This window comes from Takifugu rubripes, chromosome 8 (genome assembly GCF_901000725.2).
Source record: "Takifugu rubripes chromosome 8, fTakRub1.2, whole genome shotgun sequence".
Lineage (NCBI taxonomy): Eukaryota > Metazoa > Chordata > Actinopteri > Tetraodontiformes > Tetraodontidae > Takifugu > Takifugu rubripes.
The window spans coordinates 3,387,176-3,458,306 of NC_042292.1; the positions used below are offsets into that span (position 1 = coordinate 3,387,176).

A 71,131-nucleotide genomic window follows, 5' to 3' on the forward strand; every position below is an offset into this window, starting at 1 on the left:
TATGCCTATTTTCATCCCCAGATAATTCCATGTGCATGACCTTCTGCATAACTGAATATTCTATCCATCCATGTACCTGTTTTATCTTCATTAATAACACACTTAGAGCAAGTCAGCTGCAGGAAATACTGTGGTTTCAAAGTAATGTTGCACGTTTTGGCCACTGAGGTGAAAAATGACGCTTGTCTGAACGAGGCAGAGGATCAGAACTCTTCAGGTGCGAATGAATGTCGACATTTTAGCATCGTTTCGGTCACTGGAAAGACTGTGTAAACACTGATCTCAAGTTTTCTGCACCCCTCCCTCACCCTTGCACGTACGTGCACGTGCACGCATTCTCCTCACTCCAGTTCAGTGTGGCCGACGCGCAGTGGAACGCATGAGAAGAAGAAGAGAAGACTTTCGCCTGTGCCAGCTTTGCCTCAGCAGCAAACATTCCAGCTCTTCTTTGGCTCGAACTATCACCTTAGAGTTCATGGAGAGAAGATAAGGATACTTTTAGAGTGACGCGCAGAGAAGCGCTGATGTGAGACCCAACATAATGTCTGCCGCTCAAGGACTCCTCAACAGCGTCTTTTCCTGCTCCTCTCCCGCGTCTAAAGCCATAACAAAACGGAGGCTACGCCAAACCCGGAGCCTGGATCCTGCCATAATTAGACACTGTGACACCGACACAGTTGGAGCGAGCACTACATGTCCCGGACCGGCGGCGGCACCTGGGGACGCAGGTGCGTCTCCGGAGCGCTGGGCTGTGATGCCAGCGTTACGCGCCCGGATTCCGCTCATTAAGGAGCCCATAACTCCTTCCCTATCATCTCCTTCCTTACCTTTGGATGTGTCTCCATCGTCTAACTTCCACTTTGACTATGACACGGTGAAACTTGCCAAAAGGAATACAGCTGCGGATTTACCCTTTCTGTTGCGGGCACCGGGCGCAGCGCCGCCAGGGACACTGTTCTCCCCGCGGAGATGGCTGCAGAAGAAAGCACAGCCGGCCAGCTTTCACGCCTACGTTGTGTGGAAATTCGAGGTACGCCATTCAATGCATGCACAACTGAGTTGAGGTGCCATTTAACTCCATCCAGCTGTTGGATTCCAGGTTAGACAGTCAAGATTGTGAAATCTCCCTTTCCTTTAATAATAGTTTGTGGTAAAGTTGTGGGAAATCAAGACAGATAGTGTATGTGTTGGAATAGTGCAGTGGATGATTTAGGAGGAGGGAGTGCTGACCCAGCACTGACCTCCACTTGGGAACCGTCCAGAAACCCAAGAATCAAACCAGTACTCCACAACTGCAGCAGATAGGTTGCCCATGGGTATAAGGGGACCCAACAAGGGGTTGATCACCTGAACCTTTCACCTGGATACTTTTTTCCCTTCAGTCCCACCAAAAGTCCCACTGGTTAATTTCAAGAAAGGCTTCAGAGGATTAAATAATTCCAATAACCCATGCGATGAAGTACCCTGATTCCTCACTAAATCCCCCTTTTTCTTTCTATTGTTTCATGGCGGTTTGCTTAAGCCTTTGTCTTCATATGGGCTTCAAATTGAGTGTGAATAGGTGAAGGAATGGCATATAAAATCCTTAACAAAACATACTTGAGCGACTTATTTCCAGCAGGGGGGTTGGGGGGTTTATAAACTACATTTTTGGCACAAATCCACCTGCTTCCTTTGTTAAGTTACTGTCTTTTTCTATGCCTGGGCTTATATTTATGCTACACTGCATGAGTGTGTGCTGCGGGGTTCTTAAGGGACTCAGTTCTCACGACTGCAAGGGTCAAATCGCACAACCCTTGATAAGCTCTCCCCCTTTTTTCCGATTCCGCTGCACGGCTCCAGCTACACTCGTTTCAAGTTCTTGCAGCATGCTCGCACACACGCATCCACATTCTCCTCCCTCTCTTCCTGTCCGAGATGTTGATGAGTCCATGCTTGTCAGGCTCTTTCCCACCACATGGACTCTCGGCACGCCGAGAATAACACGGAGCCTTCGGTTTGGAGTTGTTGGTCCACACTGCACTGTGACGTTACTGTGCCCTTGAGTGTTTGCAAAAATATGGAGCCAAAAGCCTGGCTGTGTTGCCAGGAACCTTCACACACCATTAGCTTGACGTATGGAATGTAGTGAATAATTATTTAAATATTTCAGATGAAAACTCTGGGGGTAAAAAGAACATTTGTTTGATTTATATAAGCCACAATACACATCATGCAGTTTACTGTATTTGTTGGACAGCTCTATGTAAAGTAGGCCAGGTTATGCATTAGTGTCAAGCCTAGCTATAGCATGCATAGGCTAGCTGCTCTTATTGATCCTGTCAATATATTCGTCTGAATAAACACGAACAGTCTTTTGGTCATAAGTCTCTTATTTTGCTGAGTAGGTAAGTACTTTTGCTAAGTTAAGATTGCAATTAAAAGTCTTTGTATACATTCAGATTAGTGTTGTAAAAGTTGTATTAGTGCATCTAAAGGGATTTTAAATCATTTCATTGAATTGTTTTTATTCTATATTCTTTGATATTAATGCTGCCAGAATGAAAACCTGCAGCTAAAAGGTGTTTCTCTAGTCACATGTACTACCCTGCGCGCTCGTGAAACACCATTGATTGCTACGTAAGCACGGTCCTAATTCTACATTCTACCTACCAGGTACGCTCCAAGTTTCCCAGAAGTGTACTTGCCCTGCCCATTTCATCAATTGTGTGTCAGACGTGACTTCTGTACACTTGGGGCAGCTAGGTATCCCAAAATGCACTTCACCTTAGCAGCAGCAATAGCAAAAAGTTTGTACTTCAAAACTTCAAAGTATGAATGCTCAAGTACGTACTCTCGAAGTTCACAAGATCGTTCCTGCATGCTACCGAGTATTGAGGAACGGTGTTATTTTCCATACTTGTGTTCTCTGCTATTTGTGAAAAATCATTTGTTGCCACCCGAGTACTGCTCCAGTTCTAAGTACTCTAACTACTGAGTACCTTCCAAGTTCCTCAGATGCGTATCTGCTCCGCCCATTTTAAAAATTATGCAGAAAACCTCGTGTGGACTTGTGACAGCTAGTTATGCCACAATGCATTTCTCCTCAGCCAGCGACAGTATGGCTGAAAGCACATACTTGGATGTCTGTCCCTCCAAGTTCACAAGTCTGTAAAAAATCACTAGCTTTGAGATGAACCCTTTAAATGGTCCTTTTCTTTAGCCACAATGCTCTGATTCACTTTGCTTGAACAGCGTTAGAGGGATCAGTTTTATCATCTGACTCTGACCCCATTTATCATCGAGCAGAGGGCCAAGAATTTCTCATGATTGCTGAAGATCCTCACCACTTGGATCATCTATCACAGCGTATTCACTAAACTAGGGCAAGAAATGCCGATATAAAAGCTAATTTCAGTCATTTACCTTTCTTTTGAGACCAGTGGAAGAGGGACTTCCAGACTTGTGGATGATCATTATCTCGAGATCGGAAGATTGCTCAGTGAATTTTAAAAGGTCCTAAGGGCAGTTCTATATCTTGGCGGGTCCGTTAAGCTTGTTTGGGTGTTTTGCCTTTTTGAAACACCCAAGCAAGGTGTGTTATATTGCATTTTTCCACTGCCATCAAACCCAACGACGAGATTCTCTGTTGGCTGCAGAGCTGTGGTTGCACATCCAGCACTGCTCATGATTATTACCTCATCTCCATTACTAAGAAACAATAAACTGTGTTCCATATTTCAAGATAACATCTGTTTGTTTTCAGATTTATAGTATTCAGAAGCCACAGACTGGATGATTTTAACAAGCTGTGCGGGGCCCGGCTATCCCACTTGGCCCCAACGCCGTAAGTCTGAGCATGACCATTTAGAGTAACTGGTTCCAGTTTGGGAGGGAAAAATAATGGAAAATTGCGGCTTGCGTGAAAAAGATATTCACTGTTGACTCTAAAAGTATTTAGCTGAAGCTCAGAGTGTTGCCTTCACGTGTGTGGGCCTGTGCTGATGCCTTTTAGGGTGCAGATAGGGCAGAGAGCAGGAGATGGAGCAATAAAGGCCTAAAAGTTGCTCCCACAGGGATATCGGCCACCTCAATAGCGGAAGAGCAATGATGCAAAATGTTGTTACACCCGCGCTGGCAGTGATGGGAAGAGACTCTTTTTTTGGACTGATGGGTTCTCAAGAAGCATATCAACACACGCTCTTGCAAAATAACTCGAGTGGTTTCTTCAAGGCGATGGTGACTGGCTGGAGTTTTGGAGTTTAAGTAGGATAATGGACTGGACGCACAGAGGCTCAGAGAGGAATCTGCTCATTTATTCCCGCCGGTTTTTGGGGGTGCAGAAACATTTATTGCTAACTCAAATTGTCAAGGTTTAAAAATAGAATTCTTGATTAGCTAGAGAAAGCTTAAGCTAATAAAGCTAAAGGACTGGTTTTGATCATTCATAAGCCATCGATGGCTTTGATGATGATACAGTAGGTGGTGATTTTAGTGTGTTTTCACAAAGCAAAGCTAATTTTTCTGCTTACTTTGTAATGGAACTGTGGTTTGAGCAGCGGGATGTATGGACGGATGGATGGACTCCCTCAAAGTCAAGACGTAAAAACAGAAGCTGAGTGTTTATTGAAGCGTCATGTGAGCAGTGACTTAGGTGTTTAGGTGTTAGCATTCCTGAAATTCTTTTGAACCATCCGTGTTGTTTCGTATTTATTTGTCATTGGTGAGACAGACCTACATCAGACTACTTAGAGTTCAGAGATGAACTAAAGAAACACTGTCATTTGTTTTCTTAGGACCTCTGAATTTGTTTTCTTGGCTATGCTAGCCCCATGGCTCCATATAGCAATGTTGATGGACCACTCACAGGTCAGACCTCAGCTTCTATCGCACAGTTTGGCACATTCCTCATCCCCCAGAGCATTGAAAACAGGGACTTGAGTGATATTTGATTGATAATCCTGTCATTATTTGATCACAGTACCCTTTTTTTTTTCAAATGAGAAAATATTAGCCTGCTAATACAACCCAAACACTTGAGGACTCCAGAAGTATATTTGCAAAAGTAAATTGGGCACATTTATTTTCATTTCTATCACAGATGCACAATATTGTCTGCATGTTAAATAATCAGATGAGAATACAAATATAATTTATCATTTGTATTCACTGAAAATCTAATTTTAGCTAGTAAAATCAACAGTAATGATGTTTTTTTTTAAATGTATTTGTCATGCTTACACTTTCTAAGGTTACATGTGGTGCATTAACATCGCGCAATAAGGTGATTTTGAGAATCAAAAATGAATTTACCAGAGTTTAAGTGAAAACCCTGTTATTAGCGACAAAAGACGGGTAACCAGAAGGGAACATACCAAACTAGCTTGGCTCGCTGCCACCACACCCGACAACAAAACAGCTGGTAACGTGCACAGAGTTTGCCCTGGATTTCTCTTGAATGATCGAGCAAACCGAACCGAAAATGCAGCAATTTTACCCCCTATTATTTCACGGGTTTAATCGAGGCAAGAAAAAAGTGTTCGCTTCTCTTCCACACCAGAATCCTTAAGTCATGCAGCAGTGATATAGACTGCCCACTCCTGTTCCACCCAAAAATCTCAAAAATGCTTTTGCGCCCACTTTATTGCGCACAATAGGAAGCAAACATTACGGAATTCCTATTTGTGAAAGAACCTGGTCTGATCTCTGCTTCCTTTAAAGGTAACATTTCCAACTCCTCCAGCTTCGCAATTAAACAAGAACCTGACTAAGAGCTTAAATCCATTCAAGACGGTTTGTTGGCCATGGTTGGGAATTTCCTGCATAACATTACTTTGAAATATTTTGATACCCCCCCCGCCCACACACACTCACACACACTCACATGTTCACACACACGTACACATAGGGCTGTGAAATATCTATTTAAAAAGGGGAAGATGTGTTTTCAGCTCCTTTAAAATGTTTTTTTTTCTCCAACCTGGAGAAACGGTGTATCTGACATCTTCCTTGGCCCTCATGCACATGCCTCCAATCACATAAGACAGGCCACTTGCTTGCATCACTGTCGGCCTCCAGGAGCAGTTTTAAAGAAAAACAATGCATAAATTTATTTCCGGCTGTGGTCCAAATTGAGGTGTTTACAGCAACAGTATGACAACGGAGAGACTGCTAATCCAGCCTCACCCACCAGGGGCAGATGTGATCTTTTCCCTAGTTAATTGGTCAATTGGATTTTTAAGAGGAGAGTTCAGCTTAAAACTTACACCCCTTTCCATGATTATATGTTGTTACAGAGAGGCTGCTTCAGTTTGCATTTGTTTGGATTCGGTTTGGATTTGATGCCAACTAACTACGGTAATCAACCAAATGAAGCAAACTATCCTAAAAGAGGCTCTTCCAAGCTCTCCCAGCTATGAAATTAGTTTAGTCCTGTGTTTTAACAGTGCTCTCTACTCTACTTGAGTTTTAGATCATTGAGAAACTCTCTTTTGAATTTAATGGACCTGAAATCAATCACAATAGCAGGAGGGCGTTTAAGTCTTGGAGATTGTCTTGGAAAGAGCGAGGCTATGCAACATTTCGCTCTCCTCCCCAATTTCCTCCCTAAGTTCCGTCAAAGTGAGGAGGCCTGAGTTGGCAGGACGAGGCCAGGACGGCTTGATGTCCGTGGAATGCATGAATAAAAGTGCTCGGCAAAAAAACAGGAACTCTGAGTCAAAAAAGTCATTCAAGTTTGAAAAAAAAAAAAAGCGTTTCAGGGGATTTGATCTTGGCTCAAGAGGGTTTTAGCAATGGAGACATTGCTGCAATGGAGACATTATTCCATCATAGGTTGCTATGAAAACTGGAGAAACTCAAACTGCAAAAGAGGTCTAGTCATGGTAGAAACTGGAGAAAGTGCAGCCGCTGAACGGAAATCAAAAGTCAAATGATCCTGAATTATTTACATTGCAATTGTCACCTCATTTTATCCAATTAGGGGACAGTTGTAATAATTGAAACTATGGTCTTGTCCTGATCGTTATAATAAAATATCATAAAGGAGCAAATACAGCTGTTTTATTGAGGGTGTCCTTGATGTGACGTCTGGATCCAACTGAACAGAATCCCTTTAACAAATACCTCTGAACCTGTTGTTTCTTGTTGCTAAACAGCCTTTGTTATGGTGTACGTGAGCCGTGCACCGCTCCCCTCCAGGGAGAAGCTGTAGTTTGATTACAGCCCTCATTAAGCTCAGTGGGCCCGGTTGTTAGCGTGCACAGAAAGGCCACCTGGAGTTGGATGGAACGCGGCTGAATGAGAACCAAACGTCACTCAGTTCAGGGTGGATCTTACAGAAGCAGCAAATTTTGACCAACATTTCATTTATCTTCTTTATATTTGACAGCTTTAGTTCTTTTAGAGTTAAAACATACTAAATGGGTTCCCTTTAGTATAATAAAAAAAAAACTTTTTGCCATTCAAAACCCAAAGGAAGAATCACGTCATAGAACTTAAACATTCGGGTGAATCTTATAAGACACAGATAAACAAGTGAGCTACTGACGTCAACTCAAAGAAGCACGTGCCCACCATTTAGTGAGATCCCTGGCCCAGTGTTGCTTGGGGGAATTCTATTAACTGGGGCTTATCGACAGCCATTTTATATCACAAACCTCTCTCAGTGTGCAATTAGCCCGTTTACTACTCTATCAGATTACCCGCGTGTCATTGTATTAATCCCTGTTTCGTGATTGCACACATTTTCCCATTCATGGACGCTTATAGTCATTATGCTAATGCTGTTGGAAGCTCATTGCTTCATTGGAAATCTGGGATCAATGTTTGATCCGGTGAGATGATCTGAGAGGGATCCAGCCATACCATACCATATTTTCACGACCATAAAGTGCACTGTATTAAAAGGCGCAGTCTCAGTTATGGGTGCTATTTCTGTATTTAAAACATACATAAGGTGCACCGTATTATTAGGCGCATGCTGAAACATACAGTAAAAAATGACAACGGAAGTAAAACAGTGAGTTTCGACACATTTATTGAACAAAATATTCATTTTTCCGCCACAAAACCATCAAAGTTTTCATCTTCTGTATCTGAATTAAACAGCTGCGCTATTTCAATGTTCAACATCCCGAATTCCTCTTCTTAATCATCTGAATCGGACTCACCGACCGGTTGTGGTTCAGCGATGATTTTGTGAGAGCTCTTCCAATACATGAAGATGGTATCATAGCCCATGCGTCTACAATCCACCTGCATATGGTGGCATAACTCGCCCGCCGCTGCCTCATAGATGTGGCTGGGCGCGGTTATCTTGTCGCCACAGTAGGTGCGGAAGATGGCCGCCCTCTCCTGGTTAGGGTTAGGGAAGATGGCCACCCTCTCCTGGTTAAGGTTAGGGTTAGGGAAGATGGCCGCCCTCTCCTGGTTAGGGTTAGGGTTAGGGAAGATGGCCACCCTCTCCTGGTTAGGGTTAGGGAAGATGGCCGCCCTCTCCTGGTTAGGGTTAGGGAAGATGGCTGCCCTCTCCTGGTTAGGGTTAGGGAAGATGGCTGCCCTCTCCTGGTTAGGGTTAGGGTTAGGGTTAGGGTTAGGGAAGATGGCCACCCTCTCCTGGTTAGGGTTAGGGAAGATGGCCGCCCTCTCCTGGTTAGGGTTAGGGTTAGGGAAGATGGCCGCCCTCTCCTGGTTAGGGTTAGGGTTAGGGAAGATGGCCGCCCTCTCCTGGTTAGGGTTAGGGTTAGGGTTAGGGAAGATGGCTGCCCTCTCCTGGTTAGGGTTAGGGTTAGGGAAGATGGCCACCCTCTCCTGGTTAGGGTTAGGGAAGATGGCCACCCTCTCCTGGTTAGGGTTAGGGAAGATGGCCACCCTCTCCTGGTTAGGGTTAGGGAAGATGGCCGCCCTCTCCTGGTTAGGGTTAGGGAAGATGGCCGCCCTCTCCTGGTAATCCGCGGGCAGCCGCTGCGCAACAGTTGTCCTCACGCGTATGGAGAGATGCCGCCGCCTCATAAAGCGAAAACACTAAGATTGCTCGATTGCCATTTTCAGCCGCATATTCGATGGCCTGCAGTTTAAAGTAAGCCTCATTCATATGCGTCTCGCTTGACCGGCGCCATTTTAGGGGGTCCTTACGCGTAGGTGTGCCGCTAATCAATTGGCGGAGCGTTTACCGTAGCGCATCCACCAAAGGTGCACAGCAGATTTTGGAACTCAGTCCACACACAAGGCGCTCCATATTATAAGGCGCACCTTATAGTCGTGAAAATACGGTAGTCTATGCAGAATGCATTTTTGGATCCAGTCTCGATTATTGACAGAAACGTGACGTCTCCGCTGAGAAAGGACCATAGGATGCAACAAAACAGGAGAACGTGTTCCCAAAGCTTTTCAGGACCTTTTCCTCACAGTGGAGGAAAAGAGAGCAGTTGGAAATGGAGACGGCTGAGAAGCAAACATTAATTTCCCCCGCCAGGACCTCTCTCTCTCTCTCTGTCTCTCTCTCTCTCTTTGTCTCTCTTTCTGTGTGTCTGGTGCAGATTAAACCTCAGCGCCAGTGAGAAAACACCATTTTGCATGCAGAGGTACCATGCGGAGGAGAGGATCCAGAGGCAGAAGGTGGATGATCCAGTTACACCGTTTTCCCATTCTGGATGGCAGAATATACGTCCCTCTGAGTATTTATGTGCACTTGAGTGACCTGTGTGTTGCCTAGCGGGCCCTCTAATGTGGTTTGCCAGTGGACAGAGGGAAAACATGGATCTCCTTACAAATGTGCCGGAGGGCGTTGAGCTTCAACTTTACATTTTACTCATTTAGCACATTTATGTTGCCTTCTAAATCTCTCGAAGTTCTGCTGTGACACTCACTCAAACTTTACCCACATCTCAAATGTGCCCACTTTGGAGCAGTGATGCCATAATTTTTGGAGTTATTCTGATACTGTGGGTCCATATTTCAAGAAATGGATAATGGTGAAAGTGTTTTTTAGCATTTCGAATGTTAGCTTACTTACTAGCTCTGGATTCGTTCATTCAACCCGGCCAGAAGGTGAATAACACCAGGGCACACTCTCAATTGGACCCACAGAGAACAAAACCTTTGTCCATTGTTCCAGAATCCCTTTAATTATAATTCTTCAAATGCTTCTTTTGCTTTTTGCCCATTCTCCAAACTATTTATTTTAAAATTGCATCAAGTCATTTGAGGTAACCCTCCCAGCCAAATACGCAAGATAACAAATGGAGAAGCAAGCTGGTTCTGGGTTTGAATCCCAGCTTGGGACATTTGACGTGGCTTGCTCCTCATTCACAGGCCAGTGACAGAAAGAGTGTTTCTTTTACAGTTGGACTTCAGCATTTCTGCATTTGGTCCCTAATCCTTTTCACTTTTTCTCAATTTTCTTCCACAAAGTCTCTGCGTGCATCTTTATTGGGAACACAGAGAGGACACCGAGCGTTCATATCCTGTTTCACTGCTAAAATATGAGCCCAAAGGAATAAAAACCAATTTCATTTTTAGTTTTATTTTGATCAAGCCCTGGACTTCAGCGGAGGTCATCTTTCTCTCGTGCCTCGCGGGCAAGTTGCTTCCAAATGCATGTGTGCAAGCTCCACTTTTGTTAATAAATATAGCTCAGGCGCAGCTGTAATTGGTCACATTAGAAGCAGCTCAGGTTGACCCCCGTGTCACACCTCCCTTTTATTACTAAATCAATTTGTTTTGTGCTGTATTTAGTGAGGATTAACTGAGTGTTCCTGCTCACACATGCAGGATTTAGGCCACTATGAGTACTAAGCTTTGAGAATTAATACCTGGCAGTGAGTGAGGAGACTTTTGCACGTGGAGGCGGTTTTTTCCGAGTGATCACACTGGTCAAATATACCTTCAAATTCTTGTGAACCCATATTAAATAAGCCACAGCTTTGGACATAAACCCCATTTTGTGTTTGTGTGTGTGTGTGTGTGTGTGTGTGTGTGTGTGTGCAAGTGAATGAGCGTCTTGAGGTTTGTGGAATTATTTATTTGGAATTCCAGGTCAGCATCTTGGTGAGGCCCCAGGGCTCCTGCTGAAGCTGACTGACACTCTACCCCCAAACTTCCTTTGTCTTCCTGACCCAGCCTGTTTTTTTTTACAGACACATCCAACCTTTTGTCACCTTTACTGACTGAAAAAATCCTTGCTTGTTTTCATCTCCAGCTCAGGATCGATGCAGGAAGTCATGTCTGTGGTGCCCTCAGCAGTGAAATTAGTCATCTTTAATGCTTTTATATACAGTATGCTTTCTTTTATTTGTGTTTACATGTGTATTCTAAATTCCCAGTCTTGTAAGCATACCTGGACCACCATATTTGATGATTAGAAATAGAAACATGATGAAAACTGGAATATTCTTGGTATTCTTGGTCTTCAAGAATCATTGACGTATCTTATTTTCTTACAATCTCAATTGCCTAGTTAAGTATTGTAATAATAAAGTAATATGGATATTTTTACATGCCTGATGATAAGAAAGCTATCATCACTCACTTGCAATGCTCAATTCTGTCTGTGCTTTTTTTATTGTGGCAGAAATGAATGGATTATTTACTCTCATTTGTAAATATTAGCGAACAGAACCACAGAATTGACAGGATCCACTCTTGAGGGTAGCACACGGGTGTGTTTAACGGCAGATTTTGATGTTTTTACCGTTGGAGCGCGTAATTGTCTGGTAACTGATTGACAGGATGGCGATATTTCGCTAGTCGCCAGGAGGGGGCAGAAGAGCGCGTCAAAAAAACCCATCAAAAGTCTCCCCATCTCCAACTTAAAAAGTTCCTATAAAGTTTGGATTTGGGTTTTGTTTGTGTTGGTAGTGTTTGATAAAACAACACATAGTAGAAAATGGTCTGTAAACTTTAAGAGCTTCCTCAATACCCTCAATACAATCGTTTAAGAAGTCAGTCCACTCAACATTTGAAAGATTCCATCGGAGGAACGGCGATGCTGGTCTAATGGTCATGCTGCAATTCCAACATCTGGTTGGCATGAAAATTGGACCAATGACCAACTTCTAACTGTCATCAAATGATTCCCTGGCCTAATTAAAGCAGAGAAGCTCTTACCAGCCATCTCTTCTTCCCCATCCTCCTGCATACAGGGAGAAACAAAACAGAATCAGGCAGCAGGCATTTGAGATCCAGCTGGGACAGTGACTGGAGCTATAAATAGAAACATAACACAGCAGTGGAACTTGAGAGTTCCACTAGGGAGAGAGACATTGGATTGGATTCAGTGTGTGTGTGTGTGTGTGTGTGTGTGTGTGTGTGTGTGTGTTTACGTGCATCGTGTGTTTACGCGCATCTCTCTTTATCTGTGTGCATGTACTGACCTATAAATGTGATATTAGAGTAAAGTAAAGTTTCTTTCTTTCTATGGAAGCAGTAGGAGAAAAACATTAAATTAGCATACACAGACATTTAATGGACCCTTATTGTTGAGAATAAATGAGTAAAATCGCTTTTGCCTCCACCTAGAGGCCAAAGCGGTAGGTGCGAATTAAAATTGAGCATGCAAGTCAGAGAAGCAAAGCAAGGGTTTTGCCAGATCTTCTGATTGATTAAAAAAAAAAAAAAAAAAAAAAAGAACCAGAAATTCTCTGCCTGGACTCAGAATGTTGAAATTTTACATTTTTATAAAGTAGCTGCAGTTCCCACAGACACTATAACCATTCAAATATACACCACAAATTCTGTCAATATTGAAAAAAAATGGATTAAACTGTTTATATGTATGGAAAAGGCTAAAAATGGAAAACTGCATCATCCTAATGTGTGTGAGCGTAATAACTTATTCCTGCCAGCAGAAGGAGCGAATGAGTTGGTAAACGCAACGATGAGTCACGGCAAAAAATGTGGGTGGTCTGCAATATGGCCAGTCACAGCTGTGCACATCTGTCTTTTCCGACTCTATGTCATAAGTATCAAACAAAAACATTACAATAGCTGATACCAGCTGCGCTCTGAACAAATTTTACTGCCCTGGGGCCAAGGAAAACTGTTTAAAGCCCACGGATGCGCCGTTTCTCCCGAAAAACCCTTTAAAAGGAGATTTTACAGGCTGAAAATATGTGAGGCTGCAAATATTTACATAACAGCCATGTTGGTGACCGCATTTATACAACCCAACATACATATAATCAACTCTAAATAACCATTTCCCCCAGAGTTTGAGCCGTTCAACAACAAAAATAGTGAAGAAAATATGGCCCTGCAATGTTGTTATTACACACTTGCAAAATATTCTTATATGAGACCACTGGGGCTGATTGTACTGTCACAAAATATATTTAACTAACACACACACACACACACACACACACACACATACACGCGCGCACAGTTTGGAACAGCATCACTTCCAAGCACAGATCATATTCTCTCCTGGAGAGTGCCTTCCCAGAACATCAGTGTGTGTGTGTGTGAGAGAGAGAGAGAGGGAAAGAGAGAGAGAGAGAGAGCAACAGAGAGAGAGAGAGAGAGCAATAATTTCTAAGACTAAATGTTCTAATCCAGAGGGTCAAAGCTGGTTCCAGTTATCAGACACATAAAGGATTTCGTCTAGAGAGCACATCTGCTCCGGAGCTCCTCTCAGAACCTGGAGTCACAGAGGTCTCTCCTGGAAACATTCCACCAGTGCAGGAAGTGATGCCGTTTACACTTCCAGCAGAAGCAACAGTTGGTTTAATTGAAATAAAGAAAAAGTGTGGGTGGCTGATGTGATCAGAGATGGCCCCCATGGCGAAGGAAACCTGACGCAAGCATCAGCCTCAGCACCTTTAGGCCTCAATTTAACTCACTGTTGTGTTTGATTAGTTTCATCATCAGTCTTATTATTTTTAACTGTAAAGTTATATTTCAAGGTATCTCCTGTGAACAAATGACTTATATTGCAGAAATACTGTGGCTGGATGGGGCAGAAGAGGCGTTATTAGGAGCGCTGAGCCTGAACTGATGTGTATTAAAGATGACTGAGATTCCTGAATTATGCATTGGTACATTCCCCTGATGAACGTATGTCCGTATGGCGCTGGCATCCCAGCAGTCACTGGGTATAATTCAGGAATACACACAGGACATGTGGATGGACGTGTGTCCAGCATGGCGCACATGCGTGTAAGTCTCTCAAACACACACAGATGGAGGTAATTTAGATTTCTTTTTGCAATTGATAATATAGTTTTACCTGCAATAAAAAAATATACACCATATATACTGAGGGTAGGGAAAGTCATCAAATGAGAACATTTCTGAAAGATAGAGTGGAAGTAACACACACACACACACACACACACACACACACACACACACACACACACACACACACACACATGTTTGTGTTTCTTTGGTTTGTTTAGTTCTATCTTTGGGAGGACATTCATAAGAATAATGCATTCCCAAGCTACTTACCCAACCCTAACCATCCCAACTAACCCCCCAACCTTAACCCTGACTCTAACCCCATCCTAAACCCAAATCTAACCGCGACCTTAAAGCCTCCTCTTAATCCTCCAACAGACCTTTGATGTTGTGAGGACCAGCCTAAATGTCTTCACTTCCTCCTCCTCACAAATGTCATCACTTTGCTAGAAGAATGTGGATTTTAGTACTCAGTATGTACCAAGTACAAGGACACACACACGCACACACACACACACACACACACACAAACACACACACACACACACACACACCTGGATTATATTAGCACAGACTAGCGGGGAGGCTGTGTGTTAATGGGGATTTAATAGGCTCTGAAATGAGTTACCACAGTCATCCGGCATGTGTGCCAGAGCCAATGTGCAGCTCCTGCTCCACTTTTTATTTCTAAACATTTTGCACGTTTCCATGCAGTCATTTAAGTCACTTCACACTGATTTGGACCAGCAGAACCTCTGTGCCATGCAGTCCCAACAGCTGTTAAATCTGGTATAACAACTGTGATGCTGGGGCTAAACATCAGCTATACATCCCTGCTTATGTTCTAATGTTGTTCTAAAGTATTTCATTAAAAAAATCCGTAATACATATATTATTTGCAATTTCAATACTTCAGTCTATCATCAATACCCCCAATTCCATTTCATGATTTTTCATCATTGAAATGAAATATCTGCAGCCAACTCTGCTGACTTTCATACCGAGGATCTGTCTGTTGCCATGACAACAACATGACGATGTAAACACAGCGCTGACCCTGGCTCTGGGGGCTAGAACAAAGAAAGCATCGTCCTGGAGCGTCAGCATTAAGAGAAATGACGCAGCCAATGTGAGATCTCTGCAGTGGAAAAGAGCAAAACAACATTGGCTCTGATGATAAATGGGACTGAAAATAGTGGCCAAGACATTGAGAGGTGTTCAGCGTCACTTATGGTGTTCTTCGTACCTCACTGGACATTATGCCTGCTTGTAACGTGAAAGAGGTATTTACATTTGTGAATAACTCCACATTGCAGGTCCAACACTGACATCTGACTGAATGTCTGACCCCCGATACGGTTGTGCATGTTATGGAAAAGCCAATAAAATGAATTAACACAAAAAAATCACAACAACAACACCCGAACACCTGCATAAGTCTCACTTTATATCCTTGCAAGGCATAAACATTGTCATATTTTCCTGGAAGGAACACCACCATCTGCCTGTCTTTAGATTTGCTAAAATTTGGTTTGAATTAAGATGCCCCAAATAACTTAAATGGGGACTGAAGTCTTGAGAAGAACCTCATGGAGCCATGGTGACAAATAAAGTGCAAAATTATCCAAAACAATCATTTCAAAGTCATGGAAAGATTGATTTATCTGTGTTGTTCTGTGTTGTTGAGTATCGACTTCTAAAAACCCATTTTCCAGGCTATAGATGCGTCCAGGCCTGCTGGAGCTGGTTCATTAGTTGTTTATTTGTCGCACACATATCATAGATTTAACAAAAATATTGCAACCTTTTTAGCATCATTGATATTTAGTCCCGAGTGCTGGAAACCTTGTTTTTTTTGTCCACATTTTAAAGTCAGACAAAACTTCACACTGCATTGGTGTGTGAGGACGAGCGCGGTGACTGTGTGATTCACGAGTACTCCTTCAGTTGGCCAGAAAAGGTGACAAACTGGACGTGTTTGCGCAGGCATCTGCTTATTTCGTGGTTAACTCGACCTAGCAGGAAGACGGACAAGAGCAGAGCCAGTGTGTTGTGGAGTGTGATTCCAAGTGTGGGCGTGGCCAACAGGGGCGTCAAGCTTGGATTCTGGCTGCATTCCAACGACAGCAAAGGGGATGAGATGGATGTGTGGGCCTCCTCCTCCTTCTCAATCCAACTAAACACACAAAACTACAGCACAATGTTTCCCCTCAGTTTTGAGCCATTTAAAAAAGCTTCAAGGCAACACTTGCACACCCTAAACTGACCTATATAGTGCATAAGATTATTAGCAATCTAATTGTCTAGCACATTTCCTGTGACTGTATAATGACATGATTTCGATATTTTCCTTCAATTGGCAGGACTATTTTTATTATTATTATCAGCAATAATAATAACAATAATAATGATCACAATCAAGGCCATTTGCTCAAGAATAAAAGCATCACTGTCATGAGAGAAGGCAGCATTCCTAGAAGGCTGCTGTGTTTACACTGCTGCCTAAATATTTATGCTCTGAGCTGAGAAGTTCTGAGGCCGGTTGGCTCAGTCTTTGATAAAATATATTCTCTTAAAATTTGAACGTTTGATATATCTTTGGCCGTGTAACATATTCACATGTTTGGCTACATGACGTTGTTTCAAAAACAGATCCCAGAAACAGGTCAGATACGCATTTACTCAGATTAAACGTGAACTAATGTGCACTGATCAACACCTGACGCAGAAAAGATTGTGCACTTTGATTTGCATTGCAGGCGACCAAAATGGCAGCCGGGTTGAGTTGATTATCATCGAAACAAGCCGATATAAAGGCACTTGAAGCTCTGCCGGCTCACTGCACATCCTCATCCTGTTTAATTTTACTGCATTTGCATAAAAAAACAAAACAAAAAGATAATGAGAATGTGCCACTGTTTTTGTCCATCTGTGCACAGTATATGACTCACTGTGGCGGCAGCTTCCTATTAGGCTTGTTTTACAAAATAGAGAAAGAGCATAAATGCCCCAAATTAAACATTTATACAGAAAATAGCCTAGCCTAAACACAAGGCAAATCAAGGCATGACATCACAGAATGCAACACACACTGATAATAAACTCCTGCATGAGCTCATTTGCACCGTTATTCAATATTTTTTCCCCTGAGGTAACGAGGAAAAAGATTCAACAAATATAGCTGCAAACCTTTGCTTCTGATCTAAAAATACTCAAAGTCTTTTGGGATCTTTTGGGACCATATATAATGTCTGAAACACTTTTCTCTTTGGCCAAAGGCACATAAAATGCCACCACATGTAACGTGGATAAAATGCACAAACGTTAAAGGATCTGCTTTGCAAGTTATTGTCTTACTAGAAACGAGGCGTCTGTCGTACCCTGGCGGTGATACAAAGGAGGAAACGACATATAATATCCATGATGGCAGATGTTAGCCTGTGTGCAAAAAGAGAATGTTTGGATAAGAGAGAAGGGAGAGAGAAAGAGAAAATCATTAAGCTGGGCTGAGATGATAAATTCAACACACTCACATCTAATCACTCAGTTGGCACTTTATTCTATTAGTTGAGCCATTCCAACCCCCACCGGCTCACCCCGTCTCTGGAGGTATGCTGAATAGAAACACTCCTCAGTGGCCTTTTGTTTTGGTTTGCTGGGAGTCAATCTAAACTCACTGCATCATGCAAGACAGCATCAGCCACAGAGGAGAGGGGAGACCTGATGAAATGTTCCGGAGCTACCTCCACTCTTCCCGAAGGAGACATGTCCAAATTTGTTGGAAGTGTTTTAAGTCGGAGAAAATCATTGACCTTGCTGTTTTACGCGACGCAGACTCGGTTGCGTTTTTCGCTGATCCTTGCACGTTTTTGTCAACAGCGTTTTTGTCTTCATGGCGTTGGATGGACTCCAGACATGGACACCTTGACTTTTTCTCCAGATCTGCTCTCTTGCATGCGTGTTGGCCTAAATTACTCTCCCCAATTCCCCATCATGACCCAGAATCTTTCACTGCGGTGCTATAGCAACAAGTAGAGCCCATTTTCTACTTTCCTGCTGGCTTTGAATGCAGCACACAAAAGTCCCAAAATGACTGCAATTACTCAGCAGGGTTTGACACCATGCAAGTGCTTCATGGCAAAAAAGAAAATAAAAAAATAACCGTTTAAAATAGCTGGAGCATATCAAAGGGGCTAAAAAGGCAGGTGCGCTAATGTACAGTATCATATGTGCTGACAGATGCACACAGGCACTATCACGCAAATGCGCACGTCCTTGTTACTGTCTCGTTTGGCACAGCTGGCCGGCTGTGATGCCATGGCAACTGTTGTGGCAGAAAACATTACGAAGGCGTAGGAGGTGAAGGACACTTGGTGTGCAGGCGTAGTCGCACGCACATGTGCATTAAAGTGGAGGAGACGGAGCTGAAAGACGAGGGCTTATTTGTAAAACTCTGCCTTTATCATGATGACTGAGGAACTGGGGTGCACGTTCGGGGAGTTGGGGGTTGGTTGCTGTGCACGTGACCTCGGTGAGAAAGAAATTATCCTGCATCATGTGCATGACAATAACACAGCACGTCATGTACAAATTTATAGGTGTGTTGCAAAACAGTGTCAGGCGAGACTCGACAGCAGCAAGTTACAAAATTAACAATATTTAACTTATTTTGGTGTAAAACTCAGAATATTCAGATACTCCGACATCTCAACACCCAGAGATAATACGCTTGTGCAGTGATTTGTAGCAAACTAGCACAAACTATTATCTTTTGGGACCATTTATCTCTATAATGTCTGAAACATTCCTCTCTTGGGCCAAATGCATACAAAATGGATTACCACCACATGTGATATCAATAAAAGTAGAAGGATCTGGGTTGCAAGTTACTGGTGCAAAATGGCCTGTGAGCAAAATAACAGCTTTTCAGGTCTTGAACACATAATAAACAAAGACAAGAATTTAAAGGTGCCAGCCAGCACTTTGGGATTCACAAAGCTGCCAACCAAACAGTCAGATAAACCGGCTGACAGAGCAGCAAGATGGATGGACGGACGGAAGGTCAGATCAGCAGATACACGAGCGTGGCGAGAGGAAGACGAGAGCAGGCACACATAAACATAAAGAGATGAGTGGAAGGAATGACACACAGGGTAGACTTGACAAACCCAGGACTTGATTTCTTCCTCCGAAGTGACGTCAGTTAAAGTCAGGTGATGAAAACCTGTGGCTCTGAGAGGCACGCCTGTTGACATGGAGAGCACCTGTGCACACACGCACACAGAAAAAAACCTTTTTGGTTCAGAGTGATTTTTCATCACTCAGGATCTATTTATAGATTCTATTTAATTGTTTCAACAAACATCTAAATCTCACACATTTATATGTTAAATATGCTGAAATAAACATTAGAGAGTCTTATACACGTGTTTCTATGTGCTAAAAGAAGGAAAACCAAATTTGCATTTTTCTTACATACTAGTTTGAAAAATATCAACCATATTCCAGGAAATAACTTAAAAAAGACATACAATTAATTAAATGAAAAGAAAACGACATGTATCGCCTACTGGTGCTACATGGTACTACAACAACAAAACGCACAAGAACAGTCAACTTTTTAACACATGTCCAATTAACTTACTGCAACATGAAATGATGATTTAAAATAATGTAGATTTTTAATATCTATTTAGAAAGACCTATGCACTTTATATAAAACAGACTGGTAAGAATAATAAAACCCAATATAATAAGATAATGATGAAACATGCAGCGATGCATGATGCAATGATGGAACTGTAGATGTTCAGCTTCAAGGAGTTTTATAAAAATGTGGTAGAAATTACTACTACTAAATTAACACTATTAGAAATGATTAATAAAAGCTACTTCTGGACCAAAGTGGCGTTAGACTCCCTCAGTAAACTCAGTCGATCGGAGCTGGTGTGGGGACGAGGTGCCTGCACGTGGGCTGACTGCACCCCACCCGGACCCCAACCCCCTGTTTCCTCCATACAGGCCTACAGGACACAGTATGGGGAATTTAGACCAAATGGGATGGCCAGACGATGGAAGCACCCAGATTGAATCCAGACCTACGTGGTCTTAACACTCTGTGTGTGTCTGTGTGTGTGTGTGTGTGCACGTGTGTTTGTCTGCTGGACATTGAGTGATTGGTTCCTCTAGAAAAAATCTTTCATGTGGGTAACGTTATCGCTTAAAGGAGACAGATAAGATATATATTGTTGTATAGATTGCCTCCCAAGTGCAGGGTAACCAATTGTCTTTCTTTTACTGTCTCTTGTACACACACACACACACACACACACACACACACACACACACACACACACACACACACACACACACACACACACACATTCCCCAGTTGTGAGGTCATTCCTCTGAGCCATTTTGTTCAGCTTCTGCTGTAAATTCATTTATGTGTACCCAGGTTTTACCCCCCACCCACACACACACATGCACACACACACACACACACAACCCTCTTCTTGTCCCTCATTTTATATCTCTTGCACCCGTTCTTAAATGAACTTGTGAAGCCTAGGTGAGAGTTCGTCATCTGAAAGAAAAAAAGGGGCAAAAGTCAAAGAACTCAAGCAGAAAAACAGGGGGCCGCACTTCAAGGTTCTGCTCTCATTTCTTTTATCAGCTGCACAACTGCCATGCATTGAAGTCTGTTTTGTCGCTGTGTTGGCTTTTCTTCAGCTGCATCTGATTAGAGTTTTAAACTGGATCGGGAACAGCTGTGACATCATTCTTGAAATATTTTTATAAGATTTGGACCGATTATTAGTGAATATTTGCGTCGGGAATAAAGAGTGCATGTCAAACAGTTAGGTCCAGAATTTATCTCTTTGTGAAACACTTGGCTCTTATGTGTGTTTGGTGTGAACTAAGAAAAACACTAGAAAAACTGATAGTAACGCTACATCTCACTGAGCTTTTTTTTTTTTTTCTTCATTCACTGTATTAAATAACATTTATGAAAAACAGGAAGAATCACTTTTGGAGTCAGTTGGTTCTATATTTTTTCCTCTTCACTGGCCACATTCAATTTCTTTTTCATTGACAAATACAAGGTCCAGATATCTGTGAATGTCAGTCTGCAGCCCAAACCAGCTGTGTTTGACTTTAGGCGCTAAGTCTTCATTTTGAGTGACATATGTGGTCCTATAGGTTGGAGACAGTGAGAGCACGAGCCACCGAGTGTTCAGCTGTCAGTCGTAGCAAATTTCTCTTTCTTTTCTGCTGCAACACATTCCCTGATATGGTGATATTCAGTGATGAGCCAATCTCATCTGCAGATTATAAATGCAGACATCTTAAAATGCTCACTGAACGTCAGACAGCAGCCAGGAAGTGAAACTGCTGCGTCCAGTACTAATTCAAATCTAGGCATCAAATAATGATTTATTCCACCATCTTTGATCAAAGTATGAGAAGATGCTAACTGATGCTTTAAAAGTCGAAATAAACTTGAATAAAATCCCAATGATTCCCACATTCTACTGGGAATAATTAATCATGACGTCAACTGAAATGTTTATTCCTCTTCATTCAACTTAATTCCCAATTTTGGCTTCCAGTGTTTACGTAAAACCTACCCGCAATGACTGATTTTTTACTTTTTCAACATAGTTTGTGAAGTTGGTCTAAACTGTTATCAGACTCTAGAAAACTTGGGGAAAGCCTTTGATGACGTTTTGGTTTTCCTGAAGATTTCCATGTTTATCAGTAGCAACAAAGCTCCTGATGGGGTCAAAGGTCTCCCCTCCGACCCCCAGACATGGCTGCACATGTGCAGTGCACCCAGTGTTGTCTCAGATTGCCTTTTTGGCGACACACACTTTGATCGGCGCCCTGCGACATCTATTACGAGTGTTTATTAAACAGATTGAAGGACACGCAGGATTTTTTTTCCTGTCATTTATTGGATGGTCCTAAAGCCCTTTAAGCAAATACTTTCCATTCGATGGAGTGATTTCACAACTCAGGCATTCGGCCTTTGGAAAGGAGGGTGCCGCGCCGCCTGGCTAAACGATGTAAACATTGGCGGTTTGCAGCTCGCCTTCTCAACTGCTCTGGAAATGTAGGTAGATGTGGAAATATTGGAAAGCTTCATTTGGATTCACTTGAATTTTATATTGCTATAAATACGTCTTTCACCCCAGGTTCAGAGCTGCCCCTAACAGAGTTCAGCACCTTATCGCAGGGATCTGCCTTATCAACACACACCAGCCGTGCCAAATGGAACAGTGGAAATTCCGGAGTGGGCTTTGAAATTGATGATAGGCCTTCAGCATCAGTTCAGGGTGGGAGAAGAAGTGGCAGTGAGCTGAAAGGAGGTGCAGATTCTGCCCAGTGGTCTCTGCAAACCTGAATATCATGTTTGAACATGCAGTGCTGCTTCATATCCTGTCAGTTGCCACATGCGGGAACACATTTGCGCATTAACTTCTTGTTTTTCCTCTCCCTCATCTCCAGGAATTCTTCCGTCTCTGACTGGCTGTGTAGTGTGTGTGCATGTGTGTGTGTGTGTGTGTGTGGGTGTGTGTGTGCATGTGTGATGGTCACAGTGGGACCAGTGAAACACCATTTTAGGAGACAATGGGCTCCTCCTACAGGACCATAAAACACAGCAGCTACCCTTGCAGCTTAGGTCCAGTCTGTGTTTTCTGGGGGAAAACAGCCTTTACATCCATTGCCTCCCTCCAGTCACCTCCACGTCATCTAACAAAATGTTGACTTGTGTCATTTTGTATCAGGATTTGGACCTGATTCTCTCCATGTGCTTTTCTTGAACCTTTTCCATGGTTTAATAGGGAGCTAATTACCCAGGAAAACAAGCAAACCAGACACTGCACGTACGTGCGGCCATTTAAAGAGTGAAAAAAAAGTACAGTAGCAACAACCCCTGGAAGGCAATCATTAAAGAAATATAAGCCTAGGCATAAAGCTGCCAGCTGCTTTGTGGTTACTTTTAACCCAGATTGAAGACAAAGTTACCTGCGTCCAAATGCTGAGAATGTGTGTAAATCATCTTTCGTACAATCAAAAGCTGACATGATGTTTGCACATTCCTTCTTTTTTTTCCTTCTCTCACAGGTCACTTGAATGCACACAATCTCAAGGCACTCCTACTGCTACGTATCATTTTGATTGAAAAAACAACTCAAAAATCTGGTGAAGCTTGACTGGAGGCCACTTGCTGTCAGCTCTGAGCAGAACTCAGCTGGTTGAGTCACTCCCTAGTCTGTTATCTCCAGATTTGAAAGGGAACATTTCTCTCGACTTCTTGTAATTCTTTACATGGTCACAGCACTATCAGTGAGGAATCCAGGATTATTCTCTTAATTATTAACTCCGCGGCTCATTCTGTCTGGTTATTGAAAGTTGCAGAAGAAAGCGTACAGCACTTGTGTCTTTCGCAATAAAAAAAAGAGCTGAGAATGGCAAATTAATTACATTAGCTCGCACTTTTTGTTTGGGTCCTTGGAAAACAAGAGTTGAAATCTTGGAAGTGAATGTGTTCAAATGTCAGACTGTTCAGTGGTGCTTCCTTATTAATGATTGCATAAGACAAGCAGAGGCAGCTTGCTTTCATGGTTTCCTTAACACCACGGAAAAACTAAAACCGCTGTTGATTAAAAATAACCTCAATTTTTGACGAAACTCAGTAAACAATTTTTTGGGGGGTTCTTTTGTCAGAGATTTCACATAATTTACAGCTTTGGTCCACTTATTTTCAGATGACTGCTTACTTTCCTACTCTTTTATTTGTCAAACAAGCAACAATGTACCTATAAAAATCGAATTCTCCCTAAAAGTAACTCCCTGGATCCAATGTAATCTATAAAAGATCCATGTAGGTCACTATAGTGAAGTATTCTAGCAGCCCTGCCCATACTGTTGACTGTTGATAACCTAAGCTCTCCTCCTTCATGGCCGCCTCTCTTTCTTCTAGATCTGTTTCTCTGTGTCAACTATCATAGAGCTTAGATTTATTTTATACTCTGGGGTGTTTTAGGATGGATTTGTGTCCTGTAATTGAAAGCACCGAATTCATACTTCTGTCAGCTCAGATTGTCAAAGTAAACTTCCTCCGCTTCTCCCGTTTTCACTTGGGAATTCACACATCCTGCACATCCTTTATTTTACTTCAAATCTAACCTTAAATATTAGTGTCTGACAGAAAACTTGTTGCTTTGATTCCTCATGACAAATCCAGCATCCGTTGATGATTGAATCTAACGTGCATGCACTAAAACGCGCGCCTGAATGTACAGCTTTGTGTTTGTTTGCAAGCGTATCCGCGTATGTTTGTCAGAGACTTGCAGAAACCAATTCAAAGTGGCGTTTTACACATTGTTTTAAACCCCGTGGTTTCTTATGCTTTGGGGGCATCTTTTAGGAAATCCCGCCAAAGCATAAGAAAGCATACGGAATACATTTACGCAATTGAATTCTGAACTGAACGTATTATTTTGAAAATCTGCTGCCGGAAACTCCACGGCGTCACGGACTTGACGACTTGCGCTTCTCCTCGCCCGGTTCAGCCGCATCAGAGTCCGCGCAGCGCGCAGTATGGATCCGTTACGCATGACGCACCGTCCTGTCAGGCACAGAGGCTTCTGTGACCCGCGACTCTGGCTGCTGTGAAGACATCAACTGTTAATGGAAAAAGACAGTCGAAGTCTGTCTGTGATTGAGAGGAACAAGTGAATCGTGAAGCCTCGTTTTCCGTCTCCAACGCGACGCACAGGCTTTTCCCCCCTTATACTTATTTTTTATTTTTACGGGACTATTATTTGCTGCCTTTCCTTTTGGTTGAGTGCTATATGTGGATAGTTATTGTGGACCATGGGAGACTCCGTGTTTCTTGACAGGCAAAATTCTTATCTCGTAAGTACTCGATTTATTGGCCATAAATTAATTAGAAGCACTTGAATGCTGCTGATATGGCGTGCTGAGAGCTTAAGCGCACTTGTGTACACGTCTGGCGTGCGCTCATGTCTGGACCACAGAGAGAGATGTTTATTTTAGGTTAACTTGTAGAGTTTGATGTTTCTACATAGAATTATTCATTTTTTCCAGCACTGCATACCTGCATTATTGTGTTTAGCTTTTCTTTTAATTGGACCTTTGTGAGCGCTGACAAAAATAACAGTCAGTGTTTGAAAATGGAAAGCAACTTCATGTGATGGAACGTCTGAAGTGACATGTGGTGCGCACGACCGCACATGTTTCCTGGTTTTGAAGTGGGGACTTCTGCTCAGAAAGCAGCTCGGCGAAGGGTTGAGATCTTAAGCGACCAGTCGCCACATTGCAGAACAGCTTACATAAAAGCGCCAAAGACTGTTGCAACCTCCACTGCGTGGTGCATTTTGCCATGCACCTTCTGGCATCTCCCTCTCCTCCTCCTCCTCCCATGAGGAGTCTCTCTGCCGCCTGTTCCAGTGACCTGTCCCATCTTTATGACTAATGTTACTGTGGCTGGAAACCCTCATAAAACTATGAGCTCTGATTGGAAAACAATACTCTTTCCCTGGCTTAGCTAGAGGACACTGCGGTCTGGGTTTGTGCTTGTGGTGGTGCGACCTGTCACCACACAGCCAACAGTGATGGTGTCTAATACTTACTGACCACAAGCCGAGATGGCGTAGCAGATAAATTCCCTATTACAATTCATACTCTGATAGGTTTGCAGTGTTTTAAAATACATCTTACTGGTTTTAAATTTGGTGGTATGTTGCCGCAGTTAATGGGAATGCAAATTAGACGTGTTTGCCAGCGTGTCATTTGATCAATTCGAACACATAAGTCACAAAAAACAGTTTTTCGTCTTTGTCTTCTTGACTGTTTTATCCCTTTCGGGGTCACGGGGAGGGTCCACATATGGGCGAAGGCAGGGTCCACCCTAGAATGAGTTGCCAGTTCATCGCATGGCCCTTTATGTGAGCATTTGTGGGTTTGGTGCCTAGTTCAAGAAAAACAACTTTCAACCTTCAAAAATATTCAGAATATCAATAGCGCCCCTACACACATGAAAGGTGCAATCTTATGTGGTTTCAGCTTGATTTCAGTTTTGTCTCAAAATTGTTTGCATCTCCAGTTGATCCGTGAGCTGCCTGCCCCCTAAATACACTGAGAAAGTAGGAATTTTTGTAAACAACACGGGGGTTGTCAACTTTAAAAAAAAACATACCAGGGGAACAGGCGGTGCACCAAAACAGAACAATCCACCATCCAGCCAATCACTGACGAGATGGTTGGGGTAGAGGCTCAGGGCTAAAATGCGCAGAGATATAAAACAAATAAAAATTTTAAATGTTCAACACCTAACAGCTGGAGTTAACAGCCATTTTAGCAATGCTAGCGTAGTGCAGATTCACTTTCGATGCACATTCAAGAGTTATAGAAACAGTGTTTTGTTTTGGATTAATTTCAAATGTCAACGGATGTGGTGTCATTCAAGATTCCATAGTGCACCTTTAACTTTACAGCATGCACTTTTGTGTTTTGAAAAAAAACAAAAAAAATTGCATTTTGTACTGGATTTTGAGCTTACGGCTGGAAAAGTTCTCATGGAATGTACCCGCATAGTTCACACAACAGCTACAACATTGCCACACCCTTTCTTCTCGCATATCAAGCTATTTCAGGTGCAAACATATTGTACCATCGACAGCATCATCTACATGCTACTTTTCTAAGCACAAGCCTTTTGTTAAATACCAGACTCTGCAATGGACCACTACATTGCATAGGCTACATAAATCAATGTTTGGATATCTTTGAGCATCTGCGAGCGTTTTCATTTGGATTTTCCCCGGATGTCACTCTTGTATTGTTGCTGCATCCAACTTCTTGTCTGACTGCAGATTCTGTGAAAAATAAGATCTATTCTATCAAACATAGCTTTGCCAACATGCTTTGCCACACCTGGCGGACTTATATTCATGGCTATGATAAGCTTTGGCGGCTGCGGCATGGCGGGAGCGCAGAGCAGACGTGCCTAGTGGAATTTTGGGGGTCAGGGTCAGGATGAAGAGCTCAGACACACAGAAGCTGTAGAGTCAGTTAAGGTATTGGAATCAATAGGGTTATGGTTCCTGTTGGGCACCACTCTGCGGAGGTATTCTACTTAAGTCTAGCTAGATCTACCTGGCACAGACTAAGAAAACAAGACAGGGATTATGCTCCTTACTTGTGTCGGGAATAAGTGATCCTCCAAAAAGAGTGAAAGGAAGACCCAAACCAATAGAACGTGTTACAGTCTTGTTAAAAGAAAGATCTATTTGGAATGTGCTACTCTATTGAAATGGTATCTGACAGTTAAGTGCATTTGTGGCCACTCCTAACAGGTGAATTTTCTTTATTTGCTGTCTGATTAACCTGGGATAGAAAATTAGATACACCCTTAAGTACATTTTCCCCTGTGTGTCTGATCAAATAGGCCACAGAAGCTTTATGGATGAAAAACAAACAGAACAAAATGCTCACAAAGCTCGCTGATTGTAAATATATGTCATCTTTCCCCATGAAACCGCACATTTATTGCACAAAAGCAACAAATAGCGAAGGGTTATATCCCTGCCAGTGCATCATAACTAAATACCAATGGACTCTCAGCCAGACTGCTCATTGCAGTCTCATAAATCCTCAATGCTGAGGTTGAACATCATACTGGAATGCAGTCAAAAGATAATGACAATGAAGCACAGCCCAAAAGCAAAATGCATTCTTGTTACTCAAGAATTATGCCCCCTCCAGGTGCTGAGGGTGGCCAAATTGTTTCGACAGACCTGCTTAGCCAGACCAATTTTTCTCCGAGGTGTGCAACAGCTGCCCATGGTTGCCATGGTGTAAACATTAATTGTCCTCCACTCCAGGAAAGCTGTGCTGATGTTGCGTGATGTATCCTCCTTGTGGCATCATGCTAACACAACACTGAATAATTCTCCTTTGATTTGAAGCAGAGTTCCTCATAACAAATTCTTCATGGTCTATTTTGTTACTTTCCCAGAAAATTAATAAAGGATTCATATCTTTTTATTCAGGTATTGTAACGTTGCTTATTTCTAATGAGCATGCTAAAACTTGCCTGAATAAGCTTCAATGTCAGTACATGTGAGGGCACATATTTAATATATTTTCCATACATGCGCTGTCTTGATTTGACAAAAGTGCACCTTTGTTAGTGTAAACAGCAGTTAAAAAAACCTGTTCCATCCACCCCCTTCTTCTTTTTTTACATTTCTCTTGTGAGCTTTTTCCACAGCCTGACAGGTAAAAGACATTTACCCTTCAAAGGTGTACTCTTGGGAAAAGGAGCCTGCTGTTTTGCTGATGCTCTTGCCAGCTGCAGAATTGTATAGTTTCATAGGTGAAGTAATACAAAACCTGGATGTCATATAATTACAGTGGAGTGTGTTTTACAATAATGGATATGAGTGAAGTAATCCTGGATGGAAAGCAGCCAGCTCTGAGGTCTGAGTGACTGAACAATGAACGTCTTTGTCTCAAGACTTTGTTGTACAGGTGGAACTGTCACAAGTTGTAAGCGACCCCATAAATGCAGGGCGGCTGCAGGTCACAACTCAAACCCTGCAGGACTGACAAATGTGCCACCGCTGCGCAACACAAAGGAAATATTGACAAAATGATTGATCGTCCTCCTCCTGTGTCTCCCTTTGTCCACTTCTCTCATCACTCACCATCCAGGGACTCCTGTCAGCCTGGTTGAGCGAGTACCACCCCCACCCCTCCAAATAGATCATCGTATTTTGCATCTATGCAAATCATTGTTTTCCAGAAATTCCTGTCCCCCCCCCCCTCTCTGCTTCTTCCTCCAGCACAAGTTTTGACCCACTGTAACCTCCACACCTGTTGGTGGGTGACCTGTTCTTTTGCATTAGGTGTGTTTGTTTTACTCCAGTGCCACTCCTAGAACAAACAGCACTGGCACAAAAAGCCACAAAGCTTCATATCTCGTCTCTGGGCTCTATTTTCCACCCATGTGTGGAGTCGAGGCCTGAATGTTGCAATTCCTGTTCTGCTAACAGTGCTGACAAGACTCTGTGTCCAGTATCCATGTTGTCAATATACATACATGAACATGGGGGTGTCCACATAAATAAGGGTATACCTTATTGTACCGAAATCAGCCCTTTTGCATTTCAGTGAGGGACAATCTGTGTTGCATAGACACAAGGACGTGCAGGACAGTTCCAAGAATTCCAGTATTAACATCTTCCTGGTAAATCCTAAGCCACTGTGTCAACATTTGTAAAAATCACCTGGCAAAAGACTTATTATTATTGCTTTCAGATTAGCGTAATTAAGCTTGCCTCACCCTCCGGCGACAGACCGCACAACCTTGGCAGAGAGCTAATTGTGAAAATAGAGCCCTGTCAGTTATTGTACGGCATAATTGATGAATGAAAAGACTTTATTGATTTGAAGGTCTATTCAAATGACAATTTTCATCAATGAACACAACCCTTAGGCGCTCCACAGAGCAAAATAATTAGCCGTTTGTAACACGCTTACATGCACACGAGGGGGTGTGTGGCATTGAGCATTTATGCGATTCCTGACAGAGTAACGTAGGTGTGTTGTTCGTAACAATGAATCTACTAGGAATTATTGTCTTTTCTTCTCTCTCTCTGCTGTTTTTGAGATAAAAACTCCTTCAGTTCAGCTGTTATTTTTTCAGTGGATCAGGGCTTTCTGACCTCTTATCATGCCTCTCTTCTTTTCTGACACACAGTCCAATGCATTCATGAACCTCACACTCCGAACGGTCATCTAATGCCTGTGTAGAGCTGTCAGAACGTGGCCAAGGGAAAAGGGAACGCTCAAAATTGCATCCGTCCCTCGTTTTTATTTCTAGGCCCTGTCAGGGGGAAAAAGGCGCTTGTTTTATTTTCAACAACCAAAGAGAAAGTCCGCCCTCCTTGAGACTTGTCTTTTTATGGAGATGGTCGAGGGCTGAGTAGGAAAACGAAGTAGGGAAAGTTCTGGCAAGATCTGATCTCCTTGCCGGGGGAGGTGTGATACCTCTTTCGCTAGGCCTGAGCGAAATATGGGCTGTAGATGTCTGAAGGAGTTTGATTTACAGCTGGAGCGCTTGCTTTCTTCATGACCTCACCCAGAGGTGTTTCTTTCTGCAGAGAAAGTTGAGGGAGTTGGTGATCAGGTTCAATAAAAGGGTAGGCATATTTCTTGACTGTTTAGGTAAATGTCATTCACCACAGTGCCATGTGAATTATTACATCAGAGCTTGGGAATTTCTAAAAGTATGTACTTTGATGCTCGCGAAGCTGAAGCATGTAACAATCTGGAATCAGGTCAGAGCTAATTGAGTTTGGCATCTTGGGTATTTTGAAATCCATCTAAACAACAAATCTTTTACGCACTCACATGGGGCACACGTAAATGAATGATGCACACAAAGCAGAACTAGGACGAAATCACAAGAATGTACTGTGCTGTCCTTCAAAAATCCACTCTAGCTACTTCAGAACTGACCAAAAGACAGGAATACGTCTTTCTCAAGAGTTTGCTTGAGAGTAATATCAACAAAGATGACTTCAGTTTGAAAGAGTGCAACTAAATACTTAAGTTCTGTCTATAAAATGAATTTATCTGGAAACTTACCATGGGATAGTTGCTTGATACAATATAGGTTGATACAATATAGCTGAAGAAGGATTTTTACTAGTTTGTGTTTAACATCAAAGCTGCTATTCTGTCTCAGAAATTGAATTTGTTTGTCCTTTTAAATATATTATGTTTGGTTATTTCTCACCTATTGTAAAATAAAGATACATTTGGATTTCAATTAAGTTTTTCCATGTATCATAGGGTTCAACAAACTTCGTATCCAACCTACTGACTTTGGTAGATCATGCAATGAACCGTTGTCCATTTTCTGTCATGCAGGTAACTTAGTTTGGGTCTAAACTCTGCCCAGTTCTTTTTTTTCAGTTTATCTCTATCTAAAGAGGAAACAAAATTGTTTCTATGTGCACCAGTTTTGTTGAATGTGTTTTAACTGAACTGTGCTCAACGCTGCCTCCCGTGACATTTGGTGGTATTACAACACTTGTTCATGCAGAAACAGGGATGAAATGAAACCCCAGTGATGGGGTAAAAAGTTCCCTCTGTTTCCCTGGGCAGAGCTTAAATGAGCCTTTAGAGTCTGAAGAAAATGTCTTGTAACTTCAAATTGCAAAGGCTGCTGTTAGCTATGGGCTTGTAGCGCGGGAAATATTTTAGCAGTAAAGTGACCTTTCCAGCTTGATGAGTAAAGTCCTGGATTAAGTGCGGTGCAGGGAACACTTTACTTTTTTACACAGATGAAATTGAGATAAATATGCCCCCAAACATGGCAGAATAACAGTGATTGCTGCTAAGATGTCTAAATGGGTTTACACAACTTTGGCAGCATATTCGAGCAAGTTTGCTTCTTCAATCTATCCAAGGCAGCCTTCATAAGGAGTATAAATGAAGGTGAACAAGTCACCACAAGGTGAAAAGTGGCACATCCTGCTTTAGAATAAATACCTTCATTCTTAGTCACTTGGCCTGTCAGATGAGATGATGCTCAGAGCTATAAGCATACGTGACTAGCTCACATCGCCACATTGATCATAACTGATTTTGTTTTCCAAATGTGGAGAGCATAAAAAAAATGATCGGAATGAAAGACAAACATGGCAAGTGATGAATTAATAGAAACAAGGCCGGGGAGATGGAGGCGATGATGATTGAACTGAAGGTGGAAGTTGAAGTTTCATGCTAATGACAACTCAGAGAGTCCCGATGAAGGAAATATTTAGAGCCAGGAAAAGAATAACAGCAAAGAAGCCAGGAAAAACAGATTTTCGTGACAAGAATAACACACACACACACACACACACACACACACACACACACACACACACACGCAAATGCCGTGGATACCAAGGACAGTTTATATTTTGGGTGCATTTAGTTGCCTGGTATGCACATACTTGCAAATGGCACAAACTCATTCTGTGTGTGTCCAGGTATTTAAGCTGTGAGTGTGTGTTGTGTGCAGATTTGAGACCCTGGAGTTCAAGGGCCCTTTGACTAAGACTAGATTAGCTGCTTTCAGACTTGGCCCTGGAATGTGAAGATCAACAAGTGTGTCACGAAAGTACTGCACACTTCATTATGACACGCACACTGTTTACCTTCCGATATATTAGTCCAAGAATATTCCTCCTGTCCTCACGTCTGTTTTAGTTCTGGGACTTAATTTGAACGATTCAAAGAAGCACTACCTGAAAAAAAAGTTTGTTCTATTCAGAGTTGTAAAAAGTAGCCACAGTTCTGTGAACACATGTGTTTAAAGATGACAAAATCCAACTGATTTCAATTAAGTTTATTCAATATATGTCAGATACTTAAATCCTCGTCAGTCAGTTAAATTGACATTTGGTAGTTTTATTCTTTGCAATTTACATTATTTTATCAGGAAAGAATGTCTTCAGAGTGAATGATAAGTAATAAACGTCTAGGTTGATAAAAAGTGATTATGAAATCGCCAGCAATGTGAATCAACTGCAACATTATGAGTAAAAACATTAAAGTCCTCTGTGTGCTGGAAGGTGAATAATAGAGCAATAACAGGAAACATGGAATTCATACGCTGACTGATGGATGGATGGTTGCGTAATGTCTAATAGAAATTGTGATGCTGGCCGTTGGGTCCTGAATGAACAGAAGTTTCAGCTGACCTCACATTGAAATCCTGTCGATGTCATAATGCTGCTTTTCATTGATGTAGCTGCAGCCACCATGTGAGGCTCCATTTATCTTTTATATTTGCAGAAACGGGTCGAACAGAGCGGGAAGTTCCGTGTCGTTTCGGAGTGATTAAGCACAGTTGCTGACCTTATAAATGGTGTTGAATGATAGCTGGTGGGTACCTGCACATTGTATGAAAGGCTTCTTTCACCAAGTTTGGCAAAAGTAGGCCTAGAAAGGATTGCTTCTTGAGAGCCATTAAAACTTTCATAACCATAACCAAATTAAATCTGGGATCACGTATGTCCAACAGCTCAGCACAGAAGGGGGGACAACTATGTGTCATCAGGGAACTAAGTCCCATTAAAACAAGTGAAAACCACTATCCTAAAGCCAAGTCATGCTTTTAATTTACAACATTGCTGAGACCTTAAGCAGACTCCAGCGCTGTCGCCTGACCTTGACCTGCCTAAAATCATAACTCTGTTACCGAAGCACAGACCTGAAGTGCTCTGATCCGCCCTCTTGTTCTGCATGTGTTTCCTGCATAGCATTTCTTTAATCTGCTGGTCCTTGAGGACCAGCTGGAGGTAAAGATAAATAAAAACATGCTAATTCATAAAACGTCAAAGTTTTTTTTTTTTTTATCAACACAAATGGGAAGTGTAGAGGGAGAAGGCCTGTAAGGGTGTAAACATAGAATCTTGTGGGGTAGCTTTGGATTTTTTTGCCTGCTAGCTCATATTTTGGTACACGTTGTGATCAGCTATTCAAGTTCTTGCTCACAAGTGCAAGACTGACTTTAAACGCGATCTGTTGCTTTCATGGATAAGTGTTAGTGGGAAGGTGATAAGTGCTTTGCCATGTTAATTAAACACCACATTATCACATACTGGCCTGACCTACTAATTACCATTAACACTTACAGAGTTCTTTACTGGCACACACTCATTCCACACTCGCGCTCTCGGTCAGTTTAAAATGGGCTGGGTGTCAGCACCGGAGCGAGCCTTCTGTTCGTTCCCTTTCCGCTAGGAAATCAATAATGGACCGGCCGACCCCACTTTGACCTGTGTTCCACATGCACGGCCGGCGTGCGCACACCCACGCAGTGTCACATCCACTGGCCGGGGAAGAGAACAAAGCAATGCTGGGCCGTGGCGGGCGTGGCGAGGAAGTTACACTTGGCTCAAACTTCCTGGGCTGAAACAAGGCCGATGGCTTTAAACGGAGATTTAATTACTTCTGAAGGGTTTTCTCTTACACGCTTCATTGTTGAAGCTTTGTTGTTGCTGATTTACATCATATTGCTGCAGTAGACAATTTCAGGTTCTTGTCTGTTCTGTTTTTGAACCTCCTACAAGAGGGTCTGGCATGTCCTGTTGCCATATTTAGAACCTTAAATGGTAAATTTAGCTTTCACTGCATTCAAAAAGTAAGCATAGCCTAACTAGTTTCCTTCAGCATTCTTATTTTCTTTCTTTAAATGGCTGCTCTGTGGTCTATTTAGGCACATGTGACAATCCAAGTATTAACAGAGAGGACCAGGTTTGCCAGTGGAGATTAAAAAAGGAACGTGCAGAAATGCCTCTTTTCTGTGCGTGCACATTCATCCGACATGATGTAAGTGCTGAGCAGTTGCTGGTCCACTGATGGTCCCCGGAGGCTTTCGTTTCACCATGTCTCAGCTGGTCAAACATTCCAGCGTAGACATGGAAGACTCACTCAACACTGGAAGCTGCACATTGAGGGGGGTAGGGGGCTTCTTGTTGACCTTCCCGAATAGACCCTGGGTTGCGGAATGGAGGGCCTTGAGTTGTTCTTCACTGAGACGCAGAAACGGGTTCAACGCAGTAACGCCATATGAGAATAGAGAAGTGTCATCTTTGATCCAAACTGGAAAAATCAACACGGTCACAGGGCATTTGTACATATTTCACAGAGGGTGTTTGTTTGTGCATGAATGAACATCCGCACACACTCCACATGATATTCCATGTAGGAAAGCAGCAGGTACATGCATGCAGACGTGCTGCATTTGCACATACTGTACTTGTTCCACATGCCCAGTCTTTTTCTTTTTCCACCTGTGGACTACATCTTCTGAACATATGAAGCAGCTGCATATGTGACCCACGCACGCACATCTGAGCTCCCCTGTAAATTCCACCATGTGTCTCACAAAGCGACCACGTCTCTGTCATCTCCATCAGCAACGGGGAACGGGCCGTCAGGTTCTAATCCCGGCTCTTTAACTACCGTGCAGGATTAACGGGGGAGTTTTACAGAGACTCTGCTGTGATCCTGCTGTGTTGAGTAGATATGACGGAACAAGTCGCAGCAAGGGAAAATCCAAGGCGACGCGCTTTACTTTTATCGGCTCATGTTCTCGCCACTGGCTTGAAAAACCCCCCAACTATTCCCTAATAGGATCAGCTTATTCGCTTACATTCATGAAAACATCATCTGAAGCCTGGGGAGTGTGTGATCTGTGAAGCCACACACACACACACACACACACACACGCACACACACACACACACGCACACACAGTTTAATGAGTTATCCATGCATTTAAACTCTGTCCGCACTTTTTCTGTTCGTACAACGGTCAGGAAGTCCCTCTTATCCTCAGCGACAGAAGCTTCCTTTAAAAATGCCAACTCACCTCATGTGTCCAGCACGTTAGCGTGGATATTTGCACCGAGGAAGTTTTGGGCTCCCCCCTGCAGAAACATCCACAACGACATGAGACTGTTCAGAAGCTGACAACAGCATCTTGACGGCAGCTGTTGGAGCAATGACAGACCAAGGACATTGGGGGGGTTGAAATTAATTGCCAGAAATTCTTGAATTCATTGTGTAGGCTGAGATGTCTGGAAACGCTTTGGTCATTAGGTTGCATCAAAGCAACAATTCTATAAAAGGCTTCCTGACTTTTCTTTCATCCTATAGCTGCCATGTGACACTTGTGAAGCACAAATGTATGGATTTTGAGACCATTATTGACTGGAGCGATTTTAACTGTAGACATTCATCAGATAGGGTGAGGGGGCGAGGCCTCTGGAGTTGCATTCTCCTTTACATCTGAGGCTTGGTGCCTTGTGGCATTTTGGCATAAATTCCAATTCTAATCTCTGAATTTATCTGTTTCATATTTTGTGAGTGATGGAGTGGCCCAGTGGCTCTCTGGGAAGCGCGGTTGTGTGCGAGCTAGTTCCCACGATGTTGATAGAGTTGAGCCCTCCAACTGCAAAATCTTGGATGGGAAAAAAATGCCCAAGGGGCCACTAACGCAACCAATTTGACTGACTGACTGATATAATGTGCACACATGTAGACTGATTGAATAATGGCAGCCAAGCAGTCATGAATCTCTTAATGCAAAACACTATAGCTCCAGTAAAATATGGAGAAAAGTATCCATGTGGTGCAATACTATTTCAGCTTGGCAACGTTTATAGTGTTTGTGTGGATAAATGACCTAAAGACAATAATTAGATGCAGTTGGGAAGTCATTGGGGGGATTTTGCTAGTGAGCAGAGCGAGGGCGGGGAGCAAGTCTCTCCCTCTCTCCCTCCAATCACCTTTGGAATTCGATATTGCCTCGGGAAGAAAAAAAATCGGAATGTAGTCATTACATCATTTCTATAATGAGTTGCAGTTTGACTTTCTACGGATGTTATTTCCGGATTGATTTCCAGCCAGTGGTACGAAAATGTGGAAAAGCAAACAGACCTGCCGTCTGTGAGAGTAAATTCGCCCAGTGAAATAAGCAGCAGTGATGGAAGAGCTAGCTAAAAAGTCAAACAGAAAACTTTTTATTTCCTTGAATCTTGTGAATAATCCCTCCATCTTGTTGGGTGAGTTAGAAGTCTGTTGACCAAAAATCGAGTTCACCCCTGGAGCCCAAAAGCAACCATCTTCTGCTTTACTGTCTGGCAGTGGTGGGGCTACTGCTGCGTTGTGACCTTAATCTGATGTTTATACCCCCCCCCACACACACACACAGACTGCAGATCATCTAAGACTGTGCTGCTACTGTCAGGCAACAATGAGGTACTTTTGGTTTAAATAGAGCAATCAATTTTTTCCATATTGTACTAAACTACCCCACCCACAAAACCACAACCACCATCCACACCAACCAAAGCAGACATACACACACTCTATCTCCAGAACTGCGTAGTAGGCAGCCACCAATGCATGTTAGGCTTGTAATGATTAACCAGCTTCATTGGCTCAGCTGGACTCAGAGAGTAGAGAAGAATTTACTCAGAATTTACACAGCCATTGTTTTTTACTTGACGCACATAAAGTCAATATATTTAGTGCCAGTGTGCATTAATGTCAGCGCAGTGTTTCTAACATAAATTTACCATTCACCACACAGACACACCCACCCCCACAAATGCACAGCATAGATTAGCATAGCTTCTTTGTCAAAAATCCGACATGGTGTTGGTACCTGATTTTCTTTGCCCTTGTGAGTTATGTAAGCCTTATGCAAGCTCCTTAAATCTTCAAGGTGGGGCCTCATTATTGCTGCAGGCCCCTCATTTTAATTTGTCTTTCATTTGCCTGAAGTGCTCCCAGGGTTTTAGATGTGCCTGCCAATGATTTGGGGTAATATTTGGAGCCTGCACTCAAAGTTGCTCATTCTTGTGACCAAGCCAGAAAGGCCTCATTAAATACAAAGGCAGACGGGACCTGTGTGCTAATTTTACATGCTAATTCACCAGCAAATATTGGTAGCCTGTCTGGAGGGAGGAAATACAAATAAAGCTGTTCAGTTTATTCAGTGACAATGCCTGTCAGAGCTGTTCACTTGGCTTAATGATGTGCCAAAACTAATAGAAATAATATATTGCATCTCATTTAATCTGCCTCTACAGGTTTTATGGAAGTGTGTTTTATGAGTTAAGTTGTTTAATAAGTTAGTCCTCTACACCACAACATCTAATGTCCATCCTTTAGTTAAGCATTTCTCAATTTAATCTTGTGTAATAATAAACTCTAAGAAACAGTTATTTGCCGTTACAATGGGTGCGGTTTCAATAGTAGCACCTCTCGTAATCTTTTTTCCTCACACCCCCCCTATGCTGGAACTTCATTACCTCACATTTTACAACTGCTGATAAGCTGGCGAATAAAGTCTCCATCGGGTTATGTAACACGTGTGGACAACAGGCATCCATAATTTACTTGTTATTTTCCCCTTTGGGCAGCATCAGGGACGACCAGAAACAGGTGGAAGAAGCCGAATGACATACTCTACACATGTGCAATCGCAGACATACACACCCCGGCAGCGCTGGCCGACAATCAAGGGTGGTCAGTAATTACCAGCAGATGTGAGTCTTGTGGAGGTTTCGGGTTAGCGAGAGCAATCTATTACATGCGTGAACTGAGCCAACATGCAAAAGACAGGGGAGGGGGTGGTGAAGAAGTGCTGAAACGTACTTGGACATTCCTCTGGAGCAGCGTTGTGGTACGGTAGATCTGCTCATTCCAGCTGCAACACAAAGGACAGGGAAGGACTTTTGCAGGAGTAGCAACTTGTTACCCTCTCAGAGTGTCTTGTGGGTTTTACTTGCCACGTGCCGTCTTATTTAAAGACACTTGGGCACATTTTAGCAACTACGTGCAACATGTCACACTTTGCCAACATACCCCGAGTGGTTAGGTGCAGGTACAACGTTTAGCAACCTGTTGAGAAAACGGTCAGGCTCCCTTTTGAGTTGCTCCAGCCTCCGCAACGGTTCCAGTTGCCTTGGAAAGATGCACATATGTTGAAAATACTTTGCAGCCCTAAATAAAACCTTCTGTGCCTGGGCGAGATGCTGAGAGCTTTGCCAGCGTTGCGGTATTTGATGCTCTGGGAACGAGACTTGTTAAAGAATCAGTTTTTATGCTTTAATCTACTTTTGCTATTTGTAGTTCTGCTGTCCACATTCTGCTACAGTTTCATGGAATTCCCCCAGTCAAGGATTTCTGAATATGTTTTATATCTTGTGTGATTATTTCATGCATTTCACTCTAAATCATGCATCCATTTTCTGAGAACTGCTGCTGGCTGCTAAGTTATTGCAGTGCTTCCGTCCCATCCCAGCAGCCACCGGGGAGGAACACAACATTTACTCATACACAAAAAAATATCAGTGGAAATCCCAGGCAATCAAACCTGAAACCCATGATGGATGATTCTGGTTCACACAGAATGTGGTGTTTGGTTTTTTCATTTCCCCCCTCCCCCCATCAATTTGGAAGTATGTAACACAGAGCAGAGGGAAGTGCTGCCCCGGAATGACACATAAAGTGATACCTGTGCTCTCTCTATTATGCATGTGGCTTACCTGCATTTATGGCTGTGCTTACTTCAACCATCTTAACCTGCTGATTTATTGGAAACGGCGCCATAGAGAAAACACACTTAAACCATTGATTTATTAAGATGTCTGCTTGAGTTTAAGTAAAGAATGTGACCTTGTAAAGTTTACATGAAAAGAAAAGAGGTGTGTCTGGAACGCAGGCTGCAAATGTGCACAGAGTTCCATGTCATTTTATTCACCTCTGGTCACCAACGTCATTGTCGGGTTTATTATTCAGGAGCTGCTAACGCAGATGTCGAAATACTGTCAGACTCTATCTGCCTTTACTGTGGAGATTGTTGTGAAATGTTTATTATTATGAGCTTTAAAGGCTGCATTTATCTGTGGAAATTGCTGGAGTGAAGAGTGGAATATGCACTCATTTATAGTAGTTGTGGTCAATGATAGCCGTGCAGTCCTCTAAATATGAAATAATAAGCATGGCAGGTATAGCGTGGTGTTATTTCTTTTTTATGTGCGTCTGTGGTGCTGTCAAAAAGTAATCTGGCTTGTTCACACTTCAGGACAGAGCTTTTTTGCCCGTGGGTCTGTGAAGGTGTTATCAGTTAGTTGATATAAAATCGATTACATTCCCCAAAATATTCCAGATGTGTGGCCACATGAATGTCTTTATCTCTCTTTATCTCTCCAGTTGATTCTATGAGTATGCTCTGCCGTGGAAACTGGCATATATTTATGTGTCTATATATAGTATGGTTCAGGATGAGATCAGAGCAGAGGTGGAGGAAGATCGGAGGGTCAAGATGGTGACTATGTACCAACAAGGCAAGGTAGGAGCACGCCGAACAGCGAAAACTCACCTGGCCAGAGCTCTAGAGACTCGAACCCCAGCACATCAAGTTCCTCATCCAGTCAGTATACGACGTTCTCCCAAGACCAACCAATCTGCAGCACTGGAGCTTAGCAGCCACTGCGACATGCCAGCTGTGCAAAAAGAGAGCCACCCTTGAACACATCCTCAGTTGCGGAAGCCTCAGGGGACGGACGGTATCGCTGGCGTCATGATCAGCTGCTTAGGACTCTGGCAGACACAGTCAGTGCAGCAATCAACAACTGCAAGTACCAGAACACTCCCAAGCAGTCCATCACCTCCGTCAGAGCTGGGGAGAAGGCACAACAACCAAGTTCCTTTGGGGGGCTTCTCACCATGGCACGGGACTGGAAACTGCAAGTCAACCTGGGAAGACAGCTCAAGTTCCCAGAGCACATCTCGACCACTTCACTCCGCCCAGATATGGTGCTAACATCAGAGTCAACTAAGCAAGTGGTTCTGGTTGAGCTTACTGTCCCCTGGAAAGACAGATTGGAGGAGGCCAACGAGCGCAAGAGGGCCAAATATGCCAATCTCCTAATTGAGTGCCAGAACAAAGGCTGGAAAGCCCGCTGCGAACCAGTCGAGGTGGGGTGTTGGGGTTTTGCTGGCCAATCACTACCCCGCACCCTAAAACTCCTTGGAGTAAAAGGCCAGCTCTGAAGAAGAGCCATCAAAACCATCATAGAAGCTTCGGAGAAAGCCTCAAAATGGCTATGGATCCGGAGGGGGGATCCGTGGAGTAGTGAGCCACTTGGACGCAAGTCGGGAGCTGATCACCCCCGGCTGGGTCGCCCGAGCGAGGGTGTTTGATGATCAAAGACCTGAAACACCCTATGACCTCGGGTTCATCACTGATGATGCGTCCAAGTAGCACCTAGAGGTGTATTCAATAACTATATATATATCTGTCAGAAATAGAGCAGCAACCACATGCTGTATAGGGAAATAGCGTTAGTCATCAAGCTACCGGTACTTGGCTCCACTTCTGCAAGCAAAGCATTAAACGTTACCAAGCAACAGTTTTCACCACAACAACAAATCACATTGATATGTGTCAGAATTTTAACTTTTAAATGAAAAAAACAATCATTTGTATGTACTTTTCATTTGTGCAACATGCACCAGAGGCTGTTATCGATGGGACAAGGTCCAGTGCCCCCTGTGGACCCAGCGTCCGTTAAGAGACAATTTATGAATTTTTGGAGGAACTTGTAAACCCTCATGATGCAAAGTGCCTTCTGGCATCATTTACTTTACTTTAAATCCTGTGCAGCACAACTTTTCACTCTGAAGATTATGAGAGCCAGGATGCTAAAAGACGGAACAGAAGATGAGGCAAACTGTCTTGAAAGTTTATATATTTCAAGAGGAAATTGTTGGAACTGTCATGATGTTCTGCTACAGCGCGGTGTGCTTCACTGCTTCTGATTTTGGAAACACCCAACAAACTCATCCCTGCTGGCCTGAGGGGCATCATATCTTGCGAACAAAAGCAGGATATAGTTTGAACCATTCAGAGCTTTGTAGACCAAAAGTTAGGTTTGGAAATATATCCTTTGACTCACATGAAGCCACTGGACAGGTGTGACATGGTCCATTTTCCTAATGTTAGCTAATTAATTAACTAGTTAATGAAAATGAGTGCATGAGCAAGTTTTCTCTGTTTTGTCTCTGGACAGAAAACCTTTAACAAGGTGAGCGCTGATCTTTGATCTTTCATTTCCAGGGCCAAACATGTCTTGTCTGCATTCAGCTGGAAAAATAATTGACGCATCCCTTTATTGAACCGTATATGTATGAGAGGAGGTCAGAAACTGTCGATATAGGATGACAGTAAAACTGTAAATGCATTTTTTGGCTGATACGCTCCCCTAGACCCACACTGTCTATTATGCTTGATGAAAGGTCAAATACCTCTCATAAACAGAAAATGAATGAATGATGGTGGCGTTGGTAAAACTTAGCAACCACTTTTATTTTGGAGACAAACATTTGGAGGTAAAGGACGGTGATTCGCAGCTGCCTGGCAGTTTGTCTCATCCAGACCACAATGGCAGCGTTACACCTCACCAAGCGTCCGCCTCCCCAAAATAAACTAAAATCCGCTGTTCTGCTTGAATAGTCCAAAGGAATTATTTTCCATTCTCCAACATATGTTGATATTTGTGTGGTGAGATTTGTGTATTTTTTGTGATCTCATTAACTTTAATGGGCTAAATTGCAGCATTGTCTGTTGCCCATTATCTCTATGAATACATGCGCATAAAAATGAGCATTTAGTAGTTGTAGCTGAATGTCATTATTAGTAGAGTAAATTTGGCGAATGATTTTATCACTTGAAGTCTAAAGGGACAAGTGGACAAAACTGGAATCTATATGGGAAGAAAGAGGGACGAGTTAATCCTGAACTCTTACACACATTTGCGTCTGTGCCTGAGTGTCTAGCAAGGCTGTCTGTTTAAAGCTTGAAAGGCTTGACAGCTAAAGTAAATCACGAAGCAGTGTTCTTTTATTTTGCTTTCCTCCATTAAGTGATTTCCTGGTGCGTAACAGGTTTATTTAAAGTTGGAGTCCTAAATGTTCCATGTGTTTGAAGTTTGAACCTTTTGTCCATGTGAAAAAGACGGTCTCTTTTTTTGTTTTTCTTGAGGACACTGGGGTTATGTCTTTAGTTTGTTTCTAGTGCTCTGTAGGAAAGCTGTCGTGGGAGTTTTAAAGATTAGTTTGACGAATATTTTACCCAGAGATCTGGCACTTCATCGACCTATTTTAGACTATTTTAACGGTAATTTGCTGACAACTGATGAATCTATTCTTGTCAAAGGTTTTAGCAGGCTTATTGGCATTAGGTTATCTGTTTGTGCATTGGAATGCACATCCATGTGGATTATGATGGGCTTTCAGCTCATTGTTTCCAGATTCAGTCAGTAATACTGGGAGTTTTTTTCCCCAATTGCTTCTCCTTTCAGCATTCCACAAGATTCTTAGCTTGACACTTGAGAAGCGGGGCTCATCCATCTCCTTCAGAATCCCTGTTGGGCACAATGCGGGAAGGGCCTCCTGTGTCCAAATGTTTGCCTTTTCGTAGCAGTGCGTGGACCCTCGTGGACCCTCCAGCTGCACGTTAGGTGGAGTTAGTGGGGCAGAAAGGGCTTCTTCAACCACAAATTAAAGTTTAGGCCACTGGGTTGGTATAGTAGGTATGGTGGCTCTTCAGGTTGTCCGCATGTTGTTTGGCTTCCATGGCTGAAGGATGCTTCTGCTGCTTCACTGCACTAAGTGGGGTGCGATAACAAGTGAGCAGGATAAAGGATTCCAAAAAATACTGGCGATGGAGGCCGAGTCATGACAACTTCTGACACAACCGCAATATAAAAAAGATTTGCTCTTAGCGTTTATCAGGTAAAATCAAGAGCAAGTAAACACAGACACATTAGAGAACGCTTGTAAGCTGTCTGTCTGGATAAGGCATTAGATAAATTGCGGCAATGTCTATTCTTCCTTAGCCGCTCCCTCTTCCTGACCTCTCCTCTCCGCAGAGGAATGCGTGGCCAAGGGTTTCGAGTGACTCAGATGTTCATCAAAGCCGGGGTTTTGGGCAGTTCATTACGCTTTGCTCAAATTCAATTTCACCATCTCAGCGGCGAGGCTGCAGCACTGACCTGTCTGCAGCTGAAAAATGAACACCGCCTTCTCTGTCTACCTGCATTAACCATCCCCTGCTCTCCCTTTCCTCATTGTTAGCTTGTGTCTACAGTGAACATATTGCAAATCCATCAGCGAGGGTCTATTTCCTGCCCCCTTCTTCCACACGCCACAGTATCTCTCTGTAAAGGAGACAATCTGCAGTTTTCATTCTTAGTTAGCTAATATCTCAGCTTTTTCATCAGTTTACTTCTGTGAAAGTAAAACAGAATCCAAATAAAGAGTTTGAACCTAAAAGAGGTACTCCAATTAAATCTGGACGCACTCAAGTTAATTAATTAGAGCACCTTGTATCATTTTGTGGGCTCTAATGTGTAAATTACACATAATTCAACTTTTTAAATGTTTTCTACTGTTATTTTTGTGCATAAAAAGGTGTGAATGCAGCTGTCATTTGATAAACATCATTTCTGAGGGAATATACTTGTTAATAGCAACAGTGTGCTAACGTTGCTATTCAGTATTTTTTTTACAGTTAATATCTGTTAACCACAGAGGCTTCATTCCAATTTGATCAGTGCACTGATGGTTCTCTACTGCTACTGTTAACTTTAATCAGGGTGATTTTACCTGGAACAGCCTGTCGGGAAGGAGCGTCCGTCTGGCACCTGTTGACATCCAGAGTCTGTCAGAGCTGGAGAGGGCCCGGCTGCAGGAAGTGGCCTTCACCCGTTTACACCAGGACTATGACCTGGGATGCCAGATAACCATGCCAAAAGGTGAGTGAACACGTGTGCTGTAATGCAGAGTTTAACGCCATTACACAAGTTTTATGTCTGTCGGTCGGGTGGGATTTACTGCTGCAGCCGTGAGACCGTGACATTTATTTGACTTCTAAGAGTGGAAAAACACATCTGTGACTGCCTCCGGAACTGTGGCAAATGATGCTCATTTGGTGATCTGAGTCAGGTTCGCTGCTTCATGCAGCTACTTTCAAGTGTCCCATAAAGTAAAGCGAAAACACTCAAGCCCCCGACCACATCCTCCTCTCAGCCTTTGAGCGTATTAGACACAAGTCACGCATGGCCTCTGTTTGGAAAAGTTTGACAACACATGAACTTGGATATAGACCATAGTTCAATTTGGAATCGGGTGCTTCCTGTTTGATTTGATATGGCCTCATTATTACATGTAATTTTCTTTCAGTTTAAGTCATGTCAGGGGACACTCACTGTTGCTATCAAAAAAGGTTGAAGTTCAGTTCCCTGTTTTAATGTAAATGTTTTGAAACTTCTGAACTATAAATAGAGAGGAACACAAAATGGCATTTGTGCCCCACTTGGCCAATTTGCCATAAAGATCAAATGTACCGGTAATGTAAAAGTGGGCCTGCAACCACACTGAATCTGAACCGGCAGCATGCGGTCGCCGCACACCTGTTAAACCCAGCATATTTTTACAGGTAGAACCTTCTGGGTAATGTCAGATCCCACAACAGTCTGTGTGACGATGGTCCCAATAGATCAGGCGAAGAGGGTTTTCAAATGGTTCTGGTTTGTCAACATCTCAGCTAGCTGAAGTTGTTAATGTATCCCCAACAATGTGTTCGAAACCAGCTGAGATAGCAGCAACAAAAGAAAAGGGTTGGAATGGATGAAATCAGGTTTGTAGCATTCCTCAGTTGAACAGATGCATTAATAACAGATGATGGTATCACATCACAAGGTAGTACTGCACATGGTCTCTTCAAAGATGAATAAATGTGGCCAGAAGGATCCAGTAGTAAAGCTCAGCGTTAACGTTATTTGCAGCACCCTATCTGGCTGACGTTTAATCACGTCCTTCTCCTTGAATCCTAAATAGAAAGTACACTTTGGAAACAATCTGCATCTCTGGTTAATGTCTGTGTCACACAGGAGCCAATGCAATTTAAAGACCCCCAAAATATTAATTCAACCACCGAAATATAGTTACAAGTGCCCTCAAGCCTACCAAGAAGTCTGAGTCACATTAAAAAAAGAAGTGGAGTTTGCAACCTGTTGAAGCTGGGGTATAAAATCCAGTCTATGGAAGAGTTGCTAGTGGGATCCTCCGATTTATTGAACTTCCCCTTCTGCCGATTTGGACTTGTACATTATCAAATCGGTGTCAGGCTCTGGGATAATGTATAGCAACTACAGACAATCTTGATTAGGACAGTAGACAATACTACACAATGGATGGGATGATCGCGACATACACATTCACTCACACCTTTACAATCTCTAGTCTCATGTGCATGCTTTTAGACTGAGAGCCCAGTGGAAACCCACAAAGGCCTGGGAGGAAAACAGGCCACAACACTACGGGGACCAGACGTCCTCATTTGCCAAAATGTGTCCCAGCAGACTCATGCAGGATTTCTCGAGCCGCTCCCATGTTTACATCGCACTGCATTTCTCTGTGTCGTTCACAAAGACCTCGCGCCTGCCCCCCTTCCCCCGCTGAAGGGTCCTCTTTTAGACCAAACTTAAATCTGGTCACCACCTTACACACCATAAACCTGGAATTGAGCTTCTTGATCTGAGGAGTCTTTCCTTTTTACATTCCCATTCAAATAAAACTCTGATTGAAGCAGGCTGCCAATTAGCCACATCAATTCATACCATACCAACCCAGTGGCCAATGTCGTCATCCAGCCAAACTCTTTCTTCTGACTGATGAAGAGAGGTATATCTGCCAAGGTAACAGCTGTAATGGGCTTTCAACAGAAATATCTCGACCTGTGTGTAAGAGGTTGTGGGAGTTATTCCAATTTTCGAATGTAGGGTACAAAGACCTGGTGATTCTCAAATTTATCCAGAGCCGGGGTTATTTTTCCAGTTTTTCTTTGGGAAAACCAAGAGCTTGGACAAGGGTGTGATGGGACAGAAAAGCTCATCGGACACTTTCGCAGAGTAAAACGGGGAAGGTTTGGGGGCTTTCCATACAGCTTTTGGGACCATCTGTCAAAAAATCCAAACTATTTCCTATTTCTGCTTCTCCCTTTCTCTCCTGGCCTCACTCCTCATCACATCTGCTTTCTCTCTCCCTTTTCACGACCTCCTCTCACAGTCTCCCACCTTTATCCTCCTGACTCCGGCCCAGTCCTAAAGCACACTTTTGTGCCTCGTTCACCTCTACCATGTTAATAATATTCCAAATACAACAACGGCAGCAACTTGTTCAGATGTTTCAGACTACTGGGAACTTGGGGGTGGGAGGGGGGCTGAACAAGCTCACTAACATAACAAGCTAATGCAGTGAGGTAGATAATATACCCGAGAGTGACTCATTCAGAAGGGAACATCTGCAGGGTTCAAACTGAGTTTGCTAAAGCTGGAGATCAAGAAGAATACTGGAATCCAGATTTGAAACAGTCTGGGGCCTAATGTCAAAACTGCAGAACCGATTCAGCGATGACATAGTCACAAAATTTGAGAGAGCATATTTGTATAGAAATATCACCATCAGAAAAAGAGCCCAATACCACTTTGTCTCCTCCCACATGTTTATGTGGTTGTGAGTAAACGGCCAGTTTTTATATTGTGCTTTGTAGCCACTGTGGACATGCAGGGTTTGCATGATGCAGCAAGAGGAACCATGCATATCTTGCACAAGTACTTTTAGATACGTTGACCTCAAGAAAGGGCTGAAACGGAACACTTCTACTGCTGTGGTTCATGAGCATTTCCCTGCTGCATCCCCAAACATCAACCATGGGCTATGTCTACACTTATGCTAAACTAGAATTCCAGAACAAGTGTTAATAAATAATGTTGTAAATAATCTGACCAGAGTTTTTTTTTCTTTTGGTTTTTTGGTAGTTTATGCTGCTTTTAGTCCAGATGTGCAACAGACTAGAGTAAATGAATGACCTGTAAAATGCCACGTTTTCCATTTTATAACCTCCATCCATTCACAGATTAAGAGTTATCTATCATGTCAACAGCAAATAATGTTACCTTCCACTAATTATTCCTGTCATAGTTGTTTGGGTCCAGGCTGCAGGCAGGTGCACCTGTCGGCAATTTCCATCAGGCCACCTATTTGGGGAGGGTGCGCCTGCCTCCCAGTGTTGGAGTATTTTTGGAGTATTTTTGTGTCTTGTCTATGGTGCGTTCCCCTGCCTGTTTGAGGTCTTCATGCTGTCCGGCTGGACTTGTGAAACGTGCAGAACCCGACTCTGTGTTGGCTCCGCGCTGGAGCTCTCTGTGCGCCCCGGAAGTTTGAACTAGATCTTCCCTGCAGTCCAGGAGGACTGCCGTTTTCTTGTTGGTTAAATAAAACCCTTTTTTTGGACTTTTTATCAATGCTTTCTTGCCTGCTTACGGGTCCTGTTAAAACCCAAACCTTAACAATAGTCTTAAATTACCTGTGTATATTTCACTGATTGAGGAATGCAGTAGAATATTTCCAAATCTGCTGAGCGTGGATAAATAATACGAGTGATTTGACATATTTCATGTATTGTTTTTTTGTGACAAATGCCCCTCTTATGTTCCAATTAAAGGGATTTAAGGTCACAGGCCGAGGGCAATTTATGTCTGCATTCCTGTTATGAGCTTATTAGATGTAATAAGTGAAAAACAGAAAGCGTTTGTGTTTATGACTTTATTTTCCTTTTCGCCACTCCCCAGATGGACAGAAGAGGAAAAAGTCCCTACGAAGGAAGCTGGACTCTCTGGCAAAAGAGAAGAGTAAAGACAAAGGTACGCTGACTTCTCTCAGCACTGAAGTTCAGTTGTCATCTCACCATCAAACGGTTTCTTAAACCGTTTTAAGATTACTTTGCGGTGGCTGACTGAAATGTGTGATGCACACGAAAAGAGTGTCGAGTTTAATCCTGCATCTCATTTACAACACATGCACTGAGGAATGGCAGCAACAGGACCCACTGCTCCCCAGTTGCCGGTGAATAATATGCACAAATAAGCAGCTGTTATTAGCATTAATATGATAATCTGGGTTTATGGGGGTTTAGCAGCTGTACCCTTGTTAACCGTGACCAGCTAACGCTAAAGGTTCAGATGATGGATTTCAGCTTTAAATTTCTCTTGGGGCTCTCCCATTGTCAGCCTCTCTTTCACACAGACACTGAGAGAGCAAATGGTGCTTTGGTGCAGCACTGTGGCGCTCAAGCTTTGTTTTAAAACACACATAAAACAGATGCATTTTCTTTGCACAGTGGTGATTTTTAGGATAATACTTGTCACTTATCCGTTGAGTTGTAAATAGCGCTCAGTAGCGCTTTTTACAACTATTGTAGTTGAACTTGAGGAAGTGTTTTACCTCGGATAACATCAAGCTCGTTCTCCATCAAAGCTCTTGTGTGTGGTAAACGCCGACCATGTCACGCTTCATGTACATTCAAACAAAAGCCAAAGGCTATTTTTAACTTTCCTCAACTTCAGCATGGACTCCCTGAAGACCTGCACTTTATACAAACACCCTGCAGAGGGATGAATAAGAAATTATAGGGAGTAAAAACCGGAGGCTGAATGTGCTTCAAAGGTCTGGAAAATGTAGATTTATGAAAACCTGATGTCAGTTGATAAATGTGGGCCGGTCGGGGCCGCGCTGCGAAGTGCTGCGCATTACTGTAACAATATGCGAACCAGATTGTGCATGTTTGTGCGCATGTGTGTTACGTAAGGCTATGAGGCCGCAGCACAAATTGATTGTGTCACAGTCATGTTTCCCGTGAACCACAGCCCTTCACTTATGGTTGTGGAATACATTTTGCTCTTTTGTACATGTTTTTTTTTACTTTGCCTTTCATCAAGTTAAACATCTGGACCCCCCCCCCCCCCCCCCCCCCACACACACACACACACACAAACACACACACACACACACACACACACACTGACACTTGTGGGCTCATCATTTTCCTCTGACATCATTTTCCTCTGAAGTGTGCCCTGTGCATCTTCAGCAAACCCATCAAGCAATATTTTTGGTTTGCCTCACCACATTTTAAGCTTTTACTGTATTTGGAAAGGCCCTGCAGAAGCCCAAAACTCCAAACAGCCTTTAGCATCAAGACCATGGAATCAAGGAATCTACATACTAGCTAGGATGTTATGAGCATGCACTTTCCCGCATGTGGGCTTATTTTGCGATTTCTGTAAAGTTTTATTCTGGAAAACAGCTGTCTTACTTTAAAAGTGCACATAAGACTTTTTAATTGAGCAGTAAATGTGTTTTGGGGCTTTAATCATATGTTAAATGCAGCCTCTGATGGCATTATTTTATTTCAGACTTGTTTGCTCTGCAAAGTTCAGAGCCATAGGAAATTATTCTTGACCATCCACTCTTTTTTTCAGCTTTTCTTCTTTCTCTTCTAGTTCTCCATTTCTCACCGTTCGCTTTGCATGTTTTCCCAGAATTCATTCCCCAGGCCTTCAGCATACCACTCTCCCAGGTTATTGCTAATGACAGGACACACAGGCAGCGTCAGGATAGCTATCGGCAGGACCATCCACATCGGGAGGAGCAAAAGGACTCCTCTGACCTGGTCTCATCTATTTTACAGGTTTGTCACATTTATGCCCCCTCTTACATCGTGGTTCCTTTAAGTCAAGCTGCAGCACTTATGCGACCTAAACTAAGCCTCCATCTCTTCTGTAGTTTGCCACAAAGCGGCCGTCCAACAAGGAGCTATCCAGCAGTAACTCCTCTTTGAGTTCTACATCAGAGACTGCCAACGAGTCATCCCCCAACACGCCCGAGGCTGCACCCCGGGCACGCAGGAGGGTGAGAAACACGGAATTCTGTGTGGGATACAAATTGTAGAGTAGCTGTACTTGAATGAGACTTACTGAGAATTCTGATCAAATGCAGGGCGGCATGTCAGTGGACTCCATCACAGACCTGGATGACAACCAGTCCCGCCTGCTGGAGGCGCTGCAGCTCTCCCTGCCGGCCGAAACGCCGAGTAAAAAAGAGAAGCACCGGGACAAAAGGCTGAGCCTCAATCCCATCTACCGTCAGGTGCCCCGGGTGGTCGACAGCTGCTGTCAGCACATTGAAAAAAATGGTGATCTTGCTGTTTCAACACCTCAACCCAGTGTTTATCCCTTATCTGCACTTTTAAGGAACCAGTTTAATTATTAATGCAATGGTGTGTTTTTGTTGCTGTGCAGGTTTGCAAACTGTGGGAATCTTTCGAGTGGGAAGCTCAAAAAAGAGGGTCAGACAGGTGAGCTCTCTGTCCACTCATTTGATATGTTCAACCCCCAATTTTTTCCCTCAAATGAGCTAAAACACTAACTTGTATTCCTCAGTTGAGCTGGATTGCACATATGGTTGCCATGGCTCTGAGCAGAAATCCTAGATCTCCCATGTCTTCACACATCCAGAACAACATCCAGGAAATATAAAGGGTCCTTTGTTTTCTAGCGATAGAAAAAAAGAAAAACCTTCCGATTTTCTCTCAACCCAATTTCAGCAAATCACTGTTAACACCTTTCGGCAAATGTCAACAGCAATAAACAAAACCTTTATTTCCAAGAAAAGATTGTGCGAAAAAAAACAAAAAACGTGATGGTGCACAAACATAACACCATCGTTGGTGCCAAACTTACCCCAGCGAGGTTTTTTGCGCAAAGCCCATCCTCATCACAGTGATGGCTCAGAGACTCTCAACGATATTAGGATCAGGCTACGTCCTCAGTAGTACACAATGTCCATTCAGTCATTTATTCAACCCACACCTACCTTTTATTAATCTTTGATTTAATGCCAGTAAACAAGCAGCATAGGCGGAGTCTGTTTTTAAATCTTTTCTCTTGCGTGTTCCCATCCTCCTGAGTTTCACCTTGGGACTAGTTTTAGAACTCAATAAAGAGATGCCAAACTTTGGTTTTTGTCAGCTTGAACTGTCATGATCTGATTTTTCTAACTTGCATGAATTTCAAACAGATGGCACATTTCACGAATCCGCTACAGAAAGCCACATGCCACTCTTTTTTATATATATACAGTTTCTGTCTCCACAGATGGTGTGGTGGTTCAGAAGTGTTTGGCTTAGCAACTACAATACAGTTTAGGCAGCCTGCCGCAAAGAGTCTGCTTTCAGACAAACTTCTGTTCTCTCTTATTCTTCTGGGCTTTACTTAAGCCCTTAAACAGCGCTTACAAGCACTTATTTCAATTCAATTTTTGTTGACGTGAGTCAGACTCGTCCTTATGTGGAAGTCATGCCGAGAAGGAAACTCTGATGAACCAAATGTAATAAAATACAGCTTTTCTTGTTCTTTTTGTGAGCCTAATTTGAGGCAGCACTTCTTGATTATTTCCATATTCTGCTCCGTTCAACTCCACTCTAGAAATGGATGCTCAGTCCATATCCTTCATCACCACCAACAATAGACTTCAATAGAGAGTCATTCACGGGTCAGATTCTAAAGATTAACGTACGGGCAGAATTAGTTTGAATCATTTTGAGGGTAACATCAGGAAGTGGGTGAGTGCGTGTATAATGCCCATTGTTAGGTGGCAAGGATGTTTCTGAGTCCCTCTCTTCCTTCCATTTCTTTCTGCAGCTACGTGAGGAGTTTGACCGCGGTATCGACGTGCAGCTGGATGAGGAGCACAGTGTCCATGATGTGGCGGCGCTGCTGAAGGAGTTCCTCAGGGATATGCCTGACCCTCTTCTGACCAAGGAGCTCTACACAGCCTTCATCAACACGACATGTAAGCTGTGTTTTTCTTTATTTAACTCATATTTCCTTTCAGATCACTGCCTATCTACTCATCACTGTGTTGATGGAGAGGAACTGAACCAGTAAATCATTCTGAACTTTAGTAATTTACAGCATGGTTTCAGCCTTAATGTGAGCTCAGCTAGCTGACTTACGATTGTATAAATACATGTAAGTGCTGTAGAGAAGTGGCCACCATTAGCTTCATTTGTGTTAAATATGGTTGCACTAGTGTTTAAAAGTGGTTTTATGAAATCACCTTTGCGTGGGCACAGTGAGTAGGTCTTGCTATCCTTTTAACCCTCACTCTCATGTACCTTTTCTTCTGTTTTCCTCATCCTCTGACAGTGTTGGATGCAGACGAGCAGCAGCATGTCACACAGCTACTGATCTACCTGCTCCCAGCATGCAACAGTGACACTCTCCACCGCCTCCTGGAGTTCCTGTCTACCGTGACTGACCACGCCCATGACAAGCTGGACAAAGACGGACAGGAGGTGGGCCTCCTATTATATCCGAGGGAACTTAAAGTCATTCACCAGCTCCAAATAAATGTGCAGTGTGTAATGGGAGGTATTAAAGAGTTGGGATGCATTTCATATACTTTTGATGCTGAAAGGCTTTGATATAAGTCACGCGTGCATCAACAGTTTACAGACTGCATTTTGCCTCGTTTCTGCATCATTGGGAGGATAAAGCCAAAGCAGTGATAGGAATCAGTTTGTGTGGCTGGTATGTGTCCACATTCCTGTCAGGCCTGAAACAGCGTGAGTGGTGTGTGTTGCTGTGGGGGAGTCTGAGCAAAATGGCTCCAGGGAGTTGTGTGAAATCTGATGATTTACCACAAGTGTGTTGAGAAAGAACAGGCGGGGATAAAGACTACACATTTTAGAAGTACAGTACGAGAAAGAGAAGGAAAAAAAGTTGAAGATAAACAAAAGCAACTTTATCACCCTGCTTTGCTAGATATATAGCAGTGTGTCATTCTTACGGCGGTCCCGATGCTGTAGCATGTGCGTCAGCAGGTGTGTCAGCACTGCTGCGAAACATATTGTGCACTTTAAATAGAGTTTAACATCATTTTTCAGATGAATTTATGTCTTTCTGCTAGTCTTTGGAATGAAAGATTTGTACCAGAGTTCTAGAAACCTTGTTTCACAAAGTTTGGATAGTCTTTAATTGGCCAATGCACAGTTAAAATGCCTCCCAGCGGCAGTCTGTGCTACAATAATCGTGCTACTGAAAGATGTGCCTAGATCCTATAAAATGTATTTTTCAGTATTTGCTGCACCCTACTAGCATAGCAACTTCAGATACATCTACACACACGTGGGCCCCAAACCTATATAATGCTAACAAATGCTGAAAGAGTCATAATATAGCATTTGCGAATTTGTAAGGATAATCAACTCTTTTCCAGCCAGCACTCAATTTTGACTCAAATCAGCCTGAAAGTCTGACTGAAAGTGTCTTAAAGTCTGAAGCAATTGTGTATGTGTGTGTGATAGTGAAGGGTGAGCTATGTATACACGGAAGAAAGTGCGTTTTATTGTGTGTGCTCGCTCTATTGTGGTTTCCTCTGACTGACTTTGTCAAAGACTTTGTGGCTCCAGAGTGAGACAGGAAGTCAGAGCAGGTGCAACATATCAATGCTTCTGGCCTGCTCTTTCGTATTCCTCTTGTCACAGGGGGAAATAGACTCATTGCTGCAGCTGTTACAGTTTGACCGTTAACAAACCTCATGTGACAGCGCGGTGGCGGTTGGGGAGAGAGAGAGCGAAGGCTGAAGGGAGGGAGGAGACATACACAAAAGAGCAGGGATGAAAGATGGGGAGAGGAGAAGGCCACGTCGTTCCACAGAGATGGACACAAACAGTTGGCCTTGTCCGATGTCACTCTTTATTTAGCAGGGAAAATAAAATTCTCATGCTGTGGAAGCCATTTTATTCAAGAAAAGATTATGTCGGTCGAGATCAGAGATGTAATCTTGACGACTGAACCTCCGCAGCCAGGGAGGCGTAGTGAAAGCAAGACAGACTTCCAAGTGTGCACTTCTGCAGGTGCGAATGTGGACAGACTGTGCCTGGAAGACAAGAACATTGCATTCAGTCCATCTTCACAGAGCAAAGTTGCACCCTACTTTTGCCATCACAGCATCTTTTTCAGCCGCATTAGTCGCTCAACTATGAACGCTAGAGAATGGGAGGCATATAGGAGTTAAAATAGCAACATTAAAGTGTTCATACAGCTAAAATTGTTTCCTATGTCAAGTATTGTGAATACGCAAGTACCAAAACTACACTTTCTGCATCTTTCCACAAAAACAGGTCACAGGAAATAAGATGACGTCCCTGAATCTGGCCACGATTTTTGGCCCCAACCTTCTCCACAAGCAGAAGAGCTCGGACAAGGAGTTCAGCGTGCAGAGCTCGGCCAGGGCCGAGGAGAGCACGGCGGTCATCGCCGTGCTGCAGAGGATGATCGCCAGCTTCCAAACCCTCTTCACGGTCAGTTGTGCGCATTTCCAGCATCCATTCTTCTCCTCTTCGAAACACACACTCTTGCTTTCACATTCTTGCGCAGCCTTTTGAGTAAGACAATCCCCCCCGGGATTAGCAGACAATGGATGTGTGTTAGCTTAAGAAAACAGAAGGCAAACCTGGTAAAAAAAAGAGTGTGGGAGATGACAGATGGATGTGCATGAAGGGAATTCTTGGAGCAGATCTAACCAGAAAGTCACACATCACCATTTAGTTGACACCAACACAGACATTTTCACTGAAAAAGTGTCTCTTTTCAAAAGAAAATGAGAAAATTCCACCGTGTAATCCTTTAGAGTGGGTCAGGAAAGGGCTCATATGGATTAGTGTCTCATCAGTTGCTTTGTTCCTTTTTGTTCCTCGGATTCTCAAACAGTGCAGCCGGACAGCTCAGGTCATCTCAGGACCCAAACCTGGAAGCGTACTATTTTGTAATCTTCCACCATCATTCTGCAGAGGATTACGTTCCCTCGGTACACCGGTGTCGGCCGTTTAATTGGACGTGTTGAATCAGTCCAACTTGCTCATTGAATCAAGTTTGTAGGCGGATCAAACCCTGTGGAACGACACCTCAATCTGTTTTCATTTTAAAGCATGAGAACCATTTCAGGGACGTTTGTTGTGACGTGAGAGTCAAGGCAGCTCCGTAATCCACATCTCTGAGGATTCAACCCACACGATTGCCTTAAAATCAGATGAAGACAGTAAATGAAGGCAACAAGCCTAAGAAGATATGAATTCAACTGTCTCACTGTCATATAAACAAGCAGTAACCCACAAAAGGATCAGTTCAACATGCGAGAGGGATGTCACACTTTAATATGACAGATTTACTTAACACAACAGAGTTACTTAACGTAACATTACTTTTTTCCTCTGTTATTTCTAATGTTGCATGTGTTTGTTCAATGTTTGGGTCAAAATAGAGAATTCATAAATTCTCCAGTATTGATCAGTACGTTATCTGATTTTCTCTTTGTAACAGTTTTACTTGATTATTTTTTAGGTGCCTCCTGACCTGCAGAACGAGGTTTTGATGAGTTTGTTGGAGACCGATCCAGATGTGGTGGATTACCTCCTCAGGAGAAAAGCATCACAGTGAGTGGATCGCGTAAAAAAACAAAACCAAAACCCCACAGCATATAAAGGCATTTTTCCTCCTGATGAACCACAGGAGCTCAGATCTGCTGCCGACTGAGGAGCCCTACACCCTGAGCGAGCGCCGCTCCTCCAGCGACTCCAACAAGGTGTCCAGTGGCGAGGTGTCCCCTTATGACAACAACTCGCCGGTGATGAGCGAGCGGCGAGCCGCACCGGACAGCCTGGACGGTGAGCAGACTTTCCGCATCCCGGGACAGTACGGTCTGGTGGGGCAGGTGGCCAACTGGAACAGAGAGTCTGGAGCTGAAAGCTGGGGGTCCAAAGGTGAACTTTTCAGTCAAAAGCTAACAGTCAAGGGCGGAGCTCTGAAATGACAGGACAAATCCTTGCTTTCTTTAGACACCATATCCGAGGAGCACGCAAACATCTGGGGGACGTGGCACACTACGCTGAAACCAATCCTCAAGGATCAGCAGTTCACAGGTAACACACACTAGTTTGGAAGGTTTCATCCAGAAAGAACAGATACTTGAAGATGCACTTCAAATCAAGGACCAGAGCCCCCGAGTCTCAAAAATGTCGCAGTTCATTGGAACCTGGAGTTCTGCTTTTACTAATAAGCAAAAAGAAAACCAGGAACCTACTGCCTCGAGTGTCCCGTGACATGTGTCATTTATTTGGTGTTCAGGTTCCCAGGGTAACATGTCGGAGGGAAGCTCACGGAGCTCGCAGGAAGGCCTTGACGGATTCCACGGTGATGGCAGGCCACAGGCGACGGTCCAGTGGACGCAGTCGGCTTCTGGCCCCTCCGAGTGCCGACCCCACCCACCAGTGACCAGGGTGTACACAAGCCCTCACGTGCCAATCGGACAGCCGCGCCTCCAGCTCAACATAAAAGCCTTGCCAAGGGCAAGCGGAAACGGACCCAGCCCGCACTCCAGACTCCAGCAGGGGGACAGCAGCCCCGCTACCCTCAGTGACAGCCACTCCCCTCCCCCTTACCATGCCCACCACCAGCTGGCTGCCACACAAAGTTCCCCTCACCCTGCGGCAGCTCAGCAGCCCCCTCTGCTGCAAGGGAGGAGGAATAACTCCGCCTCGACGACAGAGGCCCAAATGGCGCCGCACGGCCCGGAGTGGCAGGACTGGCAGAGGGAGCGGTGGCAGATCTGGCAGCTGTTGTCCTCGGAAAACGCCGACGCGCTGCCCGAAACTCTGGTGTGACCCCGGAGCCAAGACTCCATCCGTTTCGTTTGTCCTCTCACTTCTCCTGCATCCGAGCAACGCGGTGTTGTTGTTTACGTGCGCAGCTGCTGCTTCTCGCAGACCTTTTTGTCCAAGAACCACTAATTCTCATTCAGTACGGATGTTAAGACGTTGCTTTTTATGCCCACAAAAAATACCTCGTAATGCCCTCCGAACTCTTTAGGAATGTCCCGGCACTAGTTTCCTGTTCATAGCGAGCTCAGTCTTCATATCTCAATGGAGAATTGTAGGAATGTTTTTGATTTCCACATTTTTTTTTTATTGTCACAGTTTAAGTTCCTGCATAGACACTATGACTTATGGACAAATAATTGCTGCTAAATGTCGAATTTCTGTGTGTACTGGTAACATAGCTCAGCCACATCTTTCTGAAACCAATCATGTATGGTTGTGTATATATCTATATATAATACAAGCATACATAAGCATTTATGTGAATTGTAATGTAAGATGGGGAATTCACTTTCTAAAATTACCCTTTGACTGGCCCCTAAATGCTGTTTTGTGCTGATGTGTTGTCAATATTGAATGTAAACTACATCACACCTAGAGAAACGCGACGCCCTAACTATAAAGCACTCTGCTGTGACTTTGCCTGCACTGCTCATGATCTGCAACCCGCAAGAAGTGCCAAAGTTGCTTCGTTTTTCTACTTTAACTCAGTATTTATCATGTGGTCTTGTTTTTGTAATTGACCCAACATACTTCAGCGTGGAAACGGGATTTCAGTGTCACGGCCACATTTGCTAAAAGTTGGTCTCAGAAATGCATTTTTACTGCAATACTTTTATGTGGTAAACATAGAAAAAAATGCTCATTTTTAGATCCTCCTTCTGGAATAGAAAATAATCTGGAAATGTAATTTTACTCATTTAACAGGTTGTTGATATTATTGTCAAAATAATCACAGGAGTGTGTCTTCTTAAATTTTTGTAAACAAAGTATGAACTTATTTGTTTTGCTTGCGCTCCATCTCCTGATTAGAATGTATGAAAAGGAACCATTTTACACGTGAGATTGTCTGACTGGCTGGTTTTTATCCTAATACCTCTTTTTCCTGACTAAATATCACGACTGGGTCCAAACTCCTTGCCCGTGTGTGAGGCGATGATAATTCTTAGTTGGCCCTGTGTTGTAGTTTCTCCTCCCTTTTTAATTCTCAGCTACATTTCTGTTCAAGTGGGTATTTGCTGGCAAATATTTCACGTTTTCTAAAGTATGGGTGTGGTATTTGATCCTTCTGAAGACGCTCTCTGCGCTCGACCCAGATTACGCGTCTTCCATATTTTCCTCCCATCGTATATAAGAACCTCGGTCGTTGATAATGTTTTGGCGCCATCTATCGTCCGACTACCCGCATTACATGGGCTCGGTTTGAAATGAAATGTCGGCGGTACCCCATCACTCCAGCTCACCTGCTATTAATCTGTATTACTGTTATCTGTTGATTGTTGTAAAATATAAACATACAATGTCAACATTATTTGGTGGGCATAGAAAATCCAATGTTCCCGAGCTTCGTCTCCCCAACTCCTGGTTGTCTTGTCGACTTCATGAGGCTTAGAAGAGCTTAGTTTTATGGTGTTTCTCGTTATGCTTCGTGAGGTTTATTGGGTCCAAGTTGTAATGGAATATCTGGTAATTGCTTTTGTACCATGTGTCATTATCAATATGCTATAATGGAATTAAAGGTGATAAAATTTACATGCGAGCATTGAAGTGTGTTTTTAATATGTGCGTGAGGAGACAGGGAGACAGCAGCCAAATCAAATAAAGACAGATGGTCTTTCATTCTTTATAATATTAATCTACATCATAGGTTTTAGGTTTGTTAGAGAACCATACCTTTGCTATTATTACCACTTTTTTTTCTTTCACAGGGATATACCATCGTTATGATTTTACAGGTCTGCTCATGAGGCCCTTATAAAGTTCCTATAAATGTTAAATCAAGTTTCATTCTCAACTTTATGAAGTAGAAAACACTTGTCGAGTGCAGAGCTCTGCCATGCAGCTCATTTCTCTCCATATTGTGACATTACCCGCAGTAAGAGTATTTATGACTCCCTACCTGGATGGATGATCAGGTGATGGATTTTTTTCTTACCTTATGTCACGGGTATAATCCAAGATGACACTACCAGGATATATTGGACTCAAATTGTGAAAGAGTGTATCAGGGAGCTTGAGACCTCCTTTTCACACATGGAACTATTATGGATGACTTCTGACAGAATAAAATCTTGGCATTTCAAAAACATTATCTATCTTAAAAAAGGAGATAAATCAGCTGTAACTATGACAAAGTGCTGAAAATGTAACTGAACTATTGAACAAAGTATTGAACAAAGCATTTCAATTTTAAATGTAAATTAAACAAGTTCAGCTTGAATTTAGAAATAGAGAATAAAAGCATTCCCACTTCATGGACATGAGCTGCTTTGGTAGACCACGATATAAAGGTCAATGAATGTTCTCATCCATCCAGGCTTCTCTTTCCCATCAGCTAATTTGGAACTGAAAAACAGAGACAGCTGACGTCAAGGCTGTGGAAATGTTCGGGTGTAATTTCACAGTATTAGCGCAAGGGGTCAGTCGATTGCCTTGTTTATGTCGTTGACGTCGAGCTCGAATGATTATCCCTCAATAATCTAGGTTTCCTCTTTCTTTTTACTAACATATGCATTTTAGGGGGGGTTGTAACTTATCTTCCAGGATTTTAAAGTGTTAATGAGCAACATTAAAACTGTCTTATGCAGCCAAAGGAATTGTTTTTTACAGTTAAACGTCTCCAGCTCTCGTTCAGCAAAACTCTCCCTTTATTAATTTGGAGAAACACATTTTTATTCTGTCTTTCGTCCTGCACAACACCAATTAAAGCCACTGCTCGCCTCTGCTGTTTACGACTGTCAAGTTTTGGCTCCAGGCGCCTCTGATTAATTGCCATCAGTGAAGGCGTATGGGCATTTTGCTTCAGATACTGTACTCCAAGAGATTTTCCATTTGTCTCCTTTTGTTTGTCAGTTTCTGGAAGGCAGCCTGCTTTTAAATAGAATTTTGTGGACCATGACAACAAAACAAAGCGGCTTTATTTCAGTGGTTAATAACTTGGCCTGGAGTTATTCAGTTAGCCAGGGGAGAGGACACCATGCCACACAAATGCGCATCGACAAATAGATTCCTGCGCAACAACACTTGTAATTGCTGCTCATGAAGAATTCATGCATGTCAATCATCAAAATGCGGATTTTTGTTTGCTTTATCATCTCTTGGATGGGTGTTATGCGATTAACAAAGCTTTTTCTTTTGCCTCTAGTATACACATCCTCAAAGGAATGTGCACCCACCAGGTCCTCATTAGCAGACTGAGTCGCTTTATTCTCCATGTGTTGCTTCATGCAGGCCAAAAGAACTGACCGGATCATAGAATTGCGGGGAGACTTGTTTCTGTCCCGAATTAATCCATCTGTGAATCATCTAATAAGTCACATCACTGCCTGAGAATGCCCAAAAAGTGCAAAGATCTGTATCAAGTCAAAGACGTTCTACTGCACCTCAGATGTAAAGCCAAAACACCAGAAAACTGTTGGCGCAGTGCGACGTGACCCACCGTCTCAGGTCCATGGATCACGGGTTTGAAGTCTTCCAGGCTTAAAACAAAAATGGAAACAATCCTTTTGAAGTTGTAGCTCATAAACTCTGGAATTCCCTTTCAACTTGATTTATTGTCTGAACACAATGTTCATGAATATTCTGACTCAACAGTTTTCTGTGCTTTAGAAACTGGATGATTTAGCTGTTGATGCATTTGGAGTATCGTAAAGCCATTAAATGTATCTAATGGCGACAAAATTCTAAGAAATCGAACAAATAGCAACAAACTGAAGCTGATGTATGGCGAAGCTACAACCAGCTCCGTTCAGTAACTGAACTGAGCGGCAGCTAGTTAATGCTAATGCCAATGGCAGCAAGCTAAGCAAGCAAACGCTAACAAAATGGTGTTACATTATCCAACCCCAGATCATTAGGTAACCTCATATTTCTGTTTTTCTACTTACAAAGAGTTGTTGATTATTAAAAGCTGACAAAATTGAGAGAGCACAAAGGTTCTGCAGGGACAATACTTGGAACTCTGCCTTTGCCTCTTTTGTCAAACGACAAGCCGCTGCGCGGCCTTCAAAGGCCTCAGCGATGACCTAATGTTGATGACATTCAAATATTTTTCCCAAACCCATATGAGTAAAGACCCTTGGAAAAAAAGAATGAGATCCAAACGTCTAAACAACTGGACAAGAAGAAAAACCAGAGATGAAAACGGGCCCTTCTGTTTGTTCTACGACGAAATGATGCTGGCGTGTTCATTCGCGAGTGTGTCTGCAGTCACATGACAGGAGGGCAGCGTCCAACCGAGTCTGACATCTCCGGATCTGCCCTCCGGAGTGGAAATGCGCAGGCGTGCAAGCATGTTTGCACACATACATCAACGCTCCCTCCGAACACGCAGCCTTCAAGAAGGCCATGCTGACATCCGCACAGTGATCAGCTGATTAGCTTTAATCCGCTAACATAAGAACGCTTCACTGTTTCTCTGCCCTAGAATCAGCAGTCTTGGATTCCAGAACAACTCTGACATGTTTTACGCTTTAAATTTCTTTTTTATATATCAGAAGGCGCAGTATCAAACAGGCCCGAAGGATCGGTCAGGAGATGTTTCATCTGATCCCCGCTGTGTGTTAAAACAAGCATAACACGCCTGAGGCGTATTTTGTTGTTTTTTGTTAAGGGTTCTTAAGCTGTTGGATAATTCTGACAGGAAAATGTCAACAGACATTTGTGCAGAATTGAAGGAGAGAGATGGAGGAAGTCAGGCATCACACTGACGTCCTTGAGGGTTGTAATTTTGCTCCACATCCTGTTGACTGACCATCGTGAGGGTCATTCTCAGTCATTCATAAACCTGCATGAATAAATGATAGTGGCTGAATAAAACATTCAGAGTCTAAATGGACATGAGGAATTCGCTTGTGGGGAATTTTAGATTACGTTCAATTTTATGTAAAAGACCAGGGGCAGCGTTTATAAAGGTTAGCGTTCCCTTTCAGTGGGATTTAAGCTTCAGCTGCTGGTCTGTAGGCCGTGAATGTGTACAAACTCTATAAAATACTTCTTCAATGTTCCTGAGAGCCTCAGGAATGCGAGCATAAACTTTCCACAGTGCTTGAAAGCAGCAAGCTGCGGCATTTTCCGCACTGATGTTAGCCAAAGCGACACTCCTTGCAGTGGGGCTATTTTTAGCGTGACCAGATAACTGAAGTGAGGTGTGCCTGTGTGTGATCTCATCCACATGTGATTTTGCTTCAGGCCATTTGGCTTTTTGGGTCTGTTTTTTTATATCTTTTTTTTTTCATTTTTATGGTTTTCGGGCAATGAATCTCCAAAATGGCCGAGTGTGTTTTTAATGGAAGGGATTCTCAGTGTTGTTGCCAGCTGGTTTCTGTTGAATCCCACTGTTGTGTGCGCAGAGATGCTCTGTGGAGACGATCCATCTGTCCAAAGTCTCTGATGACCATTTGGGTTTGATTTGGACCAGTGTCCATACACTCCAATCCAGAAGGATCCCTGCTGCAGTCTCTGAGCCTCTAGGTTTTAAAGCGGGACGCGATTGAGCAAAGAGCATCGAGGCACTGATGGAACTACGTCATTTTTCAGAGTTTTTCCATTGTTGTTCGGTGCCTCGGAAAATCCATCCTTTCCATTTATGTTTTTGCTCGGTGCTCATGACCATCATTTATCATGAGGGTCATTAGGAGAATGGATGACAGTAGCTGAGACCTATTCACTGAAATATTATCACTGAAATTATTCACCATTAGTGGGGATGTTTGGCTATGATTCTACACTAATTGTGCAATGAATGATGCAGGCCTCCTAGAAGAACCAAAATCAACTTCGTCCATTAGGCTGCTCTTGTGCTAGTTCCAAATCATTGCACTATTCGACTCCCACCTGACGTTTGCTATATGGGGTGGAGTGAGATCATTGAGTGTTTGTGAATGAAACACAGAAAATCTGATGAAAATCGAAAACTAAATACTGCATTACGCCAGAGTTAATTGCAGTAGCATTCCCAGCCATTAGAGGGCAGCCAGGAGACATATTCGCAAGACTTTATGCACCACAGGCCACCCCTGAAATCTGATTGGTCTTCCCAGGGCGCCATAACACTGAGGGTGCCCCGTGCTCTTGTTTTGTGTTGCAGTTCCACCTTAAACCTGAGAGACAGTAATGGGGTAAAGATGTGTCTAGCCTGAAAAGCTAAAAAAGCAAAGTTAGCAAAGATTAATCAACATTGTGGCACATTCTACATTGTGGCACAATTAATGATGACTGTTTTTATATTTTAAGCATTGTTTTACTCTCAGTATCTTGCTGGACTCGCTAAGCCCAGTATCTTCAAAGCTACATCAGCCCTAGACTTCCCAAAGAAGAACAGCACTCTGAAGCAGGCCTTCTTGCTACATTATGCTACAAGGGTCAACATTTTTGTTACTTGTAACCAGTGATCCTGAAAAACAGAGGAATGCAGGTATAGCTGAGGCCACAGCCCACAGTTGTGCATATTCAACAGTCTCTTAAATGTTTAGGAAGCGATGTACCTCTGCAAATGTGAAACAGTGCAGAGGCACAAATGCAGTTTATCTTCTTAATGATCCAGCATTCACTCACAAATGATGCATTCTGGGTTCTATCTAACGTGAGCAGACATTTGTTAGTGCCACTTTGGTTCTTGTGACCGACACGCCCCGAGCCCTTGTTCACTTGTAATCAATGCACAATCAGGTCCACATCGGATTCAGAGGTGGTTAAATGGCCTGATTCAGTGATGCTCTCGAGGCTTGGTGATCTGTACCGACACTGAGCTATTCTCATCTCCACCATTAGGAACCTTTGCACACACATCCTTTAAAATCCATGTCTAATTAAGCATTAAGTGAAGACATTAGCTGAAACCTAAATGCCATGAAACAGTGAATGTTAAATTTATTACGATGCTGCTGCCATTTTTTAATAAGCGAGCTATGCACTCTGGATCCCTTAAGTGGATTTGAATGTTGGAGTACTTCTAAATATAGACCTTTGATAGTAGGCTTTAAACACTTAGACAACCTTGGTTAATCTGGGGCTTGTTCAGATTTGGTTTGACCACTGATTAGCGGTCAGATTTCGTGGTTTGTGCTGCAGCCTGACTATGATATAAGACTCCTGCATTATTCAAAGTGGTTCAGCATTACTTGACAAGTTCTAGGGCCACTCGAAGTAGCACAGAGATTGAAGGATGGAGTGGGCAGTTGTGCTGAAAGGCTTTCTTTGTTGAAGTTCAGTTTGTGAAAGCTGAATTCCCACATGTATTTGAACCAGAGCAAATGAGTGAGGGATGAATAATGCAGGTCAGGATCCTATTGTTTGTTGAAGGGCCTCTGCAGGCTAAGGTGCATCATCAGAGACTGGTTGTTGCCTGGATTGTATACCAAGCATATAAAAAACTCCTTGTGACATCTCAGAACCATCAATGTTCCAAAGGACAGTGAAATATTTGCTGCTGGCAAGGCTTCGGTCAAAGATGTCTTCACATGTCCAGAAAGAAAAAGAACTTCCAGTTTTGTAGAAAGGTTTTCTGGAGCTTTCCGTTCAATGTTAGCGAAGTACCCTGCTTCATCCAATGAGAGCCACATTAACATCTGCAGTCTGTTGTAGGCCTCCATTTGTTCTCCCAAGCAGATGAGAATGGCCAGTTCTAGAGGTGCCTCTATGGTTGTCAAAGGCCCCTCATTGATGTTGGGGATGGATGCCAAGCCTTGCCCCTACCTGTGTTTGGGATAGACAATACCTGGCTAGGATACCTTTCAGTGTAAGGAATGGATTTTCACTCTCTGGGCAAAGTAGTTCCATGCTGCTCTACCACTGTGGTGGACACGCGGTTGTCCGTACATCATATGACCTCAGCTTTCTGTGCCCGATAGTGTGGCGATTTTCCTGCTGTCTTGCATTTAATCACGTTCCATGAACGGCTTTGTCAACAAGGCCATGTCATCCTAAAGCGCAGTTCCGGAAATGAAAATTCCAGATCGACAGCGAAAATCCACGCAAAATATTCTGCCAGGCACCCGCGTGATGAGCGAAAACTTGAAAAAGTTCTGGAACCTCACTCGCTCCTCTTATCTGTTTGCAGTAATCTGTTTTGGGAAAATGCTCTGTGGAACTTGAGTGATCAGCGTAGCAAATATCTGAAATCACACACGGGTGGCGAAGACCACTGTGTCATATCCGAACCATTGTAATTTTACGACAGAACGTCTTGCATCTTGTTCAAGTGTGACCAAATAGGGCTCCTCTTCATGTCCTGCTAGGTGAACAAACGGTGGAGCACTTCCTGCGAGCGAAAGCAACCGCTAAGTGGCCCAGATATTACTGGCGTGAGTGTTGTAAGGCAGAAAAAAGAACGCGTGGGATTGAGATGACGGCTGACAGTGTGACTGGAGGGAGATTGTGGGGTGAGGAAGTGAGGTTAAAAATGAGGAATGACAGGTTAAGATGGACAAGGAGAGGTGCTGCTCTCATTTTTGAGGAGCAAAAAATGTGGCTTCTGCTTCTGTTTTTGCCACACCTGGCACACATCTGTATCACAGCATTGGACCTCTTGGAACACCTTCCTCCCACGCCTCGTACAAGTCCTTTCATTCTGTGTGCCCCGCATATCAGAAAATAATTGTTTCCCTGGAAACCAACAGAGAATTCCACCACACGTGTTGGAATGTTAATTCTAAATGGGGGTGTCTGCTTTTGCTTTTCGTCAGTAGGGGAACTTATTGACATTTTCATTGTCCCACGGCGAGTCGGCCATGTGTTTATGAAGCAGAAGGAAATTGCAGAAAGATTTACGTGCCAGCAGTAAAGATTTAGGTTCGTGCAAATGTGTGTAACTGATTACGTACAGTGCAATAAAAGCACGGTTCCGTTTTTTACAGCAGGAAACGAGTCTGCCAGGAAACAGACAGCAATGCCAGTACATGGCTGGTTGTATAAATATTTAATATCCTCTGTTTCTGCTTCATCCATGCTCTTTTTCAACTTCTACGTTTCCTCTTTTCCCTCAAAAACGCTGCTTTGGATTGCTGTGGAGTGCTTTGGATTGTTATATTTAGAAGCCGGTTACACTGCGGTCTCGACATTTGTCAGCTGAGGTTTAGGGTTAGGCTGTTCGAATTGTCCTGATAACATTCAAATGTTTTTGAGCAAATATCGATATGATGTGAATGCCAGTTGGAGGGGGGCTATTATTCTGCAATGCTGGTTTTTGCATGCCGATTTAACCTATTAATATCTACTTAATACAGATTTTGGATTTGCAGGATTCTCCTATGCCCCCTCAAAGATCAATGGAAACAATGTTAAATACAGAGTTTGAGGCATTGCCTTATTGATTTGCTTTGCTCCAAATACAAAGAACAATGACTTTCCAAGGACACTCCTGATACGACTCTCTGCAGCAAAACAATACAACTATAAATCAGCAACCGTTAAGCAAAAAACCAACCCAGCGCCACAAATATTCAAGGATAGATAATGTTCCAGTTCATCCATTTAGTGGTTTATCTGTGAGTCTGACAAGATCATAGCAGCACTGTGTGGAGAAGTTGGGAGATTTAACAGCATAATAGCAGAATTAAATGACTCAGCTCCGGTTCAAAATCTTTCAAGACACTGCAAACACTTCCCATAGCTGTTAAAATCTCATCTTCTGTTTTTTTTTTTTATTTTATAGCTTTAAGAACTATTTAGGCCTTGGATGGAAGGTTTCAAAAGGGGATAAAGAGAGAATTCAAGGGTGATGGTGCATATTTACACCATAACCTTGTATTATCTCTGGATGGTGAATAATGCAGGGTTAAATGTCTCAATGGTGTGTTTAACTTTTAACTTTTTTTGACAATAGCACCATACAGCTCATGCTTGATAACAGAAGCCTGCGGGAAAGGTCAAACACGTCCATCCTCCCGATTTGAACGTCTCATATTTGTTCCCTGAGACCTGGGTGTGTCAACCCACATCTTTGGTCTTTATCCAAATCAAATAACTGCATCAGGATCCAGCAGACCTTTCCCTGCTCCTAACAGAAAGCATTTGTCTTTGTGTGACACTACATTTTTGTGAAAGGCCAAACATTTGCTCCATCAGATGGCAATGTGAACCCAAAATGCTCCTTCAGTTTTCTGTCACTCCCTTCCCCAAGAACCCAGCTTGCTATGTCATTCTGTACCAGGTTGGAACAAGAACCTGTGCTTGTGGGCTCCCACAGTGTCTCCAGTTACATGCAAATGAATGTTTCACTGTGATAATTTAAGCTTTTGCAAATCATACATATACATGCTGAGAAAATTGGAATGGAATGTTAGTGTAAGCTTTGCTTGTAGATAGAAGGAAGTTGGGCTTCAGTTTAGGGAAGGACTCGAGGAAATTCAGTGGAAAAAGTGACTAACAACGTATATGTGTTGCCTAAGGAACCACATTTCTAAGTCCCTCTTTAGGATCAGTCCCAGGAACAGGATTAGTTCCTCGTGACCATGAATGGTTGGATCTGATCGGAGTTAAAATGTTTAAAAGACCCACCATTCTGTTGTAGAGTAATCTGCTTTGCTTTTTGTGGCTTCAGAACTTTCATTAAGTCCCCTCTGCTGTGGGTCCATGTGCTCGGCTGCAGCAGGACGTTTGTGTTTGGTTGGTCAGACTAATGAGCAGATGTTTTTCCTCTTTCCAAACAGATTGACATCAGTTCCACATTTACTTCCGAGGCACATTGACATCAAACAGATAGTGCTGTGGGAGCGTTACCTTTGTGTGTTTGTTTGTGTGCATGTGTGTGTCTCAGTTTCCCCACTATCCTGACCGCATCTTCGTGTAGTGTCCTTACTGGAGGCAGCAACACAGAAAATAAGCTTATTAAACGAACATTAATATGACAGTTTTCAGCCTAACTTGGATTTAAAGCTCTGTATAGGCATTTTAAAAGTTTTAGAGCAAGGGCAGACAACCCAGTCCTGTGTCAGACGGGCCGGGTTTTCTGTCTTACCAGGGAAAGATGCATTTGTCACCTAGGATCCCAGTTTCCTCAGCGAAAGCAGTTGTCTACCTGGTAGGAGAGAATATGTGATCTGTCCGTAACACAACCCCCGATTTAGACTTTAGCTTCATCTGATGGAAAATCAGGTGTGTTTATTTTCAAATTAAGGGGAAGTAGCAGTACAGTAAGAGAAGACAACTGTAGAATTACAATGCGTGTTCATATCTTGTCAAGGATTGCTTTAGTCTATTAGTGGTTATAGAAAATATATTTATTTCTACTTATTTTATTCCGGGATTTACTTCCTGTTCAAATCTGACCTGCAATAAGTAACGCCCTTTGTTAAACATGAGGGATGAGAAGAAAATGTACACGCTTATGTGTGTTTCAGAGAAGAGCCACTGGAGTATTTGACCAGGCCAAACAAGCAAGCGCCTAGATATTACGCATCCCCCAAGTGTAACCTTTGAGCGTGTCCAGTTGCTCCAAACACTGCCAAATGAAAAGCAACAGAAAACAGCGGCAAGAAAGGTGTTTAAGATTTCATGCAGCTTTTTGAGAGCTTTGAGTTTCCTCTTAGAGTGTGATTTTTTTGCCCGATTCGTCTGACAGTTCCTAATGCATCCTGAGAGCCAAAGGCTACATTGCAAGACCTGCTCGGCAGAAGCAAAAATATAGACATATACAAATGTAGAAATACAGAATAAAAATCAGACGGCTTGAAATATGCATGAGAAGTGGTTGCTGTGGTTTGCGTTTCTATTTGAAAAGCTCTCAACATGATCTCGATTGGGAATTTCGAGGCGGATGATGAAGCAAATTTAGAAATGCCAACTTATTCTGCGCCCAAAAAAGATTATAGAAGAAAGTTTCTTCTTTGACAGTTTCTGTCCACTTTTCGATGCATCTGCAATCCCAGGAGTTCTTTAATCAATCAAAGTTGAAAATGGTTTTATCAACCAATGTTATCTGTTTTTAAGGTTAAAAATGGAGAGCTTTAATGGGTCAGCTGATGATTCAAACACATAAGAAAATAAATAAATCATGCAGCAATAAATCAGAATATGCATTGGAAAACAGATGCAGGTACTCAGTTGTTGGGAGGTCAGAAGTGCTGAAAGGATTTACAAAATGCACTAAACCAGAGCAATGATTGTAAAACTTTGCATGGAAAACTCTGACCTTGAAGAGTTTTACTTTACAAGTCTGCATTGACTCAGAGACACGGTTGCCCCTTGCACATTCCGAAGAACCAATCATAGACATATACTGGGAATGCAGCCCTGGCAGCAAATCTTGGTTCCACTCTGGCATTTGGAATGCAGGGAACTGTGGGCACATGTCAAACTCAGTCCTCGAGGGCCACGATGTTTTATATTCATAATTAAGAAAGATATGTATCATCCATCCTGTCATCAGAACAAGATGCCTTGGGATCCCAATGGTTGGGATCCCAATGAATGCATTTTCAGCCTGGTAGGACAGAAAACCCGGCAGGATCGTGGCCCTCGAGGACTGAGTTTGACATGCCTGCTTCAAATCATGAGAACTATTGGAGGAAAGGCTTAGCACTGTACTAATACCTACCAGCAGAGGGCAGCCAAGAGGCTCCGGCTTCATATCAAGGCTTCAAGCAAGGCATCTTGTTCTGATGACAGGATGGATGATACATATCTTTCTTAATTATGAATATAAAACATTAGCTGGTGAAATATGCACTGGCTTGATCCTTTTTTGTGAAAAGTTCATATGCAATAAACACAGCAGTTTGCAGTTAAACTTCAATGAAACCACCCACATATTTTATCATCTATTTATTATGTATCATGCTTAGTTTACTACCAAGTCATGATTCTTGCTAATTGACTCCGTTATCTTTTGGATTGTCTTATGGGCCCCTGGAGACATTAGAGACATGTCTCTCTATAATTTTCTCCTCAAATGTCAGAGGGCCTTTGTTAGCAGCAGAATTTGACTCACCAGCATTTATGCAAAAAAAAATAAAAATCAATATATTCGCATTTTATGTTGAAAAACCACATTTCTTTAGTTCTAAAACTATCCTCATGTAAGTCTGACTCCTACACTTTTCTAACTTTTCCTTAAGTTTTGCCAGAAGTCTGCTTACTAAGTTTCTTTGTGAAAGCTTATGAATAATTACAGGATAGAGGCCAGATTTGACTTTTCAAAATGCAAATCCAGACCGGCCCCGAGAGGGGATTGGCCTGAACTCCTCAAATACAGGGAGGAGAACAAAGAGCAAGAGAGAGCAGAGGAGTCACCCATTTTATTAATTGTGTTGATTTTAGGAGGTGCCCTTTGGAGAAGTCAGTGGGCTAAGTTTAAAGTTTAAATTACTGCATTAGCTTGAAGGAGGATGTGGCAGAAAGTTTGTAAAAAAAACAGATTCCACTGCTTATCTGTGAAAGGCACAGGAGTCCTTAGAGGTCTTTCAATGTCCTCTTAATTCTTCTCGGCCAGCTCTGAAAATAACAATGTCTGGATTTGGCAGAGGTTATAAAATATATACTGTATGCGCTTTTTGAATTTAAAAACAGTTA

General features: G+C 42.9%; 1 protein-coding gene across 2 annotated transcripts; it reads left to right on the forward strand.

Annotated features, from left to right (window-relative positions):
- The first annotated feature begins 384 nt into the window (after nucleotides 1-384).
- Nucleotides 385-59,155, forward strand: LOC101068827 (rho GTPase-activating protein 6). Of its 2 annotated transcripts, none has more exons than XM_003966451.3 (14): nucleotides 385-1,030; nucleotides 44,438-44,597; nucleotides 48,477-48,548; nucleotides 50,226-50,374; nucleotides 50,470-50,595; nucleotides 50,683-50,878; nucleotides 50,985-51,040; nucleotides 52,386-52,536; nucleotides 52,893-53,041; nucleotides 54,872-55,051; nucleotides 56,091-56,182; nucleotides 56,259-56,509; nucleotides 56,585-56,668; nucleotides 56,874-59,155. In XM_003966451.3, exons 1-14 carry the CDS (start codon nucleotides 542-544, stop codon nucleotides 57,407-57,409), a joined length of 2,691 nt encoding a protein of 896 aa, XP_003966500.2. In that variant the 5' UTR covers nucleotides 385-541; the 3' UTR covers nucleotides 57,410-59,155. The 2 variants fall into 2 exon arrangements, with proteins under 2 accessions (XP_003966500.2, XP_011604428.2); XM_011606126.2 differs by lacking the exon at nucleotides 385-1,030 and adding an exon at nucleotides 24,728-25,089.
- The last annotated feature ends 11,976 nt before the right edge of the window (nucleotides 59,156-71,131 follow it).

What these genes read in the sequence shown, in the direction of transcription:
- LOC101068827 (XM_003966451.3), top strand. Translation starts at nt 542, where the DNA reads ATGTCTGCCGCTCAAGGACTCCTCAACAGCGTCTTTTCCTGCTCCTCT. An exon ending in AGCCTTCATCAACACGACAT is followed by an intron (nt 52,537 to 52,892) that starts GTAAGCTGTGTT and finishes ATCCTCTGACAG; the next exon opens with TGTTGGATGCAGACGAGCAG. An exon ending in TGGACAAAGACGGACAGGAG is followed by an intron (nt 53,042 to 54,871) that starts GTGGGCCTCCTA and finishes CCACAAAAACAG; the next exon opens with GTCACAGGAAATAAGATGAC.